Below are 50,984 nucleotides of genomic sequence, written 5' to 3'. Positions count from 1 at the left end.
TCTCAGATTGACAGATATGAAAATTATTTGTAATTATACCTGTAGCTACAAGTTTAATATACTGCTGAGCATAATTTTGTGAGGTGATTGAACGACCATTACTCGCCATTATCGACAGTACTTTAATTCTTTTGTGAAGCTTGTCCTTGTGGCTTTCAGTATGTTTAAGACTGGTATTTCTTTACTTGTGTGTGGGAATGTGAGGAGGACAGGAAGAATTTAATAGCAGCTATGCGAACAATAGTGTTGCTCACAGCTGTACTGGTACATCTCAGTATGTGATGCATTGTACATGAAACTCAGAGGTACAATGTTGTGACTGGTAGAGCACATCAAGGTGTGAATGATAGGGCACGGTTCTGATATAGACAAAAATGAACTCTGTAAAAAACATATGTGACTGTTTCTGTTACCCTGTCGATTGTAGCAGTCCTCCGCCAGGCAACTGTGTGGATTTTGTCTCCTGTTGCCCAACCCAATATTTTTGCGCCGAGGGGGCAGAATCTGAGTTGGAGTGACCAGCGAATGGCAGGTATAACATGGGGATCCCAAATTCATCTGTCCAAAACCCCTGGTAGAAAAAAAAAAAAAAAAAAGAAGGTGACAGAAGGACACTTAAAAGAAGGAAGGTAGCAGTTATGCAGATATAAACACTATATACAGTATTTGCTTTGTGTAACAAGATACATCAGCCTTATTGCATGTGCTTCTGTAATATGTGCATTTTTAGAAACGAAAGGAATAATTGCATAAAGATTGCAGCAAATGAGAGATAGACAAGACACTTACTTGAAGGTTCGTGCGCAGTTGGGACAGTGGAACTCGGCAATGCCCCACCTTCTGTCTTCTGGGACTGGGTCATACTTTCTCTTGCATTTCTGGCAGCGGGATACCTGTGACAGGTAAGTGGGTAGGGTGTGAACGAAGCAGCAACCCTCAGCATTGCAATTGCTGGACGCCAGATTCATATCTGACCTAATAAGGATGGACACAATTCTATGATGTTTGTAAGGATAAAGGAGAACAAGAACTCCAAGAGTTAGTGGTCACAAAAGGGTTCTGTAAGAATGGGCAAGTTCATTGTCTGGAACCGATGGTTTGCGTTAAATGTGGGGGATATATATATATAAAGGGGATCACTCAAAAACATACCATCTTCCTCTGAGGAACTCTGCGCCACCAGTCAAAGTCACAGAGCTGGCAGGCAAACTGATGTAGGTCTGAGGGGATGACATTTCGCTGTGCGTTGTCAAACATGCGCAGGTTTTCCCGTGTGAGGGGCAGCACCCGGAGCCGGCTGGCCAGTTCCTGCACGGAGATGCCCACAACCCTACTCACCCAAGTAGGCTATTGTCTCTAACAATTTCAATCTTCACTGGCTCTTACTAAGATGTTCACTTCCTCCCTTACAGGAGATACTTACTGTAATGTCTTGATCCTCTCTAGGTGCTCTCTGTGCCTCACCCTGTTAGAGAGAGATCACATACATAGGGGTTTGCTCACGGGTGTACACAAATCCTTTTTTAAAAATCTAATTCAAATGAGTAACTCACAAGGCAGTAAAAAAGGATTTTTTTTTTTTGTTTGTTTTATGTAATTCACACAAAATAGCTTTCCTATCGTCTCAGATCCTCTTCTAGGTCTCGTTCTAGATTATGACCTAATTCCCCTTGGATTGTGAGATCGTTACATCCCGGACCAGCAAACACATCAAGGACAAGTTTGCTCCACTTTCTGTTTCTGTTTGTTCACAACAGAAGTAAACAAAAGGAAAGGACTGTTTACCCTAGAGGGTTGCTGTCGAGCCTGAGCTTCAGCTTCCTCCCGTTCCTCAGCCTCCAGTCTCTGCACAACATTCTAAAGGAGGCAGGGTTACACATATGGGAATTCAGTAGATTACACTAGAATACAAAAACGCTGGACACTCACATGAAGACAGGTGGGGCACAAAAACCTCAAGATGTTCAAAATAATGGCAGACACACATGTATGCACAATGGTTTTAACCTTTTCATACACTGTTACACAAATATATCAACTCCCCCCATGGTTACCCTTGCTGCCTCATCATTCTGCAGAATGGCTTGGTCATCTTCATCCAGTTCTGTGTAGCACAAAAACACAAGAAAATCACACACACACACACACACACACACATTGTCTGAAACTGCTTATCCCAAGCGGAGTCGTGGTGAGCCGGAGCCTAACCGGGCAACACAGGGCGCATAAATATTAAACATTTAAAAACAAGTGACAGTTCTGGTTAGCCTCTACAGAATCTCGCTAACACAAACTTACCGGAAGTACCATCAGATTGGAAGACCATTTGCTCGTTGAAGGTAATACCCCACTTAAACTTATTTAGATGGTGTATGACAGTGTTAACCAGAAAAAGCTGCACCTGACGCCAGATAGCTCTTCGTGTCCCCTTACCTCGGTCCTTCATCAAAATAATATCCATGGCGACAATCCGATGGTTATTGCCATAGCGTCGCATAAGGATGGTTGCCTTATTAACTGGAATCTTCCCGTGAAACTTCTCTCTTAATCGGCGGACACTCTTTTCCAGCTGAATGACATAAATATCAGTACATGAACGATACATGTATCTGCATGCAATACAGCAGAGAGAGAGGACATGAGCACCTTTGCCAGATGCTTGTATCCTTAAACTTAGGAATACATTTTGTACGATACAACTTTGTATATTGCAACATAGTTTGTAATGCAAAACTCCACACCTATGACTGACTCCTGTGCAAACTCGCCCACAGTCAAAGAGACAGGATAAACTACACGGACGAGACACCTACCAAACCTGGAGGAAGAGGACACCTGGCAGCATGTCCACCGCTCTTCCCCGCTGACTATTACTCTATTACTGAAGATGCTATGGATCAGAGGTTCTTAAGCTGTTCTAGGCCACACATATAAGGACCCCTAAGCTAAGGGCCCCTTTTTCAAAAATATCCATAAAATAGGATCCAGAAAAGAAAATATTGAGATTTGATCATAGTCACACAGATTGATTACATCACAAATGGAAATACCACAGTACGTTTATTACATTTTTACCTTCCATTTAATCATACTGGTCAATTATAAAAGCAAGCCCGCTCTGTAGTGCCCCAGATTAAGGAACGTACAACATGCTACTTTTCAACCTTTTGTCTGGTAATATTAGTGAGGAATGTTTGTACCCAGCATACAGAATAAGAAAGATGGTGAGGTTGCGCTGATTGATTGTCACGCGCGCCTCGCCCGCACCTGCAGCTCATCATCGAGGCGCGGGACGGAATAAAAAAGGACCGGGATCCGACGCCTCGCCTGCTTCTGGAACGTCACGCGCTACTCCCGCGTGTCTAACGGTTCCTGTTCTTTCGAAGTTTCTGAGCTCCTCCTGGCTGCCGACCTCCGCTTCGTCTCGTAAATTTTATTTACTGCCCCGAGAAACCCACGCCCGTCCCCGACTCCTCTTCATCATCTTGCTCCTTCCTTGGCTTTATTTTATTTGTTAATAAACGGAACCCAAGACTGGGTCCGACTCACTTTCGCCCTTCCAGATTATTCCAGCATAACACTGACCTAAGTGTGCAGGCAGAACGAACTTGCGTGGCGCGAATTTATTTTAGCGGTCATTTCTCAAGTAAAACTAAACTAAAGAGAACTTCCAGATTAGGTTTGGGCTAAAGGAGGGCGTAACTTTGTGGCAGTGGTCCCTTTAGAAGGAAAAAAATGTCGGTAAGTAAAGAAAGGAAGAGCTGCACTCATTCGATTCGCACTTCGTCGTGGCGATATTATCAGTTACGCGATCGCTGTAAACTACGCAGTCAGTATAGCAGCATCTCGTGTCACCACCAGGCAGGCGATTTATATTCAGCCTTCTGGGTGGGGAGTCGACGAAGGCCCTCAGAAAAGTAACACCCGTCCAGCCTCTCAATCCTTATATTACACTTCACTTGGCTGAAGCTAAACCGACAGAGCGAGCATTTCAAAACAAGCCGCGACGTGATCTGTGTATTCCTCCTCTTATAATACACACTGCTGGTTTCAGGACACATCGATCACGTTAAAGTCTTCAATCACAATGAATGACGCGTATTCATACGCACTTTAAAATTCACCATTTGCAACATGACCGTGAGACTGAAGAGAAAGAAGAAGCACACCGACCGAGCAGTCCTACCTCAACCTCAGCGTGTTGTCGGTTCATGATTTCTTGTTTTTTTTTTTTTTTTTTTTTTTTTTCCCCCCCTCTTGTTTATATTATTTTGTCTTATTAAATTTGCACTCGGCTTCAGCGACTAAATAATTTAGTAAGTGTGTGTGTACTGCGACGTCTGCTAGACGAACATCACCAACGTTCATTAAAGCGTCTCCGTGCACAAAGTGGCGTTTCAGCACAAAGTCCTCTCGCTGGGTGACGTCGCTTCCCTCCTCGCTAACTTTACTTTCGGTTTACTGTAAAGCGCGACGGACTGAAACACACCCGGTGGCCACCTGGTGGCGCCAGAACATCTCAAATTGTACTTCAGTCTTTTTTTTTTTTTTTTTTTTTCCCCCCCGAGCTACTTACTTGTATTTTTCCATCAATTAATTAATTACATTTAATTACTTTTGTTACATACATCTTTTTGGATAAGAATATCGTATACAGTGCATAAATTACAAAATATGCTAATTGCTATAATAAAATAACAGACTAAAACATAATTCTATGTTAGTAATACACTGTAATTTTATATTATAAAAATGTTTTGGTAAATAAGGATACTGATTATTTTAGCATTTGAATCATTATGCAGACATAGTTACATAGTTCAACGATGACCGGCAATGAGAGGTGTGTGATGTCACTTTAGTGGTACCATAGTAAACCTTATTGTGTTAGTCTGCATGATGCATAGCATGTGTGTTATTGGGGAAGTTAGAGCTCCTATTTTTGGGTCTGAAGGGTGTCAGTTTGAATCCCACCTCCACCTGTAGTGTCTTTGCTCCAGTAAAATTACCTAGCTGGATAAATGGGTAAATAGTTGTAAGTAGCTTAACATTGTAAGATAGTTTGAAGCAAAGCATCAGCTAAATGAGTCAATGTATTAGGGGGGCTGATGAAAAACAAAGTTCTAAATTTACATCTTTCCTCCCCAGATTGTTCCTTTTGAACCAGTAAAAAAATTGCAGTGAAGTTACATTTACCATTTGCTCATAGTGCATGAAATGTTATTCTTTTTAGAGCTGCCTTTCTTCTAAAACACTTTTCTAAAAGAGAGTAGCACATGGAAGCACAACTGAATAGTGAATGCTCAGTCACTCAGCAATATGTCATAAGGCTTCGTCTACTAAACATTCATGAACACCCTGCCACACTATAAAGAAATATTTTACGTGCACACAGCTGATGCAAACAACATTATAAGAGTACTTGTGGCCTTGCCTAAAAACAAGTGGAAAGTCCTGTCAAAATGCTTGCATTTCAGACTTACAAAATGTGGGTAATTCAGTTTAATGCTGCTGTGACATTGGTAGCAGGTCCTGTGCTTGAAACAATTCATACATTTTAAGCTATTATCTGTTTCACAGTAAAATTGCCAACATCAAAGAACAACCAAAGAACAGGTAAAGTTTTCTAAGAATAACTAACAAAATAAATACATAAGTAAGAACTAGTATATTCCACCAAAAGTTGGTTCTGAAGGATACGTCATGCTTTATTCTGAATTGATAGAAACATATATTAATATGTTGTTAATTAATATAATATGTTTCTATTGAGCAACCATCAGACATTTCAATATTTGGTAGAAAAAACAATCAGCATGTATAACGTGCAAAACATGAAGGTCTAATTCTTACCATAGCTTTCACTGGCCCCCTAATATGTATATGACCTTAGGGTACTAGTGTCTGTTAACAGCTAGCTCAGTCAGTTGTTTTCTTAATGTAATGAAACAGTAATATAAAATAATGTACTATAATTTATCCGGACAGACATTGGTACCAGTATTGTAATTAATATACTTTTTCCTCTCTTTTTTTGAGTAAATTCAGTTGAGTTGTTTTTGAACAAGGGGACGCGGTGGCGCAGTGGGTTGGACCAAGTCATTCTCTACGGTGGGTCTGGGGTTCGAGTCCTGCTTGGGGTGCCTTGCAATGGACTGGTGTCCCATCCTGGGTGTGTCCCCTCCCCCTCCGGCCTTACGCCTTGTGTTGCCGGGTGGGCTCCGGTTGCCCGCGACCCCCGTATGGGACAAGTGGTTCAGAAAGTTTGTATGTAATAGTTACTTTGCTTTCTGTTGCCAGTTCCACTGGTTAACCATGTCTTTCTGGAGAGTGAGTATTACCTAACATTGGCTTTACTGTGTCCAGAAGTCATTCACTTTTCCTGACAGGGGTGGTACAGTTAGGGATTTTTGAGTCCATTGCTGCACTAGGGATTTCCAACTGGGATGCTAAAAAATACTTGCAGGGTTGTGGCCACCATTGCATGAAATCTTCCTGTGTATACCACCCTCTATTTTCATTTCTATTTGCTTGGAGTTGTTTGTATTACGGTGTGTATGTGCGCTCTGAACAAACAATGGGATAGTCACTGATAAATAGACCACATCTTGTAGCATGTGAGGACACACAGGACTGCAGTTACCTACATTTTATTAGAAGTAGTTTATTTTACAACTTGCCTGCTGCAAACAGTGAAAAGGAGTTTCTGTACAATGATTTTAAACTACTTTTAAACAAGTATAAGAATTAATAATAACAGTAAAAAAAAAAGCTCTAAGCGTGTCTAATAGTACAGGACCAAACTATTGGTCTCATCCTGTTTCACAATTATGCTAATAGGAAGTACATGTTTGTTCTTTTTGTCCTTTTGCTCTTTTTTTTAGTACATACTCATTTTAGAAACATAAGACATCAGAAACAAGTGGACCTGCTCCAGACAAAACATATTTACAAGGGTAAAATGGAATTTCTGACATGCACAGTGTAGCAGAACAAAGGATGGGAGACACAAAAACAGCTACTGCATTTGTGTGCCTGTAACAAACTACTGGCAGTTATGGCAGTTCTTCACTTGGCTTCCATTTATCAAAGCAAACATTGCCTGAACACGCCTTGAACCGGTAGTCCAGTGGTGTGTTGCTAGCTAGGCAGCATCCAACTGGTTACGTCTCAAAGGAACTATTCTGCCTGGGAACAAATAACAAGCCCTTTGGCCGTATAGTGTTTTTCCACGGATATCTTAGTCAGGCTCAGTAGGAGGCATCCTAGAGTCAAGCTGTGATCTGCTGTTGGCTGCAGATGTGAAGAGGATATAGCAGCAGTGTAACCTTTTAATTCTGTTTCTTGCTGGGTAGTCGGCCTACTAGACCAGGCTGCAGTTCTGGCGCTGTCTTGTCTTCAGCAGTGCTTTTTTAGAGAAGGAAAGCCATGTTAAGATGTGTGGAGACTCACTACCCTTCACTACATGTGAAGTCTTTCCCAGAATAGTACCCCAGCAGTTTAAGCAGTTCTCTTTTAACACATCCAGAACCGTTATCAAACTTTTGTTGTGATTTAAAGATGAGTGCTTGTAACAAATGTTCTCAGCAACAAAAACCCAGAAAAACCCACTCCTTACTCTCCAGAGAAGCTGAAACTGATTGCCTGGACTGAGACAGCAATGACTTAAAAGCAGGCAGATTGCACTACATAGCAGTTTTAGCTCCACCCACAGCATCAGATGTCTCCCTGGCTGGAGGATGTGGAATGAGCTACAAATGCAGACGTTCGGCCGTCCAACATACCATAAAACACCTCCGTGAAGAGTGACAGGGCATAGCCCTCCCACAGCTCTTGCCAGGTCCTCAACAACCAGTGCTCTCATCTGGGGGAGCAAAGGAGTCCTCTGTAGTTCTGGCGCCATTGAGACGGGGTGATGATTTTTCAGGATGAGAACTGAATACAGCAGTAGTCTTTGAGAGGACCAGGAAGGGTGTGTTGCTGAGAAAAAAAAAACGGAGTGGGATTTGGTGTCTAAGAGACCCGCAGCAGAGTAGTTGCATGGTTTCAACATAGGGTTAGCTGGCCCAGTGCTGCAGCCATCGGCCAGCTACGTTTCACTACAGCACGACGCAAGGGATCTGGCAAATACCCAGCTGGAACGTCCGTTTGAAGTGTGCTAGTGACAGGCGTCACTCAGGAGTGACAGAAAGTAGCAGCCAATAAACATAGCTTAGTCCATTAAAACAAATGAAACGGAAAAAGTCAAATAAAAAAATGGCAGTGAAATGCAGAATTGCAGCTAGCAAAAATTTCATTTTTTGCAATAAAGTTTGCCCTCGGCTAGGGAGTAACTTCTAACAGGATGCAATACGAGAGGTCAAGTCCATCTGTCAGGTTTGAGCCTCCAAGACTGGAGGAACGAAGGATTTCTCCAATAAAATGTCTATCAGGAAAATTTTTAACCCATTTGAGTCAGTCCTAATGTCAAGAATTTAATACTCGTGTCGTTCACCTGTTTTACTGCCCGGCTACCAGAAGCAAAAGGCAGTGTTGGAGGCCCCTCTCACTCTCGCCCCCTTTAGCACAACCCAGGAAGTGCTTCACAAATGCCCCTCTACATTCATACAAAGAAATAATGCCTACATGGAATGTGTATTTTATATAAAAAAAAAACATGCATTGATCAGTACAAAACACTAAAGTTGGCCATTTTAGAGAAGTCTACATATTTTATCATACTAATTTATTTGTTGTTCATTTGGCCTAAATAAATAAAAGAAAAATCAGTCAAAACTGGTGAAATATCTCCCTTTCTACTTCATGCTTAAGCATTTTTAAACGGGGAGACTATATCTGTAATATTTTTTATACAGACCATGACAGAGTACATTGAATTGGCCAATTGACTCTGCTCACAATACAACACATACTGGTGCACTTTTATGAACTCTGAATTAGGAAGGTCTGGATCAGTTTACTGCCAGTGTGTGTTGCATAGGGTATAACTCAAATTTAAAAGAGATTTCTGTGAAAGGAGGATTACACACCTGCAGGGTAATGGACAGAAACAATAAAAAAAAGAATAAATAAAAAAGAGGAATTCCCCTCAATAGTTTTGTTTTTCTCTTTATCTACTTTTTAAAAGTTTGTTAGTGTCAGGAGCACCTCCCCCTGTCTTTGAAATTAAAGACTTAAGTTTTCTTCATATTTTCATTATAAAAGTCCATTTTTGACACAATAAGTCTTACTTCATTAAATTGTCTTCTCTTTTTAAGACAACAAACATTTCCCTTTACTTGTTTTACCTCCTGTTTGCTTGCAAAGAAAACAAGCCAACAGTCCACTGGATAATACAAAGTCAATCCGAATCCAATCAAAATCTTGGAAAGGGGGTGACAGATAAAACAAAATGACCATTCCCAAAGGGAGTCGTCATTTCTTTTCCCATGGAAGTCCCTTCAGGTGGAGTCTTCATGCAAACACCTGCATCTTGTTGCTGGATTCTGGCACATGGGGGATCTGGGTCTGGGCAGGGCCAGCCACAGCTGGGCTGGGGGTAGAGTCTGACCAGTCGGACACACAGTGTGGAGAAGGGCTGGACCATGCTTCAGGTGATTCAGGCGAGGGGGTCAGGTAGGGGTGCTCACTTGGCAGGTGGAGATAATGCTTGGGCGTGGCATCGAGGGCAGAGCTGTAGCTATGCTGGGATGGGGGGGTGGGGTAGTCCTCAGGGCCTGCACCAGAACTTGAAGGCTGCTGTGGAGGTGGAGCCTGAGATGGCTGGGAGGGTTGGGTTTGAGCTTGTTCAGGCTGTGAGGTTGGGGCCTGGACCTGTGGAGCCTGTTGCTTGAAGAAAGGTGGTGGTGGTGGTGCAGGTTGAGCCTGTTGGGTAGCTGGTGGAGTTGAGGTGCCCATGCAGGCCAAACTTTGTTGACTGGCCATAGTGTGATGCTCAGCAATGGAAGGCAGCTTGACAGGGCTCAAGGACTGTGGTGTAGACACAGGCGTGGGCTGCAGGAGGGGCTGCTGTGAGCCATGAAACATGCGCTGTTGTTGGAGAAGAAGGTTGTGCTGTTGTTGCTGATGCTGTTGTTGCTGCTGCTGCTGCAATGTGGGGCCCTGAGAGGCCATGCTTGCCTGGGTGTTGACAGAAGGGTGTGCAAGGCCAACAATCTGCTGGCCACACTGTGTTGTGGTGGGCATGCGGGTGTGCCAGTCATAAGGCACGCTGACAGGACTTACCATGCCCAGATTAAGGCCTAGCTGACTGGTGTTTAGCACATAGCCTGATGAGCCTTGAGCACCTGGTGGCATAGGTACACGGCCCATGGAGAGGGCGCCGTCACCAAGGTCGCCCATCTGGGCCATGGGCACAGCGAAGGGGCCACCTGTCTCAAGCATGCCATGCACCATGGGGGTGGCAGGCATTGACACTGAAGGGTGGAACAGGCCCGGGGAGGGCATAGCAGCTGGTGAGGCTGGATTGGTGACATAGCCGCCGTTGCTGGCACCTCCACGGGGAGAGTCCAGTGAGTCGACCGGGGATAGGGTCACTGAGCTCTCCAGCAGTGAGCTTTGCATGTCCAGTGTCAGCTTCCTGTTGCGAGACTTTGCTGACTCTTTCAGGCCACCCTGTAGCCCACCCAACCCAGACCCTTTGGTCCCCGGTGGGCGGCGGCCCTTCTTCCCCTGAGGCGTTTGCTTGAGGCTCGGGGCAAACGCCCCAGGTGGGCACATGAGTGGGGAGAGGGTGTGCTGGCCCTGGGGGCTGCGCACTGTATTGTACTCATCCAGTAGCTGTACGATGTCGTGGTGCATCCGCTCCTGGGCAATGTCCCGGGGCAGACGGTCCATGTGGTCCGTGATTTCCCGGTTGGCAAAGTGGGCCAGCAGGATCCGAACTGCCTCGCAGCTGCCCTCCCGTGCAGCCAAGAATAGGGGTGTCTCCTCCTGAGAAAGGTGAAAGGGGATAGAGGAAAAAAAGAGGGTCAACAGAAGAAACATTAAGTAAAACATGAAAACTTTGGAAATTCATTTTCACAGCCTCACAGGAGCCCTTTTGGAAAACCAGACTGTAAAACTAGTATCTCTGTCCAGCTCTCTATCCTTTAACAAATTAACATAGGAAAATCTTGGGGAATCTTTTGTTTCTCACTGAGAAGACTGTGACTTCGAAAAACAAGGGTTAGGATTCTTCTTGTACCTTGAGGTCCTGCATGTCTTTGTTGGCTCCATTCTTCAGCAGGGCAACTGTTGCTTCCACATTGTTGACGGCGGCTGCCCAGTGCAATGCTGATTTGCCTGAAACGCAAGCCCAAGGAAGTCAGACATACATTTTGCTGGAGCAACAGTGATACTTCTTGACATTCAATGTACCATAGATGCACACTTCTTGACCTGTACATGTAGAAGGTATGCTCCGGTATATGGACTGCCGGTTTACAGACTTTCAGTATAACGGCCCTAAGTTGTAGCCAAGTTTGGATTATGGACCGCCTGCTCTCAGTATTACAAACTTTTTTCAAGTATCTGAGGTGTACTTAGTGAGTTGGTAAAAAATAAAATTGCTGCCCTAATTTAGTCTTTGTTAATTTCCTTCTTGATTATTTTTAATATCTTATCATCCTTATGTTTTGATTACTATTTCCTGAGACTGTGTCTGAGTGTTTGGAGGGTGATTGTGGAAATATCTGGGCATGTTCGAAAATTTTTTCCTCATTTAAAAAAATGGGAAAGGACCTCCTGGTTTACAGACTCTTGGTATACAGACTGTTTTCAGGAATGAATTAGGTCCGTATAACGGAGGATACCTGTATTTACACTTGGCACAATTGCTAAGCATATGTCCACACTCACCAAGTTCATCCACAGCGTTGACATCGGCGTGACAGGCAATTAGCTCTTCCACCATTCCTTCTACTGCCAAGCGTGCTGCTAGAATCAATGCCGTTGACCCATCGTACATCCGTGAGTCCAAGTCTGTTGCCCGATTCCGAATAAGAATCTACACAGAACAGGAACTGCCGCTTTAGTTTTTTCACATGTCACTCCCAGGTGGAAAAAATGAAGAAGCCCTAATTCTCTACAGTGCAAGGCCCTGTGTAGCTCGTTGTGTGGCGGCTGTGGTATATGGTGTGCGTGAGCGTACCTGGAACACCCCCTGTGCATCAGCTGCCACAGCAGCATGCAGCGGCGTGCGGCCTGTGTTGTCCTGTGCATTGGCATCCGCCCCTGCATCCAGCAGCCTCTTGGCAGCATCAGCACGGGCGTAGCGGGCTGCCAGGTGTAGCGCTGTCTCACCCGTGCGATCAGTCTGCGCCGCCAGCGAGGCACCCTGATAGATGAGGTCCGAGATAATGTTGGCTGACGACTCCTCTGAGTCCTCGTCCTCCGCCACATCCGGCTCCAGGCCACCACCACAGAAAGACGCCAGCATCAGTGGGGTAAAGCCATCTGCACAGGAATGAGCCATTAGCCAATCACAAACTGCTGTTGCCCCGGTGCCACACAAGAGCATCAAATTACTTGCAGTGAAAAGCAAAATTAAATAGAGCTAATTTGCATCCATTATACTTCAGTGTTGTAACTCAGCTGGAACCACAAAATCCTTGAGGCCAATAGTGGCGACATATACCTGGGCCCCTGACATTTACGTCCATGCAGTCGTTGTCAAATTCCCCTTGTGGTGGTGTCAGTGCCATTGAGGGAGGCATTCGGATATCTGCAGCTGCCAGGTGATGTTGAGTCCACCGCCGACAGTCAACAGCATCCTCGCTGTCAGACATGACGCTGGGCTCTTCAACCTGGGCCAGGATGGCGTGAGATAGCAACACCTTTGCAACATGATCGCGGTGTAGATGTCAAATACATCACATTTGTGCATCATGTGGGAATCTCACCTTTAGTCTTTTGGCCTCAGGGCAGTCTGTGTCCAGCCACTGGTCACTGTGATCTCCTAGGAGAGATTCCTCTACCGCCTTTGGCATGTGTCTGTAGGCAAATATAGCTATAACAGCCCGCTCTAGCAGATTCATATGCGCGTGAATACACCTCATTTCATAACCTTTTCTGGACATCTTGTCTGGATGTCACCACAAATTAATATTTACTACCTTAAATGCAGTTTAACTTTAAAAACTACAAAAATGTGTTCATATTTATGAGTTTCATTGTGGCACACTTTCATTGTGAGCTATACATTAAAGTGCAAGGTAGCGTGAGCGTGTGCGCTCTTGTTGCTGTGTGTGTATGTGTTTACTCGTGGTGCACACTCACTTCATGCCCAGAGCGTCCTGACCCACGGGCTCTCTGCGGCTCTTGTTGATGCTCGTCTCCTTCTTGAGCAAGAATCCTTCAGGGAACCACAAGGTGCTGTGCTCGCGCTTGCGCCTTGCGATCAGCATCCCCAGCACCAGGATCACCAGCAGGAAGAGCGCTGCAACGCCTATCAGCAGTAGCTTGCCCCAATCTGGCACAGACGGCTCATCGACAGGCAGCTTTTCACCTTAACGAGAGGAGGGAGGTTGACTGAGAGATGGCAATTTCTGGAACATTTTTGATCGTTCAGATGAAACAGGCATGTACACTGAAGACTTACATTTGTAAGTACCGGGTGCGTACTCAGTTCATACTCACTTCGAACTTGTTTGATGGGATAGGGGAGAGGAAGCATTTCGACTGCAGACAAGGCTCCCAGATACTCTGCAGCACTATCTGCTGTGGGGAAACAGCCATTTGATCCCTGGGCACACAGCCTGTTGTCAATCTCCAGATACACGATGGATCTGCAGAAGGAGAAAGAGACGATCGATGCACAATATCTCAACTGTACCCTACGGAAATCAGAACCCAGTGTCCAGGGCCTCATACTCACCCAATGACCTCCAGCTGGGAGCCAAGTTCACGCTTCAGTCGTGCATCGAGACGAGTATAAGGCCGAATCATGGCCTCACCATTGCGATCCAGCCGGAAGCGCAGCGTGGTCCTTAGGATAGCGCTGAGCCTCTGCAAGAAAGCTGTCCCGGTCTGGAGCAGCTCTTCTGGAGGCAGGAGCACCACAATCACCAAGACACCATCTGCCAGGTCCTCAGGAACATTCTCTGCACAGTCCAAGCCATCCCAGCCACACTCTTCTGTGTTGCATCCTTGGTCACAGCGTCCATCTCCATAATGGTCAATACAGTATGCCTCATAGATTGGGCTGCAGAGGGAGGAAGGGTGATGAGAAGAGTGCATAGATGTCATGGAACACAAGGAGATGGAGAAGAGTAGGACAAATTCTCACTTGCACGTCCTCACTCTGCCGTTGCAGTCAAAATTATCGTAGAGGCAGTCTGCATGGTTGCAGGCTTCGTCACACTGACTGTTGTTGAAGACGCGCCAGCACTGAAGGTCGTTGCATTTGGCCCAGGGGTTCACAGCCAGCGAGCAGTCTCCCCCATCCCACTCGCAGAGGAACGTGTTGCACTCCTTATCGCAGAAGCCGTCTTTGGCTTTCCTTTGACAATCAGCAAGGGGGCACACTGGCTTTTGCTCAGTGAGCTCGCAGCGCTTGCCCATCTGCCCACTGGGACACTGGCATCGGAAAAAGGGAAAGCTGGAGTCCTCCAGGCAGATGCCACCATTCCTGCAAGGCTGAGAGGAACAGCCGTCAGGGCTGCGCTGCTGGCAGTCGGGCCCAGCGAAACCTTGGAGGCAGGTGCAGCGTGGACCCCGCAAGGTCAGGACACAGCTGCCTCCGTTGTAGCAGGACAGCTCGCGGCAGGACACCAAACTGCGTTCACAGTTGGAGCCAGTGTAGCCCTGAGGGAAAAGAATAACAGGATCGTTAGATTAAGAACAAGATGTACGTGGAATATTACAGACTGAAATCCTGGTGTAGGAGGAGGACTGTCACGGTGAAAGGGGGAAAAGGTACTTACAGACTGACAGTTACAGGAGTACCCCAGAGGAGTACTTGGGGAGGGGGAGCAGGCGCCTCCATTTTGACACGGCTGGGACTCGCACACACTGAATCTACTCTGGCACCTTCGACCTAGAGCGGAGATCATCACAGGCATCTGATGAGCACAGTGCTGTACCGGTGTCCCACATGCATACGCACACTAACACACACACTGACCTGTGAAGCCAGGCTTGCAGACACACTGGTAGCCATTGGGAAGCTGGATGCAGTCCAAGCTGTTGGAGGGACTGCAAGGGTTTGGGCGGCACTCATTGATGTCCCCCTCACAGCGCTCACCTGTGAACCCTGGGGGGCAGTTGCAACGGTATCCCCCCACCTGGTCTACACAGGTGCCGTTGTTAAGGCACTTGGGCGCCCCTCGTGCTCTTGGTGAGGAACTACAGTCATCTTCATTTATCTCGCACAGGACGCCTGAAAGAGGAGACAGGAAAAGTGATGATTATTCTTTCTTTAAGTGAGAGAAATGTTTCTTTGTTGAGGCGTGCTGGGAATCATACCCAGAGTGCCAGGCGGGCAGGAGCAGATGTAGCGGCCTACGAGGTCAATGCAGCTTCCTCCATTCTGGCACGGGTGCGACTGGCATTCGTTGATTTCGATCTCACAGTCCATCCCCTGGTAGCCTGGCATGCACTAACAGAGAGGAATCTCAACTTAATGCTCTGCGTTTTTGTGGTCTTAGCTGTGGCTTTGCTGTTACTGTGGTAACTACCCAAGACCAACATTTCACCCTTATACTTACGCATAAAGAAACCATAACACTAATTCTTCCCTACTCCTTACCTCACAGGTGTATCCTCCCACGTAGGCCCGGCAAGTGGCACCATTACGACATGGCTTGTCCTCGCAATGATCAACCTGACTCTCGCAGTAGCTGCCAGTGTAGTCCGTGGGGCATTTGCAGTAATGCGTATTTCCCGTGTTCACGCAATGACCGCCGTGATGACACAGCTGATCAATCCTGAGACCTGTGGCCACAAAAGGAGAGCACTTTGACGCTGGCCTTACAGACGAGGAGCAAAAGTTTAGTCAGCGGGCACAATGCGAGGGATAAGTTGTTCACTGGCAGACGTACCTCTTTGCACTGCGGCTACCTCACAGGACACACCCGGGATGTCGCAGTATCGTCCAGACCAGCCGCCAGTGCAGTCGCAGGTGAAGGAAGCATCCTGCTTCCGGCAGCGGCCCCCATTCTTGCAAGGATTAGAGAGCCGGCACCAGTCCACTACCACCTGGGAAGAGAGATCATTTGTGATGCACATACATACAGATTGCCCCCCCCGGTGGTTTTATTAGCCCAGGTTAAATAGTACACTACTGTCAGGGATACGTTAAGTAAAGCAATGGAAATGCATCCAACCTGGCAACGGTTGCCGGTGTAACCCTTGGGACAGGTACAGTGGAATGCCTCCAGGCCGTCCTGACACACGCCTCCGTTGAGACAGGGCCGAGTGTCACACTCATTGACCTCGTACTGGCAGTTGGACCCAGTGAAACCAGAGCGACAGGTGCAGGAGTAGCCATTCACCTTGTCAATACAGGTGCCCCCGTTGAAGCAGGAGCTGCAGGCGTTGAGAAAAAGGTTTATCTTGCGTCGTGACCTCGCGGGAGCACTCTGACAATGCTTACGTGCAACAGGTTACAGACGGGTCCTGGAGAGATCTTTTGCCACCTGTGATCACACCCTCACCTCTCTGTGCAGTCAGGGATGTTGGTCTCACAGTGGATGCCAGTGAAGCCAGGTTTGCAGCTACAGGTGTAGCTGTTGACATAGTCTGTGCAGGAGCCCCCATTCAGACAGGGGGAGCTCTGACACTCGTCTGCTTCAACAGTGCAGCGCGGCCCAGTGAAGCCCGGCAGGCAGCTGCAGGTGAAAGAATTGATGCCGTCCATGCAGGAGCCTCCACGCAGACATGGGTCTGGAGAAGGAGAGACAGGGAGACAATCCATAACCACAGGAAATAACAAATTCGTGTCAGGTGAGTAACTGGTAGGTAAACCGACAGGTACAAGAGTTCGGCATTGTGTACTCACTTGGAAGGCAATCATTGATGTCAATCTCACAGTTAGCCCCTGAGAACCCTGGCCTGCAGGTGCAGATGTAGCTCCCGAGAGTGTTTGTACAGGTGCCACGGTTCTTACAAGGGTTAGCAGTGCATTCATTAATGTCCATATTACACTGGTGACCTGGCGGGGAGACAGAGGGAAACACGATCACGTATCTGTCAGCGGTAGAGCAGCTTGATTTGAACTTCATTTCAAAGGAGATTTTTGAAACCTGCCTTGTTCTTAGCGAATCCTTGAAAACTGATGTACTGCCGTGCTCAGTGCATGTGACAGTACCTACAGATGTGATTATGTATGTATGCAGTTTTTATGAATTTATAGATTTACATTACACACACACACACACTTTTCTGAACCGCTTGTCCCATACGGGTCGCGGGGAACCGGAGCCTACCCGGCAACACAGGGCGTAGGGCCGGAGGGGGAGGGGACACACCCAGGATGGGACGCCAGGCCATCGCAAGGCACCCCAAGTGGGACTCGAACCCCATACCTACCGGAGAGCAGGACCCGGTCCAACCCACTGCGCCACCACGGCCCCCCAATTAACATTACATTTAGATTTATTTATTTAGCAGACGCTTTTCTCCAAAGGGACTTCCAAAAAACTCTATGTAGTGTGATCAGCTCACACACCTTATTCACCAAGGTGACTTACACTGCTAGATACACTACTTACAATGGGTCACTCATCCATACATCAATGGAACACACTCTCTGTCACTCGCACACGATGTGACAGATATGCATGTATGCACACATATACACAGGAACAGGCACACATTAGCAGATCACCTTGCCATCCGGGCTGACAGCTGCACTGGAAGCTCAGGTAGTCAGGCGTATGGCTGCAGATGCCCTGGTTGTCACAGGGGTTGGGTGTGCAGGGGGTTAGCACATCCATGCAGGTGGGACCACTGTAGGGCAGCTCACAAAGGCAGGTGAAACTCGCCACTCCATCCACGCAGGTGCCATGGTTCAGGCATGGGTTGGATGCACACTCATTAATATTGACCTGGCACAGAGGGCCTGACAATGCAAAGACATAGTTAAGTGAATGACTGACAGTTATATGCGGTTTCATAGTTTCCATTAGGGGGCAGTGTGTGCTTCTGGATGTAGACAGTGGCAGTTCGTAGAAACTAAAAATACTCAGCACCCTATCCTGGATGGAAGTTCAGTATATGTGAAGAAAACAGCATGAAAACTTGATGACAGCACATATTCCTGATAGAAGCAAAATTTAAAAATCCAGTACAAATCCAGCTACAAGCAAGTTGTGTCCTAGGAGCTATTGCGGAATGATCTCACCTCTGAAACCCAACTGGCACATGCATGTGAAACCATTGAGTTGGTCAATGCAAGTGCCCCCGTGCTGGCATGGGCTGGACTGGCAGTCATTGCGGTCCACATCGCAGTTTGGTCCCACCCATCCAGGCTCACAATCACATCTGTACCTAATCAATATCAGTGGAGTCAGCTCACAGCAAGCCAAGTCAAATGGCACTGAGAACTTTGCTTGAGATTCTGCTAAGAAGGATTGCCATTTGGCACGGGTTTAAGTCCAACGAGCGAGGCATACACAACAACTTACCCATTCAGGTCATCCCGGCAGGTGCCATGGACACAGGGGCTGCTGCTACACTCATCCACCTCGGAGTAGCAAAGAGGGTCATGGAAGCCCTCAGGACAATGGCAGCGGAAGCCATTCTCCTCGTCTATACATGTCCCTCCATTCCGGCACGGATTCGAGGCGCATTCATCAATCTTGACCCTGCACAGAGGGCCTGAAGGGGGCAGCAGAACATGGCGAGTAAATGAGGACATCCCTACTCATCTGTCTGGCTAGTTTGCTCCCTAATTTAGACCACATTTCATGTTATACACACGTGGGCACTATGACAGAACTGAAAAACACAGAGATACAAAAGAGATACGACTTTTCTCCTAATTTTAATAATCATGTTAGTGTCTATGTGTTCTTCTGCATTGTACCTAATAAACATTTAAGAAAGCGGGTGCACGAATTCAGGTACCAAACAATATCAGCTTGATTCCGTTCTCTGTTTCCAGTATGTATAATATCATGCTATCTGAAATGTGCCAGGTATGTTTCCAGACACTACCCACCCGTAAAGCCTGGCTTGCAGACACAGTCATAGCGATTGATGCCGTCTTTGCAGATGCCGTAGTCACAAGGGTTACTGGCACAGTCATCGAAGTTGATCTCGCAGTTGGTGCCTGTGGAAAAAACAGTCTTGTTAGATCCAAAAATGAGCCACCAAAATGTCCGGTTCACCGGTCAGCCTGGGGGTGCCATGGAGGCACTTAGAGGTGATGGGGTGCTTACCAGATGTTCCATGTCGACACTGGCAGATGTACTTGTTGACCAGGTCCACACACTTGCCACCGTTCTGGCAGGGGTTGCTGTGGCACTCATTGAGCTGATTTTCGCAGCGGTAGCCTGTGTATCCAGGATCACAGTTACACGTGTAGCTGGCGATGCCATCCACACAAGTGCCATGGTGGCAAGGGTCCGGCTGACAGTTATCAATGTTGCTCTCACACAGTGTGCCTTCAAACCCTGGGCAGAGAAGAAAGCGGAGAGTGTGGCGGCACAGGGTTGTTAGATGGGTCAAGCTCTCATTCTGCCATATAGCGTACAGAATATCACAGCACATAAGGTATAATACCATAATATCACGTCAGTTAGTGATACACATCGTCTTTACAAGGACCACTGTCTAGCTGTGCGTGTCATACAATTCTCGAAAGTGTGTGCAGTTTTTGCTTTCAAGGCAGGCTTTTAAAAGCTACAAACTTTTTGATAGCGCATAATGATATCAATGACATATCATTCGCATCCCATTACAGGCTTATTTTGGCAAAAGTTTCTTTGTTTACAAAAAGAAAAACGTAGTTGAGGTATTGAGTTCTTCGTTTCCACAGGCCCTTTGTGTTCTACGCTCATACAGAGAAAGGGTCCAGGCCTCACAGTCCCAGATTGCTAAGTTTCCATGGCTACACTATGGCTACCAGAAATGCATAGAGCTGGGCGGGACCTCTGGCCCTTAGGGGTGGGGCCTTATGATGGAGGTGGACCATGCTAGAGGCCTCTACTTAAATGGAGGCTCACAGCCCTGCTTTTGTTACCGTTCCCATGTGGATACAATGCACCACATCCAGACCCCTCCAACGGTCGTCCTTGGCAGAGGGGAACTGTGCTGTACGGAATACTAAACACTCTACAAGGCTGGTGAGGCAGATGGCCCCCCTTGTGAAGGCAAGCCAGTGGCCCCCATCTCACATTCACCCCCTCCTCCATCAGCACGGCACACAAGATCACCATATATATACACTTTAAGGCACTGAAACACATTCTCTGTTAAGTGCGCACGCTACCAGTGAAAGATGCCTGAGTTGGATAGCTGGAGACCGTGCTGAAACCCAGATTTACAGATCCCTGACCTCCAGAGGTTATCCCAACATTTCTTTGGGCAGTGGCAATTCAGCTACAAGTTTTGAGCATTATCTGATTCTGAAAGGGTGACAATATTTAAATGACCGAGCACAACAAACCTAATACCAAGTTTCAGTATTTTCAATAAACTTCTCTTTATTGCGATCTCTTAAGCGACTCTTAACTGTCACCGATCAACAGGTTGTTCCTTTCTGCGAGAACCTGTTGATTTAGCCTGATATATACAGTTGTCCAGCTGGTTTATAATTGCAAACGCAAGGTTTCGGACCTCAGATTTTCATGAACAAGAGCTCTATGCATGTGTTTTGTGAGGGATAGTGGAAAAGATGCTGGAATGATGAGCTATGGAACCGTGCTGCTGCATCGCTATGTTGACCCTGTAAACTGTCAGGATCCTTGAGGCGCAGCTTGACGGGTGGGTGTGCGTTATTTCTCAGATCCCTCCCCCACTTTTATGTGAACGGTAGCTTTTAGAAGAGAGACACACAGTAAGCCCTGTCTAAACCCCAGATCTTGCCGTTTCAGTTACATCAGTAGCTCCATAATCCAGCGTACAACAGGTGTGTGAAAAACGCAGCAGTGTCCTGTAGGGGGTAGCACCAGCTGAATTAATTTCAGAGAAGTTTCCGTATAATTCAGCAGACAGCGGAAACACACACACACACCGGTTCCTACCTTCAGCACAGCGGCACTCGTAACCATTGGGCCGGTCAAAACACTTGGCTCCATTCTTACAGGGTGTGCTGGCACATTCATCTATATCAATCTGACACATGGTACCAGTGAAACCTGCAACATATAAGCACATACTTCAGTGGTCATAGAGGGCAATTATTCTGATTTTCACATCACTACAGCATCAGGCTGTAAACAGAATACAGTGGTTGTTTCTTGAATGTTGCTACATATTTGTGCTCGGAATATCTGTGGTGACCTGTGATCTAGAAAGAGGTTCTGGACTATTATGGCTAGATTAGAAGTATTAGATTAAATTAAGGTCTTTGTTGACATTTGTGTAGGGGAGGTGCAGGGGGTTGATGGGGGGACAGAGTGATTGTTTATTCTGTCTCTTGGGGCAACCCCAACCCTGCACTGGTTCTACAGGATCAATGGCTAGATGGGGGGCAAAAAGAGGGGGGCGCGGGCGCTGTCTGCCCCAGATGTAAATTGCGGAGCTGGAAAAGAATCTCATTAGCCGGACTGCTGTTCCTCTGCACTTTGGAGGGAGGGTGGGGGGAGTGGGTGGGTGGTGGACTGTCGTTTCTTCTGAGCTGTGGCTGAAAAGGGGAGATGGGGGTGTGGGGGTGCTGGCGAGTAGAACATAATAGTGTCTTTGTTCAGGCACGCAGATAGACGGCCTCCTGGGCCTGTCTGTTATGCACTACTTGTTCCAGTACCCCCAGATCCAACCCGATCTCAGGCAGGAAAAACACCGCGCTTGCAGAAGTCTTCCAGGTTGCATCTGTGGGCGGTCTCAGGGAAAAAAACAGGGGCCTTACCTGGCTGGCAGGTGCAAGTGAAGCCATTGACTATGTCCCTGCATATGCCATCGTTCACGCAGGGATTGCTGTCACACTCGTCCACATCCACTTCACAGTATGTGCCCATGTACCCTGGAAAACACAGCCAAGCACGAGTTACGGTTTTCTCTAATTTAAGAACCTTTCAATAACCTTGGTACTATGCTGAAGCATAACAATGTGGCACGAATTTACGTGTCAGAGCACTGAAGTCAAACACTTGTCTCCACGCAGCCAAGGAATCATAGGGCACTAATGCGGAAGAGTGTTTCGGAAAATATGTGAATGGAATGATATTGGTTCCACTTACTGCAATGGTGCTTTGAGTCCTTTACAATAATAATTAATACCCAAATTGGTTCAGTTAATGCTGAAACTGTACACATGCATAGCAATAAATGAAAAATATTTTTAAACTCAAATATGAAGGCATAATTTGAACTTCTAGCATTGAGTCTGAGTCTTGAGGAAGAGGAAGGTGAAGATGAGCGATTGACACATTTGCCCTGTGTCTCAGAGGGAGAAGAACCCTTTTGTCCAAGGATCCATTCCCACACTCATTAGCATTCAGAACATGCCGGCATCCCCCTCACCCCCAACCCATCCGTCTCGCTCCTGTCTCTCCCCAGAGACCCTGTCCCTGTTCACTGGCTAGGCACTGGCTACCCCACACATAGGCCATGCAACGGCCATATGTGGTTAATAGCCTTCTTGCTACTCATGTCCACAACTAGTGCTAGTATAAAACGTTTGACTACTTCAGTTTTTAATCTTAGTCTGGGGGTCAAAAACTGATGGTCTAACAAATGACTTTTTGCAGGACGGCTGGAAAGAACTGCCATACATGTGGAACAACGAGGGAGAATCCACGAGAACATGGAAAACCTCTTATGTTCTAATATCCTTCGGTGTCCAAGTTGGAGGTTATGTGTAGCTTGTAGTGGGTATAGGCGCCTACCTGGCATACAGATGCAGGTGAATTCTCCGATGCGGTCCAGGCAGGTGGCATCATTCTGGCATGGTCCGGACAGACACTCGTTGATGTCAATCTCACAGCGCGGACCGGTGTAGCCCCGTGCACACTGGCATAAGAAGGAACCTTCTGTGTTGACGCACTTGCCAAAATGTTCACAAGGATTGGCACCTGAGAAGAGAGAGTAGAGGCCAGTCAGAAAACCCATGGAGAGGCAGGCTAACAGACGCACACCAATGAAAGCTGCCTCGTGTACCAATGGAGCACTCGTCCATGTCCTGGTTGCAGGCTCCGCCCACAAAGCCGGCAGGACAGGTGCAGATGGCACGGCCATTCAGGGGATTGGTGTCGCACACGGCGCCCTCATTGCAGGGGTTGCTCACGCAGGCGTCATCCAGATGGCAAAGCAGACCTACGGAGACAAAGCACATCTGATCAGGTTCTTCCTGTCCGAACATCCCTGGGGACTATGCAGTGGCTGTGGAACTGGAGGTGTCACCGTGATTGGTAAAAACAGGTCACCTGTCTTGCCCACAGGGCACTCGCAAAAGAAAGAGGCAACACGGTCGTGGCAGGTGGCCCCGTTAAAGCAAACAGCAATGGCACAGTCATCGATATTTTCACTGCAGTCGTCGCCGGTCCAGCCATTCACGCACACGCATGTGTGCCCACCATTGGTGTTGAAGCAGGTTCCTCCATTGTGGCATGCGTTTGGTTGCATGAGGCATTCGTTTACATCTTCTGCGCAGTATTGACCTGTCAACACACATTATGCAGCGTACAGTACAGTATAGAGAGGCTGGCATCCAGTAAAATCAATGTATGCAACCAAATGCTAATCACACATGTTGCACTGTACCTGTCCACTCGGGAAGGCACTGGCAGTTATAGGTGTTTACTCCATCCACGCAGATCCCTCCATTCATGCACTTGTGTCCTGGACAGTCATCCACATTCACCTCACAGTTATGCCCCACAAATCCTGAGGACCATTGTGAAGGGAGAAGAGAAAGGAGTATAAAGAATGAGGGACAGGGCACATTTTGTAAGGATGAAGAAGAGGTAGAAGGCACGGAATGGAGAAGAAAAGAGCAACGCTGGACACCGTGGACAAAGAGCCAATCCATCGGCCACATTTCTTTACATTTCTCTACTACTGTTCGCTCTCTTTAAAATGCAGCATTCTGGGGAATGGAAGGTGTTTAAGTGTTTGAAAGATTTTCCCACAGTGAGAGTGACGGGTCTGACAAATACACCAAGCAAAGGGCCCAATTTAAGTGCTCCCTATGGCATGTGCTTGTAAAAATCATTTTGCAGTTTCAATGACTTCCTCCTCAGCAAAATACATTTCCTGTCTACTCTCAAGAGAGAAGTTGGAGGTCCCATAAAATAAACTCCTACTGTTTACAGAGACACAGATCCCTTTGCACCCTCTCTCCCCTGTAAGGCTATTAATAGCATACAGGAAGTGAACATGGGATGGGAAAGTCTATCACATCAACACCAGCACGATCACAGTCATGAGTGGGAGTGTCTGTGTACATCAGCGTGAGCAGGTGAACGAGGTTATGTGTGTCTGCGCGTGTTCCTGCACATGTGAGCAAGCATGTTTCTGTACCTGGCAGGCAAGTGCACTCATAGCTGCGCTCACTTGTCTGGCGGCAGGTACCCCCATTGAGGCACTGGGAGGGGGCGCAGGGCAGAGAGGACACCTCGCAGGAGCGCCCGCTATAACCAGCCGGACACTGGCAATCATATGAGCCAGCCTTGTTCACACAAGCGCCCCCGTTCAGGCATTGACCCGGCTTCTGACATTCATCAATGTCGATGCGACAGTTCTTGCCATGAAAACCTGGCGGGCAGGAGCAGTTGTAGCGGTTGTTCCAGTTGACGCAGCGTGCACCATTGGCACAAGGGCTGGTGGCACATGCATCAATCAGGGAGCAGTCCTGGCCTGCGAAGAGCAGTATTTACAATAAATTTACTTCATATTAAATGCAGAGCATCAGTAATCGTTGCATTTTACTCATTTAGCTGACACTTTTCTCCAAAGCAACTTACAAATATTCACCCATTTATACCCCTGGGTAATTTTTTCCCATTAAAACTTAAGGTAAGTACCCTTGCTCAAGGGTACCACAGCTGGAGGTGAGACTCAAACCTGCAACCTTTGGGTTCAAAGGCAGCAGTTCTAACCACTATGTTACCAGCTGCTCGCAAGACTGCATCCCGAGTCATGAGATATTTTCTCAAGCATGCGGACAACGGCTGCTGAGTACCTCGAAATCCTCGCTGGCATACACAGAAGTGTTGTGGTCGACCGCTGACCACCTGGCTCTTGCAGGCAGCCCCATTGAGACAAGGTGATGGGTGACAGGGGTCCTGATACTGACAGAGTACTCCAATGAAGCCGGGCCGGCATCTGAGGGAACACAGCATGTTCAGTGGGACCAGTGGCTGGAATGAACTTTGCCTAGATTTCGGAGAGACACGACCCAAAACAGCATTTAAGCGTCCTGCCCTCATTTTACAAGTCACCCTCTGCAAAAAGCAGACCGATACCCACACTCTCCCTGCTCAAATATAGATGAAAGTTTACATGTGTTTTTCAGGGAGGAAGAGTAGTTGTGTTCATGGTTCTGTAGCTAATTACTGGCCATTATGACTGAAGACAGTTAATTCACGGTGGCTTTTGTATGGATGTTGGGTTCTAGGGCAAAGCCATGGCAAGCTTACGCTTCCAGAGTATAAGAAGCAGCAAGACCGCAGCCTTCTGCCACGCTCATCTTCATCTTAAACAGCTGTCGAGCTGCCCCTCTCCGAAACAGACATGTTCATCCCCCCCAGCTGGAAAGACTCAGTTCCACTTGACGCCAACCCACATTCCTCTCTCATTACTTCTTCCCCTCTCCTTTAGTTGTCCTCTTTTGCGTGTGTGGCGTGTTTCTCAAACAAAGTGGTCAAGATGACCACTTTCACCCGAGACAGGATCCTGTTTGAATAGTTACTTGCTGAAAGTTTCACAACTGAGCTGAATGCAGAAAAGAGAGTGATTATGATGACTCGCTTAGAAGTGGATGTCATTGGACAGGAAGACAGGTTGTTACACTTAGCCCCATTTCCCTCTGGATACCCCGTAACGTGAGCTCACTAGAATCCACAGGTGTCCACAGTGTGGGCGCAATCCTTACCATGACAGAGGCCAGATCTTGGCAGGAGGAAATACCTTAAAGTGGCACAAAAATGGCAGCCAGCCAGTGGGACTTGCGACTCTGGGAGGCTAAGTGATGAGAGGAGCATGGGGCACTACTGGACCCATGTCAGACCTGGCAAAAGAGGGGGGGAGAACCCATCCCACGTAATGTGCATCTACTTTCCATGCCACTGGTGTGCCAGAACGATTCAAAGCTCACCGTGTGCTAGTTTTTGGACCTCTTTTCAAAGTTCCTTTTCTCTATAGCAGTGGAAGTGCTCTCCTGCAGTCCACTTCAGCTCAGCACTGATGTGTAATGTTGCATGAATGTACTAACCACACAATACTGAAAAGCAACAATTCTTAACCCTGAAACTTGCAGTTCCCAGGATGCCTAGTCCATATGTGTACAGTGCACCCTGACTCTCTTTTTCAGATTTTATATTTACATTTATTCATTTGGCAGACGCTTTTCTACAAAGTGACGGACATGTCCGAGAACAGCACAGAAGTTTCAACTTAATTTATACTTATCTAAATCAAAAAAATAATTTGCACAGGCAACCGAGTGAACGGAACAAAGCCCAGGAAACCTGGACAAAACTATAAACTGGAAGCTGTACAATGAAGAGCCTCCTAGGTTTTCTTTAGCTGCTGAGCTACACCTGTGTCCTGCCGACTCTTCTTCTGTCCCCCTGCTGGGAGGTCAGATGGCAAAGGTCACCATCCTGATTGTGATGGTAATAGCAATCAGATTGAGCACTGGGCAGAATGGAGGTCTGCTAGCCCAAGAATGTCATATTTCCTGTAATCCCTAGTCTCCTGCTCTGAAAACACTCAGATCCCTGTCACCATAGCAACTTCACAGATGAATGAGCAAGCCTGACATCCCACCAATCATATAGAAGAAAAGGACCCCCCTCCCTCCTTGTCCCCTTGGCTATTTGTCATGGCTTGGCTGGGTTTATTTAGAAGCAAATTAACTATGTCTGGAATCTCAGGGATCACTCAGTAGTGCAAGACAAAGGAGGAAGGGGGGTTCAGGACAAGGGATGAGTTCTTGGGGGCGCATTGGTACTGGGGCGCTGAGATGTACATCGCTTTGGAGAAAAGCGCCTGCTAAATGAATAGATGTAAATGTAAATGTAAGCACCCTCCACTCTTATGATGTGCTCCCCATTCCACAGTTTATATTTTAAACTGTGACCTTTCTAAGCAGTTGACTGATACTCTAGTCACATATACACAATGTCAGTACATGCATGCCTCCAGGTGTATGCTTACATGTGTATGTGCATGTACCACTAGTGATTCTGTGTAGTGACACCGTCATACATTACTATTTTAGTTACTTGAAGTCCTGCTCCTTGTTACTAATATTGCTCTTAGCAGAACTGTGTAAATCACACAACAGCAAGTGACAATGTGTTTCATTATTGTTTTTTTGGGAATATTAACCCATTCCTTCTTTGTATCCTGAGAGACACAAGACTATATAAACAGACACACTCTAAAGTGAATTGATTTTATGGAGGTGGGTTAGGGTGAGGTTCAAGAGGAGGAGGCAGAACTTAGGTGTAATAGTTAAGGAACAGTGTGTCCAGAAGGTTAGAGATTCAAACAGGAAATGACCATACAAGTATGCAGGTGGACCGCTGGAGAAACATTTGTTCCCACAGTAAATGTCAGCAAGGGACTTGATTTTTTTTTTAAATTCCTGAAGCAGGTGCATCAGAGCTTGTCTGAACGTGTCACTTTTTTGTTATGTTTCCATGTGTAATGTTAATACACATGTTCTAAAGAAGACACAGTTCCCCCTTTAAGAAACACCAACCTGCAACTCACCCGGTGGAAAAGCCTTTTGTGTCACTTTGAAAACACACAGAACACTGTAGCCAAAACACATTCTTTGTCAGTTTTTTGCCTATGGCTACCATATGGTTCTTATCACACCCTACCCAAGCAATTTCAGTGGAACAGGACCAGGCTGTTCCTTCTTTGGAGGAAGTTCAAAATGGTGCTTACAAGTGCAAACTGGCCTTGTCATTTCACAAGAAAGGGGAAGCATCAGGCCACAAACAGCTGTAAAACATGTTAGCGGTGTCTGTGCACACAAATGTGGCATTCGAAAACATGGCTAAGGGACTGACCTGAAGCAGAGAGGCTGCATTTGGCCGCACTGGCCAGCTTTTGTAGCAGGTGAAGCGGGCTGTGCTGAAGAGATGTGACATCTGACCTCTGACCTCAATGACTGAGGGGAAAAGCATTGGCCCAGACAAGAGAGGGTAGGGGTGTGGTGGATAGCATTGCCTATGTGTCACAACATAGTAGACAAATCCGGACAGCTGCAACGAAACATCTGTCTGCATCTGTCAGTGGCGTTGAGGCTGTCTGGCTGCTGCTATCGGGAGGGTAAGGGGAAGAGGATGATGGGGGGGCTAACAATAGAGCCACTCTTTAAGACAGAGAGAAAAGGGAGTTGTATGGCTTCAACTCAAGTTCATTACTTTTCTCACAGTTCATTCCCAATGACAAAGAATTTATTCTACTTAAGCTACTTTTGGTACAGTTTTGAGAGATACTGTGTTGTTTCTGAGACCCTAGCAGTCCAAGGGCACTAGCAGGATCAGTGTTAGTTGTATGTGCAATTACACACATCTGTGGCTCAGTGTAAGGATAATGGGACAGGGCATGGTATCGCACAAAAAAAGCTTATGAGGATTCTCTATTTCCAAGCCTTTTCCAACATTACATTGACAATTTACAATGCCAGCAACATTGAAAATTTCTGTCAGTAACCCTGGGGCAGTTTGCAGCCGCATCTTCAAGAGTCTGTAAAGGACACTTTCTGAATCTGACCATGTAGTATGACCATTCCATGGGCAAGGGATGAAACGTAGTGTTTTCTTCTGGTAACATGATTTATACGGCCAGGCCTCCACACTTCTGTTCATCCCTTTGTAACCCAATCCTTGGTTTCCTCTGCTGGGGTCATGTAGCAGGTAATGTTACTCTGGCATTACACTTAGGAAGTCATACAAGTAAGTAGAGGTCGTGTACCACATCCCTAGGTAGCTGGTTGCTGAAACATCCTGCCAGCCTCCAACAGGTTCTACTAGACATGGCCCTTGGAACAAGCCATGGCCTGTTCTCAGGGCATGACTCAGTGTGAAGCCACCCAACCCTACTGATGAAGAGCAATGAAAAACCTTCAAGAAAAATCCCAAATAGCCCTTTTACTTGCCACTGAACTTGTGTGGCTGAGAAAAACTGTCTTCTTAATGAAGTCAGTCAGGCTGGGAAAGAGAAAGGGCTGTCGAAAACCTCGGCCTCCCCCATGGGCCCACTGCCTTCGTGAGAGGGCCAACGACGACTTGGAGACACTCCTCCCCTCCCCCACACACCCAAAAGAACCACAGTGGGGGTAGGGAAGGTTTTGTGGCTCAAATAAAAGAGCTGAAGTAGTCAGAAGCCCATTGTGTGTGAGAAGGGGGTGCAGTGTACCAAACAGACTAGCTCTCAGGACCCAGTCTCTCACCGAACGACAGGCTTCAGCTGTCGCTGTGGCAACAGTAACCCAGTGTTGGGGAGTGGGAGGGGGTTCCAGGAGGACACTCTTGAGTACTTCAAAAGAGTCAATTTTCTCCCTCCTGTATTTAAATATAACACTATACACTGTCGAAGTGCAAGTGAATGAAAGGAAAGAAATGTCTAAAAAGTTATATGATTGTGGGTTTTTTGTTTGTAACCCACAGCGTCCATTGACTAACAATGGCCACTGAGAGACAATAGAGGCATTGAAATCACCACTAGAGGATATCTAGTGCTCACCCATGGCATGAATGTTAACTACATGAACACAAAGACGGGAAAAACTCCTTACTGTAAAATGTGTCTACCATGGTAAAACAGGGTGAGAGAAATTCCTTGAGGGATTATGGTTCACTGGCTGTGGTAGCTCTGAAGAGGGTCTCTGTCCTGTGGTCCAGTGGCCTTACTAGAGGACAGGAGTCTGTCTTTTCTGTGTGATGGTAGATAGTACTAAGAAGAAAAGTCTTCCTACATGTTTTCCATTCTGAACAAGCTTGCAAACTGAACTTCTCAGAAACCATTTCGAACACAAGCGAGACCTGGTCCAAGACTGGCCACAGCCCACAAACCACATCCCATATGTTTCAGGGTAGGGGACATTTCCAAGGGAGGCCTCAGCTCTCTTTCTCCAAACCCCACCAGGCGACCTGAAGCTAACCCCTGGGGAGAGGGAAGAAAAAAGAATTCCATTTGGAGATGGCAGCTAGGAACCTTTTCCAACCATAATAATTATATGTGAGTTAACAGGGCAGGTAGAGTGAAGAACTCACATCAGTGGGTAGGATACGTCTCTCCAAGCTCAACCTTGCATTCCTCCTGAATGCATTACTGGATGAATGCATTTTTCCCTTACTCTGGCACGTTGCCGTTACTTTTCCTGCCCATCAACTCTTCTTCTCCATCTTTCCCCAGAAAATGCTAGTCACCTGGAATCTGTCTCTATTCCACAAGGGCTTGCTCAAAGCCCTTGCAGTTTCATGTTCCCTTTATAAGGGTCTCAAGAATAATATTATTGGATGAGGAAACAATAGTCCCCATATGCTCTAGATCCATGCACATCAACTGCAAGTGAATTAAAGGAATATTTATTGACTTCTGCCTCTCTGGAGGTTCTCCCTCAAACCTCCCAACTTGAGCCCAGTTTTCCCTCCACGACAAAACAACAGTCAAAAAAGCAAAAACAAAAAAAACTGTCAATTTGATAAATAAGCTGTTCTCTCCCTTGGGTTGTCCATGAGAAGCTCCCAGGCCGTGAATGGTAATTACACTCAAATATTTCCTCAGAAGGGGGGCGTGGTGGTGCGGTGGTGCAATGGGTTGGACCGGGTCCTGTTTTCCACTGGGTCTGGGGTTCGAGTCCCGCTTGGGGTGCCTTGTGGCGGACTGGTGTCCCGTCCTGGGTGTGTCCCCTCCCTCTCTGACCTTATGCCCTGTGTTACTGGGTAGGCTCCGGTTCCCCCCGACCCTGTACGGGACTAGCGGTTCCAAAAAAAAGAAAAAAAAAATTTCCTCAGATGCTGGAGATGAGGACAAGAGACTTGGGGAGTAGTGACACTGTCTATAGCCTAGTTTTGGGAGGCATCTATGCTATATTGTAAGAAAGCCTAAGGCATGCAGATGTTATTCACAGCCGAAGTGACGGAAGTTGTGAAATATCATAAAATCTGTTTTTTTCCCCGCACTGCTTGCGTAGCGAAACAGTCACTTGCGCACTTGTCTTCTGGGATTAGCGGTCAAACATGAACATGACGATGTAAAAACGACTGGCATCTGTGCTTTCATCTCTGTGCTTTAGTGTGAGTAACAGTAGGGCAGTGAGTAGTGTGTTTATACCCCTGTGATGAACACGTCAGTTAGAAGCCATGAGAATTAATTTAAACAGAAAAGAGGGTCAAAGTCACTTCCTGCAACAGAGCCTGCAAAATATGTTCCCGCATTCCAATCAGAGGAGCCCAACAAAGCATGGGAATGTACGTCCGTCTGATAATGTAACAAATGAGTTATGGCTGTGAGTAAGGACACAACGTGCCCAGTTCCCAGTATAACACTCGTCTGGCTGAAGACATTCAACGCACATCAACACTGTCCTCTCAGGAGCAACCGAGCCACACAAAGCTGGAGATGGATCCGAGTCATCCCAACATCTGTAGATCACTTGCCTGACAATCGGAGTGCCCTTATTAGCCCCCGCCCTGCCCCCTCATTTAAATCAACCCCTGTTATGAACATCTCCAAGCGAAGCATGTCAAGAGCATTCTTGAGATGACAGCAAAAGAGAAGCCATGAAGCCAGTAAGGGACAGCCAGAGATGTTCCGCCCTAATGGACCAACAAGGAACACTTACACCGGTCCATTCTGATCATAGTTAACCACATGTGTGTTGTGCAGCCTAAATGCATTTGTGTACAGAATGTCTCAATCTGTGCTCTCCATTGGAAAAGCTGAGTACAGGCTGTTTTGGTATTAAAAAGGCTAGCTTTTTTCATACTTCAGTAGTCACAGTGAGAAAGACTTATTCTTACTCCAATGGTGAATACTGAGACACACTAGATCGCTTACACTCCAATAGTAAGGCTTGAGAAGGACTGAGTTATCCATATGCCAGTACATCCTCCAGTACCCAGGAAGACAGGTTCTTTTCATAGCTGAGTACTGCAGTAGTACTGTAGCTTGTTCCTCTCTTTGCAACTGTAGTTGTGAGGACATGTAGACAAAGGTCAGTCTATGGTCTCCAAAACCGTGGCCATCAGAATGAGCCTCGGGACTCTCTGGCCCCCATTGCCGCTCCCCGCATGGGGCAGTCGGCCCCTCAATGCCAGCACCTGGCCCTCCAACTCCTCCTTTGTGAAGGCTGACTCTGCAGGATTACCATCACAACATCCACCAGCTGTCTAAACCCCCTCCCCCAACATACCCCTATGTCTGCATGACACCCTCTCAATCTGCCTAATTATCCAGCCCACAACCGCACACTCCCCTACGCTGGCTACCCACCCCCACCAGGACTCTACAGAAGAGTCCCCATTCCATTTGCTATACTTGGTCACTCTTTATAAACTACTCCCAGTGGTTTCTCATCAAGCCAGTGAACGTTAATCTTTAAATGGTTTGTGGTTCCAAGTAAAAGCCCACCGATTTCACCAAGGCACCCCACTTGGATATGGAAATAAGAACAGGAAGCAGTGCTGATACATTCCATCATAGCAGCCCGTATTTTAACCAAGGTTCCAAGCGATAGCAATAGAGCGATATAAAAAAGTCATGGAAGACACGGAAGAATTTTGAAATCCAGCTGCAAATCTTGACTTCTTGAAACACCACTCATTGCCTACTAGAGTCAAGTTCACTGGGGTGATACATTTCAATATTTTTTCCTCTTTCCAATATTACTGGAGCTAGTTTGTCTTGGCAGCATCATCTAGGAAACTTCGGTAACTACAATACTAACCAATAAGATAGCATAATTTTTAATTTACAAATAATGACGTCAACACATGGTTCCAGACAAGTCCAACTTTCACTGAACTGGCAACTATGACACATCTGTTTTTGCAGTTTCTGATCTCACCTGTTCAAACCTTAGTCATTGGGCACCTGTACCTGCTTGCTTCGAGCCTTGCCTGCACCTGCATCTGACTCAGGCTACACGCGAAAGCTCTTACACACTGCAAAATCTTCCTACTCACCTTAAAACTGGTGCTCAACCGCACTTTTACAATCTGCGCACTCTGCTCAACTGTAAGGTCTCCTTTGTGAGGCCACACGCAAAGGAGCAAAGCAGCTGAATATTAATCCTATAACTGCCTGTCAGCAGCACGGCTCCAAGTTTCTTGCTCACTCACCTGTGTCTCAAGGTGTCAGATCAATGCGTGTGAGACTGGAGGTGCAGCGGTTATTTGTATTTTTATTTTACAAATTCTCTGTGGAAATTTCTCAGGCAGTTGTATCCACAGCAACTTTTTTATTTTTCTATATCAGGTGCTGGCAGCCCTGCTGATAATATGCTTCAGAGTTTGGTGGTGTTTCCTTTGAAGCCAAGTTCTTAATTACTCAACCTTGATTTTGGGCTCCGGCTTGCCGCGAACCCGCTCGGGACAAGCGGCTTCAGCCAGTGTGTGTGTTTGAGATTGGGTTTTTGAGGGCAGGCGATAATTAGATGAGAACTAGTTTTTTTGGTCATGCTAGACAAATGTTTCTTTACAGCATAATAATTACAGTAATGGTGGAAATGTAAGCAAATATTTGTAAATGTTGTTGGTCCTTTACATTTACTTGAATGAAACACACAGTCTGAAGCCGCTTGTCCCAAGTGGGGTCGCGGCAAGCCGGAGCCTAACCCGACAACACAGGGCATGGGGCTGGAGGGGACACACCCAGGATAGGACGTCAGTCCGTCGCGAGGTACCCCAAACAGGACTCGAACCCCAGACCTGCCAGAGAGCGGGCCTCGGCCAAGCGCGCCGCACCACCGCGTCCCCCCCATTTGAATGAAACAATGAGCATTTAATATTTACTAAAAAAAAGATGTTCTGAAAAACAGATAAATCGAACAATCTAATCTACCATAAATAAAATTCTATTTTCTATTCTATTTTTTTAAATTCTGTTTCAGCTTCATACTTGATTAATCTTTTAGGAAGAATGCACACGTAATGGTTGTCAAAATTTAATTCAGGTAAATGCAAGTGAGAAAAGTGATTTGAATGATGCAGTATGTTCAGTCATAATACCAGTCACAGATGACTTATTCAGAGCTCAGGTGGAACGAAAGCCAACACACCCTGCAGTGTTTAAAGACCAGGGTTGATGACCCTTGCTGCAGATTATCCTCTGAGTGACCAGAGGTTTGTGACCCCCCCCACTAGTAAACCCTTCTGCAACTGGGTCCGTATGCACTGGGGTGGATTTGAAAAGGAAGAGACATTTAACCTACAGGAAAGCCCTGCATTCCAGGCCAGGATGACCTAGTAGCCTTCAAGGCGGGACTGTCTATTTCCTGTTCCCTCATCACCTCAGTGCAAACCATGTCCCAGGATAAATGGGATAGCCACTATAAAAGTGAAACTTCACATCCCTCAGAAGTCAGGCAGCGAGGACAAAAAGAGAGAAGCACAACTAGATTTCAACATTAGACCAGCACAAGGTTTCTCAAGAGGAGCTGAGGCAGGTTCTAATAGCTCTGGAGCAAAAGAGTCCCAATGGTAGTGATGTTTCGTGCCACATTTCTAAAGGGTGGGACAAGCTGATGCTACGAGGGAGCTTCTGATAGCTTGCAAGAGACTTTTTAGACATCCTGAACGTACATCACTCTACCTTGTCTGATACTAAAACAGCGTCCCCTTGACATTTATTTTCAACTCTAAAAGTTAAATCCCCGTGTCCCTTTTTACATGTCTTGAATCTCACCCTGCCTTCCCTCTCAGCAATACCTGTTTTTCTCCTCCTTTGTCTGCCCCTCTGATCTGCCCTTTCTACAGCCCCTCTCTATGACCTCCTCTTTGTGACCACTGGTGCCCGGTTACAACTAAGTTTCTGAAGAAAAAAGGCTGCTCTCTGCTCTGGGTGGACTCTGGTTACACTCTTGTCCTCTCTCCCAAACGAGTCCAACTGCTTCCCTGCTGCAATAGCCCAGGGCAGGCCTGTTTGTCCTTTTACTGTGCACTGTGAAGATATTTTATGTCCCGTTTCTTTTGAAATTCCCTTCTCTTCTGAACAATCGTAGCATGTCCCTCGACACGCTCAGCGTGTACCCGCTCACTCAGCTGAGCGGGACATTCACGGGGCAGGGCAGACACAGGGCATGATAAGGTGAGAGTGCCGGTGGGAAGAGAGCTAGATTGCTACTATGAAAACACATGGACTGGTAGACCATGATTGAAGAGCTCAGCCACTCAAAAGCAGGACCTAAAGGAAATTTGTGGTGCTATAATAAAAACTCTTAATTAATATATAAACTAGAATGGTGGTGCTCTGAAGTCAAGCTTGATTGACTGTGAATAATGATTGACAGACACTGTGGGCTTTTCGTGACCATGCAGTTTCAATGTTTATAGCATGCCTCTGGGGGCTGAGGTGGATGAGCAGGTTAATGTTTCATCTGCTGGGTACTTGGAGCACATTAGGTGATCCAGCCAAACCCTCCTTTGCTGTGGGTCGCTGTTGAGAGCCTCCACGTAGCACCTCACAGCCACAAACACCACCTCAGCTGAGCAAGAAGCAAGACCTATCCAGCAGCTGTGAGTTTGTGTAAAGGTCTTTTAACACTCATCCGTCCCCCTCAGTGCTTGTGAGGCTACAGTTATTTGTTGATAACTAGATCTTAGCAAAGTTAGTTCTGGTGCCGGGTCGGTTTGCCAAGTAGAGTCCTAGAGTAAGGAAAATAAGCGTAGAACTCAGGGTAGTGTGTGTTGCATTAGTGTGAGCCTGTGTGGGAGGGCTGCGGACACTGCATGCGTAATGGGATGTGTGGGGGGTGGGGTAACAGCTGTCCAGAGACACTCTTCCCTGCCCACATGTCTGAGAAATTCCCTCAGCATCCGGTAACGTGGGCCAGCTTGGTTGCAGAGCGCAAACAGACAACAGTCTGGTTTTATCTGCAGGACAGGAATTCACAGTGCAGAGATTTAACCCTCCAAGCCCATGTGACAAGTACTGAGGTCAGGCTTTGGTTTTGGCACACGTCTCTGTTAGAACACTTCTCTCTGGCACTGCGCTGAGGCCACGAGTTTCAATGCATTTAACGGCAACCACACTGAACCACAGTCAACAGAGTGTCCCTCTCCCTTGCTCTCCTGACATCCGCTGTTTGAGGAGCCAGCAGGTTTAAGTTCATCTGCTGTCCAGTTCCACTTAATACCTCCATTACTACAACTCTACCAGTAATAACTCTGGGGAAAAAACTAATATCTGCAAACTGCCAGTGTCATATTTCCATGAAAGCGTCACTGTCACAGTGTTATAGTGTATTCTTAGTATTTGTATTAATCTGGACGCATTATGAGAAATGTCATTTTTTCAGTTCTGCCAACAACTCTTTCACATATATAACACCGGTAGTTTATTTCTTTTTCACTGAAATACAATTAGCGAGAAGACTGTTGAACCGTCTGCCTTTTTTTTTTTTTTTTTTTTTTTTTTTTTTTTTTTACAACTATGACCCCCCTGCGCTCGGATAAAGGATGGTCGTATCCCATAAAGTAATAAAAGCTGCTGCAGCGGAGCCTTTGGTCCGGTAATGTGCCGGCAGACAAAGAGCAGAACCGCTGCAAGCCGGAGCGCTTTTGTTCCGCGGAACCCTAAACCACGGCCCCCCGGGGGCGGTTTGCCTCCCATTTGAAAACACGGCGACGGTTCGGTCATTCCTCCACGCAACAGTAAATAAACCGATGGCCTCGCCGTGTACTTATATGTAACTAGGAGGATCGTTTCCCACGTTTCTCCGTTGGAAAAAAAGAAAAAGCCTAATGGCTGAAGCGCCGCGCAACATCAGTCCCCGATCCGATGAAGCGGGAGCAGAGAGAGCGGGGAGCAAACAACCCCCGGCCTGCGCCACATAATAATGCGACGGCACTGGAATTTGCCCTAATGATGGCAAGTGGCGCGAAGGAATTGCCATACAATCAATGCGTCCCTGCCAAAGAGCCCGTAAACGCCACCTGGTTAGAAGGAGGAATTCGATGTGGGAGACTGCTCTTTCACAACTCAAGCCCTCCACCTTGCAGGTGCCGCGGCCGGGATCAAGGGGAGCTATTCAATCAATGCGGCTGATGATGAAGTGATTGCAACATGACGTTAACGGTTAAAGTGATTTCTCTACAGCAACGCCCAGGTCACTAAACTAATAAACCGAAGGTGCCAAGACTGAAAACGGACGGAAACTTGAAACAAAAGTTGCGCGATAAGCGAATGATAAAGCGCACGCTCGCGCTTGTTAAACTGGAACCTGGAGTCACTTGTACCCCCCCCTCCCCCCGCCGCCGCCGCCGCCGCATTAGCACACCTTCGTCACAGTCTTTACATTGCAAGTGTGAGGGTGACCATGAAATTGTCACCCCCCTCACCCAAAAGGAAAAATGTCCTGGAAACTTGTCTTGATTCAGGTTTATAACACAGGTTTGGATGGGTGTCTTCAGCATGAACAGGACACTTACACGCATCGCGAGGTGGACTCGATGCACGTTCCTTCGTTTTCACACGGCTGGTGGGTGTCCACGCAGTGCACACCTGCGCAAAACAAGGGAGACGATGTCAGTGTGAGGAGATCATTTGCTGTCGATAGCGGACAAAACAGCAGAGCGCATCGACCTGCAGAGAAGACGCGCGAGGAGCTTTGTGTCACGCTGTCCAAAGTACTTCTTGCAGTTTTCGTGGTTGAGCAACTTTTCGCTGTTGAAACTCAAATCGCACAAGTATCATTTTCATCATCGAGCGGGATGTATTATGAGCTTTTTTCACTGTGTATGCTGAAGCTATGTTAAAACTGCGAATGCTTAAATGATGGGACACTTGGTAATCCGTTGGGTTTAAATCAGTGCCGCGCAAATAGTTCGTTTCATTAATTATCATTAACTATCATTTAAACACACGAACTCCTGAGCTTCTTTAAGTATTTAGACAGTAAGTACATTTTTACTGCTGCAATTTATGCTAGGGGGAACGGGTTTTGAATCTGGGTCCTTCAAATTTAAGGTAACTGCTGTAACCACCACGCTAATGTTATGCATGAAACCGATTAGCTCCCGATATTGTTTCAGTTTAATCCAAGTGTTCAAATGCTATTTGCCTTGAAAGTTAACAAGTTGGAACCTCAAACTGGATTTTCTCAAGAAAATTCAGAGATGGGAGTTGTGATTTTTCTCAAACAGCGGCTCATTTTATCTTTTAAAAGTTTTGCGAAAACATGTTCAGTTCGTTTTTTTTTTTTTGCACAGTCCAAACCGCAGCAAACGGCTTGAAAAATCCCGCAATGTTACGATCTACCACATGAAAGCAACATTTTCGCCAATTAAAAAGATGCGGAAGCAGAGCGGTAAAAATCTTGAAGCGCAGCGCCATCAGTCAGGTAATTATTTTAGAATTTTAAATAATATTCTCACACTCATTACCCCTTCTCCCCACCCCCTTCTAAAAAACAAAGTTCAATTGTTAAAAGCTCTTTGTTTGTAAAAAGGAGGGGTATGGCCCACCACCCCAACCAACCCCCCCCTTCACGCACACACAAACTTCCACCCAGCCCCACGAAGCATCTAAGGACCCCACCCCCATCCAACCCACCCACATGCATTCAAATCCAGAAACTCCGAAGCTGCGCTCCACATAGACATGATGCGCACTCCGCGGAGGCAAAGGATGCGAGCAAGGAGCCGATCATCCTCGATCTCGCAGCTTGTCAAGCGCGCACACCGCGGATGGATGGCGCGCATTCTTTCCCAACAGTGTGACCCGCGAGGAACTGGCTGGAATGCTGACCATCCGATCCCGTTTAATGATTTTCTCACGGTGGTGTTCTGCCTTTCAGAGCTCCCATTCGCAGAACACCGGCCCCGCTGTGACAGACTCCACAGACACACAGTGTCACCTGGAAAGCCAAATCCCCCATCGGAACGCGATCACGTGTAACCAGATGCGCAACACTCACTGCGAATATATTTTTAATAAGTACAATCCAGAATTAAAAGAAAACAAGGAAAGGTAAAAATCATGCAATCCAGCACATAATAATTATTCCCCCATCTTAATAATGAGCCACCATGATGATATGAAACCTTGGGTCATCATGTCAAAGTTAAATCTTTTAAATTTTGATCCGCTGCTTTCTTTTACAAATGACTGAAGGTAGCCTGGTTCGGTAATCTCCGTCGGAATTTAAACTAAGCCTAAAAGGAGGTATAAGTCTAAGATCGAAAGCCGGTTTAGGTACGAGAGACATGATTAATTTATCGATTAACGATTTGCTCATCAAAATGATCAGTGGAACGCAGTCAGTCAAGACACATTTCAGAACAAATTTCTGTATTTGGCTGTTAAAGTCATTATGACAACTCCGCTATCCGCTATCATTCCATAGGCAACTTGTTGCAACTAACAGAGTCAATTCACTTTACCTTCGCAATACTGGATACGGTATACAATCCATAGAAATATCCAAATAGAGTAATTCCCCATGCTTGTGGAATTTCTTTTTCCGACGCTTCTCTTCAAAGTGTTAGTAATAATTCATCCATTAAAAAATCACACAATGGTCAAAGTTCCAAGAAATCACGCCGTGATAGGACAGAGACATAAAGTTCACTGAATTCGGGGTTTCTTTGAAATATTTGCAAAAACGGTTAAATGTAAATAGTCCAACTCCGTAATATATATTTAGTTTTTTTTCATCCGCAGCTCGAAGGCAGCCGCGTCGCGCCTCGAAACACCCCGACAACTTGGAAACTTTTCTCCACTTTAGCGCAGGTCAGAACTCAAAAAGAAACGCCGTATTACTCCGCCCTCCCCTCCTCCTCCTCCTCCTCCTCCTCTCGGCCGAACGCAGAAAGGACGGCTCCTTCCGCCTCAACACTAAGCGCGCATTGCCGGTGCCGGTCCCGCAAAACTGTGGCGAAATATGGGCTTTTTCAATATTTCGGGTTAAAAATCGAGCAGCTCCACCAACGTGGTTCCTTGTCTTTCTGCTAAAGCCCAAAGAGATAAGGCACAGAAAGTTGTAGGATCTATTTCTCAAGGGTCTTTGTTCCCCAGACAACTAATTCCTAAGGAGACTCCTGCCAATAGAACAATTAACGGTGTCTCTCGGGAGGGCGGTGGAATGTCCAGACCCAAACCCAAAGGGTCTGAAAGCAGAACTGCGGGCAAGCTTTCCACATGCTCTGAAGCAGTCACTGCAAAACAGGTATTTAAATATACTCAAGTCCTGAAGCCCTGCAGTAATGTTGTCCTTGAATACATTACAGCTGATCTCTGAAACTCTAAAGCCTAAGTGCTGGTTGATTACTTAACCTGGAGACACTGCAGACTGTCCTTAAGAATTAAAACAACATCCATCCCTTTATTATGAATATCATGTGCTTTCCAACACAGACAACTATCTCAGTGAACATTTTTTGGCGCTACTGTACTCAATTTTCAATACGAATACAGCAAAACATTTTAAAAAGGGGCAGCAGGTTGAAACCACAGCCTTTGGACTCAAAGGACCTAGTAGTTTCAGCTCTCACTTTCTTCTATAATACCCTTTGCCAGGGTACTAACCATCATTTGTTCCGGTAAAAAAAAAATGCCAAGCTGTATAAATGGGTGAATCATTCTAAGTAGCTTAACACTGTAAATCACTTTGAAAAAAGGTGTCTGTTAAATGAATGTAAAAATAATGTAAAAAAATATTAAAATGTAAGTCATGGTTATATATACTATGTAAAACATGAAAGTATGAATAGAGTCAAAGCTGCAGAGATGCACAGAAATAACCTTTGATAAAAGAGAAAAGAGCAATTAGAACAGGCTTGGCATTGCTACTGTATGACTATGATAAATTTTGGGGAAATGTGAGATTTTCAGAAGACCAACAAAACTGAGTTACTCTATACAGTACTAAAAACTGGCTTTATAAAAGTCAAGACCAAAGAAAATTCCACTGGTTTCATCACAGAGGCTATGAAGGCCTTGGTCCAAAGTCCAGGCAAGTTTTGACCGATCAAAATAATCAGTCAGGTAACATAGGTTACTATGTAAGATATTAGCAAAGTGTCCTAGTTAATGTTATTTCTTGAATTAACGGCTTAATGTATTTCATATATAAGGCATTTTCAATGAACTGTACATGGGCAGGATAGTTTAGATCCAAAGGCAATGTAATTTCAAAACTGGGTGGTTGAGAGCAGATATTTCAAACTTCATTTACATCCATGAAGAAATTCAATTTCTTTCTCTACGCAACCATTTTGTTTAAATGATATAAGCCCTCAATTTAAATCACTGTGTGAACATGTTTTATTCTGACATTTTGGAAAGAGTTTGACAAGGTTTATTTCTTTTTCTTTTGTTTTCCTGCCATTCTTCATTAATTTTCCCATTGTTACTGTATGATTCTTCAGATGTGCATGATATGTAATTTCAAAATATTAAGTGATAATGGACTGTGTGTTTATTCTGCAGCTTTACACTGTAGTGCAGAGATTTACTCCATAATCTGAAATGCAAAAAATTGAAACAGTGAGGCAGTGGGTCATGTAGTGGTTGGTGCTTTACTCTTGCAAAGTCATTGACCTAGGATCAAATCCCACTCTTGCTGTAGTACCCTTGATCAATGTACTTATCCTGAATTCATATACTAAGTATGCCCTTCTGCATAAATTTGTAAATCAGTCTTATGTTGATCATCTAATCCTGTAAATTAACTAATATTGTATATTGTCACAGGCAAAATATACTTAATAAAATTCATAGTTGGAATTGTGTAGCTCAGTGTTACCTTATTGCGACAAGAAAGTTCTGCTCAAACCTTAACATTTTAGAGGCTCAGTGGATCACCCATCAGAGTTAATTTGACAACATGCATCTTTTCTAAGTAAACTGTATTCTCCATGTCATCAAGTAGGGGGAAAAGGCAGCACTACTAGTATCACCTTATGTAAGACTGTTTGCAAGCTGCTGCACATGGACATGATGGCGTATGGATGGAGGCTGAGGTGTATGACATAATTAATCTAACAGCAGCCTGCTAATTTTGTGCATGTAACTCAGTGGCTCTTTATTGGCTCAGAAGTGATGACCCACGTTTGATTGAGTCTCACCATACTGGGGCCATCAGGTTGAGTCAGCTAACCGATACCCCCAGAAAACTTCCTGGATTGTGCTGTTTCACCCAAACAGTATGACGACAAAGTCCTGATTGTGATTGTTCATAGGAGTCTACGCATGGCACGTAGACATAGCTATATTTTAAAGCTGATGTAGTGTTTGTTTTCTTTTTGAGTCTAATTTTTAATGCAAAGTTCATAGTTAACCTTGTTTTCTTATCCTTCATGTCTCCGTGATGCCCTACAATCCTCTATTTTGTGTTCTTGACTCAAATACACAGGGCAGTAAGGTGATATTCTGATTTAAATTTGAGTTATAATGGTGTCTTCCATCAAGTTAAACCATTAACATTTTGACTCTCACATGGATTACATTGTTAATAGAGGAAAAACACACAGACCTGCTAACTGGTAGGCCCTCACATTTATAGTTAACTAAACACTAGCCCACACACCTTATTCACCGTGGTGACTTACACTGCTAGATACACTACTTATAATGGGTCACTCATCCATGCATCAGTGGAACACACTCTTTTTGTGTCACTCACACACATAATGCACTCGCATGCACTTTCAAAGATGCCACACTCCCTTGGTTCACAGAAAAAAATGCGGAAATGAAATACTGCATAACGTGCATCTGATGTACAGCCATGCGCATTCTGTTTGTGTATGTGGTGCTCGGCACTCTCTCGCTGGCTTTCCGTTCACCTGTCCATCGTTGGATTTGGTGGCCAGCGGGCTGCATTGTGCACATTGATCCACCCTTCAGTTGGAGTGGCTCCAGCCGGAGCTGCAGAGTTGTGCCAAGGCGAGCAGCAGCAGAGCGCAGGCAGTGGGGGTCCCCCTCGGCAGGCAGGCAGGGCCCCCGCGACAGAGGCCCTGCTTATCCGCAGCCAAGGGCCGCAATTGTGCAGCTCGGGCACGTCGGCACCTTCCTCCCGTTTCCTGCCCCAGTAAGGGGGATTGGAGGGGGGTGCTCACCCTGCCTTGAGTCACTACCACCATGACTTACCATATATTGAGATGCCTTCTCGCGGTGAGTGCTGTCTCAAAACCCACACAGCAAACCATGCAAACAGAAGTGCGCAGTTCAGTGGAACCGAAAACGAAAAAGGAAACAGGCGAATGACGGACGAAACTCGTCCAGGTTTGGGCAGCTTGTGCATCTGCTGGACTGGCCTCTTTGTTCAGTAAGACTCTTGTATCTACAGCATTTTGCACAGTTCGCAGCTTATTTTTTCAAACTTTTTAATTCTGCAGAATGGCCTGTGAAGGAACTCAAATTCAGTTCAAGCGTCCAGGCTTTCTGGCGATAAGACCAGCGCCTAAACCGCTACTTGGCACTGGCGGTCCTGGGCCGTGCTCAGCGTTATGAAGCGGTTTGTCGCTTTGCAGTTCCAGTGACTTGGCCCGCAGCCCCAGAGACAGGCGCACTGCAAAACGGTGCACGGAAAAGACAGCAACTCATCCTGCCACAAAAGATCCTTTGTCTCTTCTCCGCTTTTCCCAGTGAATTCCCGACCGCTACCAGCGCCGACACTTTTTTATACATAACGGAATGGCGTGCAGCTATTACACAATGTCAGTGCAGCAAAACTGTCCGCCAAGGATTGCAGCAATGATTGCAGCTGTTGGCAGTTTACAAACTTGTCTCCCAGGTAGCCAAGGCACACTGGGGGAGCCCTGCACTTACTCCGTAACACATTCACAAACAGTCTTGGGCAGATACCCAGTCCCACGTCCCCTGCGGAGATGTCTACGTGTAGTTGTTAACATCCTTTCGGCTATTTATTTTGTATTATTTGTTCAGGGGGACGGGTATTGGGATCGAGGCTTTCTTTAAGCTGAGGTTTAGCATAACGTAATACTGGTTTCTCATTAAGTCTGAACGCACAAAGATCCGGCCTGACAGCTACAGCCAGCCCCCACCGCTGGAAGAGTGAGTGTGTGTCCCCCCCCCCAGACCCATGAAGTAATGCGACCTCTCTGCGATTGTCTACTGGAGAAAGCAAAGTAGCCTGGACTCCTCCTTCAGCCTTCCAGGCCCACATTGTGTGCACTCGACTCCTGGCTGACACTGGGCTCAGGACAGGAGGCCTTTCTGCATGTTCTGGCTCTAACAGAATCTGTGCGCGCGCGCGTGTGTGTGTGTGTGTGTGTGTGTGTGTGTGTGTGTGTGTGTATGAGAGAAAGAGAGAGAGAGAGTGAGTATGTATACAGGCATGTTTGACAGAAAAATTTCGAGATGACTCCATGTGGGTTTATTGAAAACAGATCTATAAATCTGGGTTTGTCTGCAAATATGTGTGTATTCGCGTCTGACTGCAAAGTTTTGCGTGTGTGTATATGCTTGGGGGCACACAGTTATCCGTTTGCCTGCCCTTCGGTGTGATATGTGAAAAGCGCATGCAGGGATACCCTGGCGCGGTTCACATCATGCTTCTCATGTGAGCACCCAGGACAGAGAAAGACAGGGAGTTCTCCAGACTTTTCCACACAAGATTTACAGCTCTGCTTCCAAAGGTACAGCTGTAAACAAGAAGGGAAAAAACAAACACATTTTACATGGATTCCTTCATTCACTTTCATTTGTTACACAATAAATCAACAGTGTAATTCAGATTCAGCAATCTTTTCCCTCTCTCTCCCTCACTCCCTTCTGCATGTGTCCCTCTCGCATATCACCGGGAAGGGCCTGGCTGCACACAATCTGAAAAGGCAGAGTAACTTGAGGACGGCCAGTGCGAACAGAATGTTTGGGAGTGATGACTTTACCACTTGTAGGGGCTGATTTATGTGGGAAAATCCTGGGGCAGTGCTACAAAGAGTGTGCGGAGGATTAGCACCGCCTCTCAACCCCACCGTGAAAGGTGTCAGGGGCCAATCAGACACTCATGACCCCCCGCGGATGCCTGTCATGTCCAATCAGTAAGCTGGGTTTATTTCTCTAGTCTTTATTACCCCCCGTATACAGTGGTTTTCTGGCCTTGATTTGCAGTAGAGGTCTTAATGCTTTATATATTTTAACATTAATACAACGTATCAAAATGCAATTTTAATATTATTCAAAATAATTCCATTGTTTCTTACCCACTGATATGTTGTATTCCCAAATACCAACCAATTTCAGTAACCTATTGTCCCGAGCAGGGTCACAGCGAGCTGGAGCCTATCCCGGAGACGCTGGGGGAAACACCCTGGATGGGACACCTGTCCATTGCAGGGCCACAACTAGTCACCCAGGGACACAGCCGGGCAAACGTACAAAGGCAGGGCAAGCACATTGCTCAAGGGTACGACAGCTGGAGGTGAGGATTTAACGGGCAAGCTTCGGAGCCAAAGGCAGCCCCTCCAACCACAATGCCACCAACCACCCTGTATTCCCAAATATCCAGACACAATTAAGTGACACACAGTCTTTCTGTGTCTGCATCACACATAGTTCAGTTCAACCAGCTGTTCTATCTCAGATTCTTTCCCTGGAGTGGTCCACAGTTTTTCAAGATCAGACAGTTTTTAGAAATGTGGTCACTTGACTGGAGAAGTTAGGGATGTAATTGTCTGGCAGCTACGCAAGAAGGAAGTTTTTGTACCCAGGGACACCTCTGGGACAGAGGTTGGCTCTCGTGGCCCTGAGATCAATTGTGACTTCAGTATAAAATAGATATCCAGTTCACACCCAGTGTTAAGCATTCCATATTTGGGGTTTCCTTTTTTCACAGATTACTGGGTGTTTGTATTTCTATTTCCTTCTCGGAGAACATAGGCGTAATGTTTTTTTGCTATTTCCTAAAAATACCTTTCTTTTACACATTCACATCATTTCTGGTCCAGGGTGATAAGATGTTGCTTGTTTGATACTGTCTGGAAAATTGCAATGGTCTCAGCAATATAGAGCCATAAGCACACACCCGTGCTGTCTGAACCACTTGTCCCATACGGAGTCGCAGGGAACCGGAGCCTAACCCAGCAACTCAGGGCGTAAGGCTGGAGGGGGAGGGGACTCACCCAGGATGGGACACCAGTCCATCGCAAGGCACCCCAAGCAGGACTCGAACCCCAGACCCACCGGAGAGCGGGACCTGGTCCAACCCACTGCATCACCGCAGAGCCATAAGTGTGCTGTAAAAACACCATTTGCTTATTTTTAGGTAAGTCTGAAAATGACTTACTGAACTTGTTTTCCTCAAAGCGCTGAAAAGCAGACCTTACGGGACGTCCTAATAAGACAAATGTCTTTTTAAAACTTTCTTGACTCTTTGAAATAATATTTGTGTGTAGCATGATATGTGCGTTTGCCAGTTCCCTTCATTATAAGTGCACCTGCCCAAACCCCTGTGGTTTTGAGGAAGTCAGGATGGTTTCATTCTCAGAAATAAGTGTCTTTGTCTGGAGAGCTGCAGACAGATTGAAGGCTGGAAGCACAAAGATGGAAGAAGTGAATATGTCAGACAGAGAGGAAAGGTGAGGACAAGGAAAGATAGAAATAGCTGCTTATAGAGAGGGGGGCGCGGTGGCACAGTGGGTTGTACTGGGTCCTGCTCTCCAGTGGGCCTGGGGTTTGAATCCCAGTTGGGGTGCCTTGCGATGGACTGGCGTCCTGTTCTGGATGTGTCCCCTCCCCCTCCAGCCCTACACCCTGTGTTGCTGGGTTAGGCTCCGGTTCCCCGCAACCCTGTATGGGACGAGTGGTTCAAACAGCGTGTGTGTGCTTCCAGAGAGAGGTCTTCTGCAGGCTGTGTGCTGAGAGAGATGGGAGATGTTCACGTGACATGCTCATTCTGCCACTTTTGTCAGGTTTCTGTTGTCGGGACATGCATTTTTGGAGGAAAGAAATGTAGAATAACAAGGAAAAGAGAAGAATTAGAAACAAACAAGCAGACATCACATTACTGTAGCTGAGTACGCATGCCAGCATTGGTGAGGTCTCTGTACTTCTGTGGTTTCTGCTTGACGGTCTGTCTAAATTTCTATGTATGAAATGACAGCAAGATAATTATTTCCCACTTCGGTCTGAACAAAAGTTTCAGTGCCTCTTATACCTGTCTCATTCAGGCACATGCACACAAACACGCACACCCACACCTAATGACACATACTTTCACACAGACTGAGAGATGCAAAGTGCAGTGTATCGACAAGAGAGCTTGTCGGGTTTGTTTTCTCATGTAGCTAAATGTGAGTAATGGCTGTTTCTGGGGAAAGGTGTTTGCTTTTCACACAGCCCTTCCAAACGTTTATTAAGCTGGACTGAAAGGGTGGGTCAGGATGGGCCAAGGAGGGGAAGCGGGATGAAGTGTGGGTGTGGGATGGGCTTGCTGGGGTAGGGGTTCAGAGATGTTGACTCATGGAAAAGGGGCTGCAAGCAGCACTGCTTTTATTGCATTCCAAAGCAGGTATCAGATCCTTTTCACTTGTTTTCATTGTGAGTTCTCACTTTCATGTTATAAACTCCATATAACATATACAGTGCCTTCAGAAAGTATTTAGACCTCTCTGCTTTCTCCACACTTCGTTGTGTCGTAGGCTTATTTCAGAATAGATTGAACAGATTCTTTCATCTGACAGAGAATATTCCGTAATGGGAAAGTGAAAATATTTTCAGGAATTTTAGCAAATGTATTAAAAATAAAAAACAAAATCTCCCATTTGTATGAGTATTCAGAAGCTTTATTCAATACTTTGTAGGACCACATTTAACAGCAATTACAGCTGAAAGTCTTCTTGACTATGCTTCTACCAGCTTTGCACAGCTGGATTTGGGCAGTTTCTCCCATTCTTTCTTGCAGATCCTCCTATGCGCTATCAGGTTGGATAGGGGTATTAGTTTTACAGTTTTAACACAATTTATAGTGTTGTAGTAAAGACCTCAGTACTTAGGTAAATGAGGGATTTGAATTTTGTATTTTAATGCATTTGATATTATGGGGTCCTGCATGTCGGTTGATTAGTAAAAAAATCAGTTCCAACTATTTTGAAAGAAGTGTACGGCAGAACAAAGCGGGGAAAAAGTGGGGGGGTCTGAATATTTTGTGAATGCACTGTACATGAAGTTGACTGGGAGTTTTGTACTCCTGGATTAAACCGCATCGTGTGGGACATTGGTTCCAACGTTTCGCTTCTCTTGTTGGAAGCATCGTCAGGGAGCTGCGACATGTTGTCACGACATCCCCTACGATGCTTCCAACAAGAGAAGCGAAACGTTGGAACCAATGTCCCACACGACGCAGTTTAATCTAGAAGTGCAAAACTCCCAGTCAGTTGACACCAACCGCGGAAGCCTACGAGTTTTAATATGTACATGAAGTTGTTGAAACTATTCCTTATAGCACTTAACGATGAGAACCCCTCCACTTTTTCCTCTATTTGAGGACTTCACAACACTGTGCTCTAGTGAAGGGCCAGACTTTTAGTTTCTCTGTAGGCTGTTTTTTCAAGACGCCTGACGTTAGCATCACCACTGTGATTAAAGAGATATCTCTTCATTGGTATAACAGCAAAAGAAGAGGGACTTACTGTTTGGTGTATTTCAGCTGAGCTAAGTAGGAAGTTGCCCAGTAAAACTCACTTAACAGACCTTAAATCGGTGGACATTCTATTGCTCTTTGCGGAAGTTTTCATAGAGTTTCTGCTATAAAGAAGTTGGAATGTGGGCAGTGTAGACATGCCATGGCAGTCAGACAAACTTTCTGTTTAACAGGGGTCTGTGGATAAACCAGAGAGGAGTTTTGGTTTAGAGGGAAGTATATGAGAAGTGGAGGGAAGTCATAGTGTAGAGAGATGTATGGTTGAAATAGAAATGTGTCATGACCTAGAGGGGTTGAACGGAGAGAGTTTTTAGTATAAAGAGGTCTGAGCCAGAGAGATGTTGTAGTGTAAAGGGGTTAGAAGGTAAACCAGGGAGATTTTATGGTCTACCAAGGCCCTGTGGTAAGCTGGTAGGGGCAGAACCCGGCAGATGAGCCAGCCGCTCTGACAGGAATCTGTTTCCGTGTGAAATAGTTCCCTAAGAACCCAAAGAACAGCTGCTAGGCAGTGCTCTGTTCCCCCTCCGCCCTCGCACCCCATCAGGCTGTAAATCTCTCTGGAGACGTGTGGCGTTGTGGACCTGCTGAAAGGCCTCTTGAAGGATTTCTCCAGGGCAACGCTTGGGGTCAGCCTCTATGTGAAATGCTCAAGCTGCGGGGCATCGCCTTCGACGGAGAAGTCGTCACACTGGACTACGAAGTGCCTCTCCTGCTACACATGGCTACAGTCCGAGGCCAGACGCTGACCTGCGGTGTGCCAAAACAACACTACTTCTGGGGAAGAACACAGTGTGTCTTTATATGGCATAAGTGTCTTTAAAATGTCCTTGCCTCTATGGCAGCTCTTTGTGCTCCTAAGATTACACCTTTTGGTTTTTTTACTAAGAGCAAGCATAACGAATCAAAAATCGAAATTTGATGTTCTGGTGCTCAGGTTTAATAATAATTAATAAAGCAATCATTTTCTTTGTCCTATGTATCTGGAGGGCAGCACGGTGGCGATGCAAGTAGCACTGCTGCCTCTCAGCTCCTGGGTGCTGCAAAAGAAAGTCTGTGTTGAGTTTGCATGTACTCTCTTTGTCTGCATGGGTTTTCCTTGGGCGCTCTGGTTTCCTCCCTAAGACGCAGAGTTCAAGTGGATTGGTGTCACTAAATTTTCCTTAATGTGCGAATGGGTGAGTGACTCTGTGCATGTGTGGCCATGCTGTGATGGACTGGCATCCCACCCAGGGTGTACCATGCTCAGTGCTTCTGGGATAGGCTTCACCGCAACCCTGATAAAGATAAACTGTTATTGAAATTGGATGAATATTTGTCTGAATCATCCTGCTCTTACTCCATGTCTAGATGACAATGTTATTTAGTCTGTTTTTAAGACCTTCTGTTTGCCACGCAGCTGAGCTCTGGCTTGCTGAAACAGATAGCAGTGCCGTGTGTGTGTGTGTGTGTGTGTGTGTTTTTTTAACTGGACCTGAACCATTACTCTGCATCCCTGGAACCAAACATGGAAATACTCCAGTTAGCAGTTCAAATTGCACATATTGAATGTGATAAATATGATTTTATTTAGTTTTGATTTTGAACATACTCCGAACTTGGTGGTGAGTGAAACACCTTTTATAATTTCTGCCATACTTGGCCAGGCTTGTCTTTGGTTTGTAGATAAATTGTCATCTTTTAGCCATTTTAATTTAAAGTAAGACACATTAGAGAGCGATTAGACAAGAGAAAAAGCTTGGGATGTGGCGCCTCATCCTCCTCTGTTAGTCCTGAGGCGATTGTTTCAGATTGTTTGGGGAGTGAGAGCAGACCCATCAATCTCTCTCCTTTCAGGAGATGTAGACAGGCTGAGGGACACGCCCCCCGCCAAAGGGGGGGTGCCAGTTCC

At 46.1% G+C, this 50,984-nt stretch overlaps 2 protein-coding genes across 3 annotated transcripts in view; both read right to left on the bottom strand.

Moving 5' to 3' along the window:
- The window catches only part of shfl (shiftless antiviral inhibitor of ribosomal frameshifting), a 7,156-nt gene extending 2,691 nt beyond the window's left edge, over nucleotides 1-4,465 (bottom strand). Inside the window, exons 1-8 of the mRNA XM_018754624.2 lie at nucleotides 4,187-4,465; nucleotides 2,434-2,569; nucleotides 2,055-2,104; nucleotides 1,786-1,857; nucleotides 1,424-1,465; nucleotides 1,153-1,308; nucleotides 790-893; nucleotides 414-571 (exon numbers count right to left, since the gene is read on the bottom strand). Coding sequence (XP_018610140.1) covers nucleotides 414-571; nucleotides 790-893; nucleotides 1,153-1,308; nucleotides 1,424-1,465; nucleotides 1,786-1,857; nucleotides 2,055-2,104; nucleotides 2,434-2,569; nucleotides 4,187-4,213 — 745 coding nt within the window. The 5' untranslated portion in view covers nucleotides 4,214-4,465. The remainder of the gene's footprint in view (nucleotides 1-413; nucleotides 572-789; nucleotides 894-1,152; nucleotides 1,309-1,423; nucleotides 1,466-1,785; nucleotides 1,858-2,054; nucleotides 2,105-2,433; nucleotides 2,570-4,186) is intronic.
- Nucleotides 4,466-6,634: 2,169 nt separating this feature from the next.
- Nucleotides 6,635-40,348, bottom strand: notch3 (notch receptor 3). Of its 2 annotated transcripts, none has more exons than XM_018754569.2 (34): nucleotides 39,873-40,348; nucleotides 37,920-37,992; nucleotides 25,265-25,407; nucleotides 24,604-24,939; nucleotides 23,845-23,967; nucleotides 23,508-23,741; nucleotides 23,242-23,397; nucleotides 22,971-23,156; nucleotides 21,992-22,105; nucleotides 21,168-21,281; nucleotides 19,362-19,595; nucleotides 19,142-19,252; nucleotides 18,606-18,798; nucleotides 18,323-18,468; nucleotides 17,807-18,040; nucleotides 16,979-17,131; nucleotides 16,635-16,863; nucleotides 16,305-16,506; nucleotides 16,020-16,176; nucleotides 15,728-15,912; nucleotides 15,445-15,577; nucleotides 15,104-15,358; nucleotides 14,904-15,016; nucleotides 14,267-14,784; nucleotides 13,856-14,182; nucleotides 13,618-13,766; nucleotides 13,258-13,486; nucleotides 12,882-12,972; nucleotides 12,617-12,785; nucleotides 12,131-12,435; nucleotides 11,839-11,986; nucleotides 11,186-11,283; nucleotides 7,785-10,932; nucleotides 6,635-7,407 (listed from the first exon to the last, which is right to left on the bottom strand). In XM_018754569.2, exons 1-33 carry the CDS (start codon nucleotides 39,931-39,933, stop codon nucleotides 9,454-9,456), a joined length of 7,398 nt encoding a protein of 2,465 aa, XP_018610085.1. In that variant the 5' UTR covers nucleotides 39,934-40,348; the 3' UTR covers nucleotides 6,635-7,407; nucleotides 7,785-9,453. The 2 variants fall into 2 exon arrangements, with proteins under 2 accessions (XP_018610085.1, XP_018610086.1); XM_018754570.2 differs by having other exon boundaries at nucleotides 24,637-24,939.
- Nucleotides 40,349-50,984: the final 10,636 nt, after the last annotated feature.

Source organism: Scleropages formosus, chromosome 8, assembly GCF_900964775.1.
Source record: "Scleropages formosus chromosome 8, fSclFor1.1, whole genome shotgun sequence".
NCBI classification, from domain to species: Eukaryota; Metazoa; Chordata; class Actinopteri; order Osteoglossiformes; family Osteoglossidae; genus Scleropages; species Scleropages formosus.
Note: the sequence above shows the minus strand (reverse complement) of the source record. Positions and strands in the feature narration are given on the sequence as shown.

Coding starts and splice junctions, on each gene's coding strand:
- notch3 (XM_018754569.2), bottom strand. CDS start 39,933: ATGGGGAATTACTCTATTTGGATATTTCTATGGATTGTATACCGTATC. Junction 19,596..21,167: donor CGAGTGCCGCTGTGCTGAAG/GTAGGAACCGGT, acceptor TTCTCTGCCCAG/GGTTTGAAGGCACACTGTGT. Junction 18,469..18,605: donor TGCCGGGATGACCTGAATGG/GTAAGTTGTTGT, acceptor GATATTGATTAG/GTACAGATGTGATTGTGAGC.